The sequence below is a fragment of the Cryptomeria japonica genome, chromosome 10 (genome assembly GCF_030272615.1).
Source record: "Cryptomeria japonica chromosome 10, Sugi_1.0, whole genome shotgun sequence".
Taxonomy (NCBI): Eukaryota; Viridiplantae; Streptophyta; class Pinopsida; order Cupressales; family Cupressaceae; genus Cryptomeria; species Cryptomeria japonica.
Window position 1 is genome coordinate 333,643,288 of NC_081414.1, and position 72,089 is coordinate 333,715,376.

Consider the following 72,089-nt stretch of genomic DNA (forward strand, 5'->3'; position numbering starts at 1 on the left):
ACAACAACCAGGTTTGGTTGTTGATGTGGTGTCAGAATCCTTGGGAAGATGTAGTCCCTGAATTTGGTATACCAGTCTGTATCATCCAAGATCGAGACTATCAAATTGACACGCACGAAGAATTTCGTGGCAAGCTCGGTGCAATACCGATGAGAAGACAATGTCATTTTTTTCAGCCCACTCATGAGCGGGTGCCAAGCTACTTCCTCATTGTGAGTGATGAACCGCTCTAGGTTAGATGGTAGTGGGAGCCCTCGGAAAGGGATGTAATATGCAATTACATCTTCTAGTCTGCCTAACTAATCATGGGAAAAGAGAGCCTTGGTCAAATGCGAAGCTAGTAGCCCCAGCTGACCGCAATCTAGTAGTGAGGTTATGAACCACGAGCAAATATCTGTATTCACTCAATATCGGTCCATATTATCAATGAAGTCTTCTTTGAGTACCCACTTAATGATAGTTATCATCAGCAGATTTTTCCTATGCGTCATCAACTGTAGTCTCTGATCAGAGACATTCCCTAAGAAAGTGACCTGCGCTTTACTGCTGACAAGCCTAACTGGAGTATCCATGGCTATAGAAGCTCCATCATTAAAACTTGCATTGTGCAGAAGGAATGTCTGAAAAGACATATTTATACCAAAATTTTAGCAGGAGATGATGATTTCTTAAGGCACATACCTTCCCAAACCTCAATGCTTCTGTCATGTTTCCATTAATTCGCATCAAGTGAATGAGCTTGGGTTCAACATTGACGATGTCCTGCCAGGTACCTCAAAGAAGAGGTGAGTCGGCCAAGAGCCACGCATATGTACAGGTACATCATGTTCTAAATTTCAAGTTCTGCAGGACTGTCTCAGCTCGCGCAAACTTTACTGCCTATTGATTCTCTCGATCAAAGAAAAGATTTTTCTTGAGCAATGGCAGGTTAACCAAATGCAATCTTGGGAAGCGGGAATGACAGCGCTCATCATCCTCAGGAGTTTATTGCAGCTATAAATTGAGTTGGCATGCATGTAAGCAGGCACTTGCCATTAAACATTCGCTATCACAAAAATCTAGGCGCGCATTGCATTTAAGGCCTGAAGTTACTCCCTCATCTTCGTCCATCTCTTAAAACCCAAGTGTTTTTCTCTCCCGACTGTAGAAAGTTTTAGCAGAAAGAAAGAAGCGATTTTCTTGTAATGGAGTCCGAAGTAGCATCCACAGTTTCTATTCCTAGAATTTTCTGGGTTGATTTCTTTAGAGAATTGTCCTATCCTTTGCATTCCATTCCTCCAAGGGTGGAGTATCCAAGAACAAAGACCAATACCAAGACGACCGCTTGAAATGTGTTCGCTGTTTTGGACTCTTTGGAGAATATTTTCAAGCCTGAGGTTTGTAAACATCCTAAGAGCCTCAGAGAGGCTGCATTCTCCAAGATTCTTCATCATAGAACCAACCCCCAATCCATGGTAGTTCATTTCTAGAATAGTGGAGCTCCCTAATTTGTGGTTCCCATGGTCCCATATTGTCCTGATCTCATAGCAGCTTGCACCAAGGTTTTTGATTTCACCACATGCTATGTCAATGGCTCCCTCTTGAGGTTGGTAGTATCTCCAGAGGTCATTAGGGATATAATATGTTGCCTGATCTTTAAAGGGACAAAAATTTTCTCAAAGAGCTCAATGGAAGAATTCTTGAGCACTAGGAGAGATGCTTTGACTTTTTGTCAAAGCACTCTCAATCGAAGTCTGTCTTTCGGACTTTCAAAGTTTCCCTTGTCATATAGCAACCTAAGGCAAGAGGACCTCAAGGATATTTCTTCTACCCTTGCATGGCTATGTGGCCATGACAATGACCAAGATATCACAGCTGCAATGATGGGGTTTCTCTTCAAGTGCAGGAAATAAAGAGAACTATTTCATTTTGACTTCTCTGTAACTATTTCTAGGGCCATAGTTAAGTAATTATCGGAGTTCCAATAGTTGCAACACTTTAGGTTTTCCTCAGTGTTTGTCCACCTACTATTGCACCAAAATGAGGCCTTCTTTGGTCAGTTCATGCGATTAACTATTTGTGACGAGTCCGGAAACATAATGTCGGTGTCCTATTGGACACTCCTTTTTCTAGCCTCTTATGATTCATACAAGTTTTCAGACTTTTTCATGACTCCCATGCTCAAGGATCTTAGCATAATCCCCAATGAACTATTAGCTCGTTTCTCCCAGGTTCATATGAACTGCATGCCGAATGAGCATCCCTCTTGCGACTGGTTCTTGGGTCTTGACTTTTCTTTCATCCAAGTGCATGGTTTCCCTGAAGAAACCTTCCGGCTACCTACTTATGTTACTGAACAGACCCTGGCTCTTGAAATCACAAGTTAGTTGGTGAGAATAGAAAGGGCCATTAGAGCAGGTAAGCATGATACCTCCATCACTAAAGACCACAAGGCTATTGGCCCAATCACTCTAGTGCGGAGGAACGTTGCGGAAGAGGTCCTAACATCGAAAATGGTGCAACTCAGTTTAGTGGTGATTGGTGACTCATGGAGTTATGACCCCGATGGATACCTCAGCAAAAGAAAGAATGTTGTGAAGCATGAGCCTCAGAATTCATGGGTGGAGCGTACGAACCCCCAATTTGATGACCCGAGCTTATATGTGGACCCTGATGACTTTCCTATCTTAAGATGCCCCCCATGATTAAAGTTTTAATCCACCCTGCAAAAATTCAACCCTGCAAAGCCTATTCCTCGGGTGATGTTAGAAACTATGAGAACTTAGCTTGGCCTAGAAAGAAAAGGGAAGACTTTTGGGTCTATTAGCAAGAGGTGAGTCAACCTAGAGCCAACATTGGAAATACCCCTTTGGATGAACATTTTTAGGAGGAATGGTTTAGTTAAATAAATTCGATGATAAGATAGGTAACAGTTCCTCATGCAGGGACTCATCTCCATTGATTGCCCCGTGGCAGGGGGTGGAGGTTATAAATATTGAAGGGCAAGATCTAGAGCCACAAATTCTCCTTCCCTTGGATAGTTTAGCTCGCAAACCTCATTTGCAAGCTGGTAAAAGGCAATCTAAGAAGGAGTAGTGTGAATCCCCTCTGAAAAAGAGGCAACATCCTAGCACATCCAGTGGGAACCCACCCTCTCAAATCTCGGAAGCATCCCCAGATCTTTTATGGCCAATGCCTTCCACTACTCAGGTACATCCTTTTTTTCCCTCATCTCTTGCTCAGATGGTTTCTTCCATTGTTCCCATTGCCGCAATGCAGGCCCTAGTCCCTAGTGCTGTCACCTTAGCCCCAGCGGGTACGCTAGTTGATCCCCAAGATATATTCCCACAAGCCTCTATCCCTTTCCTGGCCTCAGCTTTTATCTCCATAGTTTTTCCCTCGCCAATGTCAGAAGCAACCTCCATGTCGTGTAGGCTAGGTTTTGGAGAATCTTCTCCTCAAGTTATGGGAGTAGCGTCCTCAAGCCTTTTTCTGTTAGGAGCTCCCCCCTTTGTCCCATTATTTTCCCCATCGGCTCTAGCTCATCTCATCTAGACTGCTTTCACTGGGCCTATTTCACAATTCCCTTTCGTGGTTCCCCCTAGCGTAGCTTTTGCAGGTCAGGTTATCGATAACCCAAATGAGTTTCAGCAACAGGTTGCTTATTCTAGAATTGCTTGCCTTGGTAAGATAGCCAAGCAAAAAGAAAATGAAGGTGCTCGTCCAGCCTGTCCTCATCTGCAGACACATTTCAGCAAGGAAAAGGATTGCCTTTACTTTGCAAATCTTTTCCCCAAGGTTGACAAGTCAGAATCTCAGATGAGACGAAATGATTACTCGTTGCATGCTATCGGCGTTAGCCTTCAAAGTGCCATGGCATCAAACAAAGTAGAAATGATGGAGGAAATTTCAAAAGTTGTATCCATGGATTTTATCAAGAAGAGTCACTGTCTGGAAAAGATCCAAGTAGAGAATGCTAGTCTTTGAGATTCCCTCACCTAGCAGAGAAAGGAGGATAAAGCCTAGAGCTCAGAAATCAATCGTCTGCAAAGCCTGCTGGGCCAAGCTAATTCAGAAAAAGGGAAGCTGTAGTCGGCCTTCAACAATGTGAGCTCCCAGTTAAAGGGCCAAGAGGCGACAAGAAATGTGGCTCTGAAGGATTTGCAGGAGAAGGATTTAGTGATCTAGCACTTAAAGGCAACTTCTAGGGATGTTACTCAGGTGCAAATGCAGCTGCATGAAGAGATTCTTCTAAAGGAAGGTTATGCCCGCCAACTGAGTGAGGCTCAAGTGTCATTGTCTGAGGAAAAGATGAAATTTGATGCACAACTAAAAGTGAAAGAAGCTAGTCTCGAGCAATCCAGTGAGCGTATTTTAGAGGTGGAGACTCTTTTGCAGAAAAAACAAGATTGTACATCATAGCTACAACAAACTGTGCGAGATGGAGAGGCCAGCATCATTGAATAAAGTAACTGCAGTAGGCTTCAGCAAGAGATGGTTGCGAAGGATGATGAAATTTCATGATTGCTGAGCATTCCACCTCCGGTGCAAGTTCCCCAAGACTTTTTGACCATTCTAATAGAACTGTATGTTTTACACTGGGAAAAGATCAAGCAATATAATCCCTCGCTACAACATCTGCCGAGATTCATTCAAGAAGCATAATCCCTTTGTGTAGAAGTGGAAGCTCTAGTTGATAGTTCGATGGTAGTCTTGTCCCCCAAGATCCCCGTGGCTTAATACTTGATCCAAATGTTATATGCATCTTAGGATGATGAACTAAGAGAGAAAGGAATAAATGATTGCAAGCAGTTGATCAAGAGAACAAATGTTTTCATCAATCACCATAGAATGATCATGCATGTATCAACTGCATTAGATCCATTACAAATTGTTGTTCTGGTTGTCAAGTAATGGATACAGAGGTTTGTTTCACTGGGCTTGCCTTCCCCTTTCTCTACTGATAGTTCAGTATTAAGGATTAAACAATTGTCGAGTCAGATTGAGCACATGTAGAAAGATAGATCCTTCACCCAGAACCTAAATGACCCTATCTCAAATGAGGACGTGGAATGCCTTCTACATCCCCTTGTCTAGCTCTACACTCTTTTGAAATTGGTCCATGATGAACCCGTAGGATTGCCATTCAATGAGGTCATCTGTCTGGATCAGCACTATCAGAATTTGGATGCGCAAGCATTGCCTTTGGAGGAGGATTGGTCGATGCTGTAGTAGGTCTCTAACCTGCTCTATCCTATCTTAATATAAGGTATGGTCTGCGAGCCAGCAGTTTTGGGTTCCCATATTTGGTAGGTAGAATTTCCCCTGTTAGTCACCAATAAATGTTCACATTAAAATTCCAAGAATTAATTTTTTGGTCGTGTTGCTTAGTTTTCCCTTTCAACTTTCCAGTATTGCAAGGCATACAAGACAATTGTCAGCTCGGTGTTACCCCAATGGTCCCTATTTGGTGTTTAAGTTTTGGAGTAGCGTGATGGAGACAAATGGAAAGATGTTCTTGACTGGGCTTCCTTTCGAGGGCCCACCTTGTAGCACAGTGGGAGAATGGATACCTGGAACCTTCATGTTTTGGCAGGAGCGTTTCTGTTTGAAGAGATTTCCTAGTCTGTCGCATCTTCCTCTGTGGTTAGAGAAATATTTTCAGTTTGTGCCGGTATGAAGATCGTCACAGACATGGAGTGGAGTCTTGGGGTCATTTTGCTAGGTGAGATCTTCAGAGTGACACGACTTGGTTTTTCTATTCAGGGGTAGTTATGCCTATTTGGTGTATTTGGTAGCTATTTCTAGAGTTGCGGGCTCTATTTATGCTTGTTTTCTCCCTATTGTAGGGGTTCGGAACTTTTGAAGAAAAACAATTAAGTTTTCTTAGTAGGAATTTTGGCCTTTTAAACTATTACTATTTTCTGAAGAAGATTAATCAAACTATGCCTATGGCCTTTTTGATACTTAATTTAGTATGCTCTAATGGTTTTTTCTGTGCTTTCTATTAGAATTCCAATAAATTTGGAAATATATATATCTAAGATTATGTCGATTAAACTATGTTTTGCACTTGTTATTTGGTAGATGCATGATGGGTATTTCTTTATGTTACAAGGAAATTTAATTGTTTCTTAGTTGTGTTTCTGATTCAGACATATAAATGTTGAATGGGCTCAACCATATGTATTTGGGTTTTTGTATACTCATGTCTTCTTAAAAAAATGCTTTGGCGCATCGCCTCGATAGTTTAGATTTTATTGTTTTAAGTGTTTCCTTCTTTTCCTTTTTCTCAAAACCATAAGGAAGAGTCAGCTTCTCAATCCTCAAGATCATTCAGTGAACCCTTCGCAATTGGTCCCCCATCACTGAATTTCCCATAAGGCTGTTTGCTTCCAAGGTAAAATTTAGAGTCAACAGATATGATAGACCAAGGTGACATCATGATCGATACAAATAAAACTTCAGCAAACACGAATCACACAATCTTTAAGGATCCATTTGTCAAACGTGACAAAGGGAAGGTTACTACATCAGGAACGCAAGATAATGCAACTAACTACACAAAATTCTCATATGATTATACTATTCATGCCATTAGCTTGGGAGATGTAGTAAAAAATAATTTAAAAGACACACTTGATAGAGATGAACACTATCCAGAGACTCACACAAATGATAATCAAATTTGCATGATATCAGAAGCACCGAAATACAATGAAGACAAAAATCTTTGTCTCAGAGACTGGGGGCATGACGAACCATTTCATTCAAGATGGTTTGCAGATGAACTTATAGCACATATCATGGATGTTACACTTACACATCAAGACTATGAGGAGAGATCTAGCATAAACCTTGACAAAACAACATATGGTACCGACAGTTCCTGCACAAGAGATGATATAGTGGCTACGATCACAATAACTCCCAAAGACAGAGACTGTGCAGTAGTTACATGCATATCAAAGGTAACTTTACAAGGAGTACCACCAAACCTACCACCAGTGGTAGGGACTTATAATATTGTTGAGCAACTCAAGAAAACCCAAGCACAGATATCACTTTTTGAACTCTTGCATATTTCACCCACTCATAATGCCATTCTAGACAAAGCGCTTCAAGATTCAGTAGTGGATAGAGATATAGATGAAAATTTCTTCCAAGATATGGTAGGGAATTTGGCATAGGGCACTCGCATTGCATTCACAAAACATGATATTCCTAGTGATAGGCTGCTCCATAATGACCCACTACATCTAGAAGCTTACATACATGAGAGAAGAATCAGAAGAGTACTCGTAGATGGAGGAGCCAGTCTCAACATTTGTACTTTAAAGCTGGTTAAGGCATTGAGATAGTCTGAGCTTCATATTGATTCATCAAAGAGAATAAATATTAAAGCATATGATGATGAAGAACATCCCTCAAAAGGTATTGTAACACTACCTGTACAAATGGGACCTATAACAGCAACTCTTTATGTCTGCAACCTCAAAAGTCGTATCCAACTCCTTTGGAGTAATAGTTGCACAAGTAGTTAACAACTCTTGAATCTTTATGTTCTTGTCCTCCTCCATAGCTCATAATCTTCTAGCATCTAATTTGTCATATAACTGTGTCGGTATTTAATTCTTCAATTTCTAACAAGGTTTTCTTATAAATATCCAACTACAATAAACTACTTCCTCAACTTCTCTCAGTTCATCATCATCTAAGTACTCATAATAAAATTGTACATTTTTTAACATACCATATTTAGTTATTTCATCTACCAATTCTGCACAATTCTTGGGTGGAATAATAGTTACATTGCTAGATACAAGTGCAAGATCGATGTCATTCATCTTCTTTCTTCTTCCAATACTGGATGGGGCAGAAGGTGTTTCTTTTGGAGATCTTCTTTGTCGGTACCTTGATTGTAACCTTCCTAACAGGTTGCTTCTTTGCTTCCACCTTAGTCTCTTCACTTTTCTTCCTCAATACCCTTTTGAATGCTAAGGGTGTGCCGTCATCAGTTCCAGAGTCTAATGGAATAGGTTCAATGAAAACTTTAGGCTATTTCCTCTTTCTTCCTTTTTCTATAACATCTATTAATGCTTTGATGTCCTGAGATACCTGTTCCACAAATTTGCTTGCCTTGCCCTACTACTTCTCCCTCTTCTTCTGATTAAACTTAGTTACAACCTCTTGCTTCTTTTGTTTAGTAGTAACAAATTATTTCTCAGCTTCATCAATAGGTGCATCAATTAACAATTGTGTATAAGCATCCAAAATATGTGCATCAACTTCATAACCCATTTCCTCAATCCAAATCTTTTGGGGCTTGACTGCTTCCATCAAGGTTTCATCTTTCTTAACCATAAAGAAGATCTCAGTTGAGTATTTCTCAACAATGTGCTTCTCTCTAGATTTCATAGCCTTCTAGAATTCCTTGAAGTAACCCCAAACTTTATCATCTTGTTGACTACCCAAACTAGCAATAGATTATTTCAGTTGTCTTCCTAATGGGATATCAAATGCCCTTTGTCTCTTTCCAAAACTAGGAGTTTCATTAATAAAAAATAGCATCAAACAGACAATAATATTTCCATACCGAAATGTTCCCTTCTTTTCTCCTTTGATCTTCCTTAGGTTAATTAACAACTCATCTAACATCCATCCACAAAGATCTAACTTCTCATTCTCCCTCATCATCTTATGTGTTGCATAAATGCAAGAGCTAGAAACAGAATTCAAATGATTTGATTGAGTTACCTTGTAACCAATGATCATGCTTCTAAATTTGATATCTCTATCGGTCATAGTACTAACCCTCATTGATCATTGGTCTGATGTTGCACCCTGAGATTATTGACATGATTGTTAGAAATCTTCTTCTCTGGATATTGTCTAATCTGCAGCAAATCGGTGATGGCCCTGATGGCCTCCTTCAAAATCTTGTAAGGTCTATCCAACCAGATGAATTTTCCATGCACTCTGCTCAAAACATATCTAACAATCTCATCTTCAAATTCTGGATTATCCAGAATGCCTATAAACCCTAGATCCTCAATATGTTGATACTCAGGCTTAATCTTTCTAGAATATCCCATCAAATCGCTCATATACATGCTCTTGATATCACTAGTTCCCAAATCCTCAATGTGATAGTGAATGTAAGATCTGACATCTTCCACATATACAACTCCTTTCGGGACACGAGAAAATGCGCCAACCAAATCATCTAAAGTGGCAATATGTGGGCATAGTTAGAAAATTGGCCTAGGATGGTCCTTGACCTCAACAACAATAGGATTTGCAATAAAAGTAGGTGCAAAGGATGATCCCGCTACCATGATGAAAGATAAATACCTAAGAAATAGTTGTCGGTAAAACCCCTAAAGAACTCTTCCAATCGCTAGTAAAATCGCTCAACAAGATATAGGATCGCATTGAATTGCCTTAGACTCACTCTAAATTTCTCTTAATCGCTTTGAATGCAAGGTGATCAGAAATGAAGTGAATTCAACCATTTAACCTCCAAAAAAACCATAATCCATCATTGATATGAATGACTTCCGGTGAAAGATACTGGATCTCGATCAAACATCTCCATGCCGGATAAGAATTTCCAATGTCTAGAACATCTTCCAAAACCTCTTCCCGGGGCTTAAGTAGTATCTTCATGAATTTTACCTACCCCTAAGGAATCTATCTCAGTTACCAGATGAGCTTCCTATCGGTGCAAAAGCAACCTCCTTTGTCAGTTGAGTAATCAGAGCATTTCCATCTGATGATTGATCTTCTAACTTCCTGACCCATTTCTTGATATGTTCTTGCCGGATTTCAATGACCTTCTCTTTCCCTTTATCATTTGATCCATCATTGCCAACCGATGGATTAATGCTTCTATAGAACTTAGCTATGTGTCCAAACTTGTTGCATGCATATCATGTAACATTGTTATTTTGAATTTCTTTGCTAAAACTAGTATAATTGCTTGACCAGGACTATTTAGCCATATGTCCAAATTTTCCACATGCATAACATTTAACATTCATTTTGCAATCTTCTGTCTTATGAACATACTTATTGCATTTAGAACATTGACCGGGAGTAGAATCAGGGTTCGGATTTCTTCTATTTCTACATTGCCTAGCCATGTGACCAAATTTATTACAAACAAAGCATCTACCATTAAATTTATAAGCATTAAGTTTCCTTACCAGTTCCTTTTGGTTTTGGTCTTCATTTGCAGTACCGGAACTCTAACCTTGTTCAAATCCAAGTCCACTGGAATCTCCATTTTGTCTTTGACTTCTCAATAATTCATCAAGTTGTGCTGAACTAACCTTGAATTTCTCCTTATACTCACTTGCAATAGTCAGATCATCTCTAAGAATTATTATTTTTCTTTCAAGTTCTAGTTCATTACTCTGGGATTGCACTAAATCAATTCTCAACATATCATTTTCATGAACCAACCTACCACATTCCTCAAATTTGTCTTTCAGAGATATAGCAAGATTTTCTTCCTTCTTCTTCCAGTCTTCAATCTCCTTTGACATTCTCATAATTAGGGCTTGAATTTCATTCCTCGTGACCATATTCTTCTGACTCGGCTTCTAACATCTTTCATTAACGACATCTTTCTCATCATTATCCTGATTTTGCAAAAGTTCCTTCCTCCTAGATTGAACAGATGACAACCTTTCCTGTAGGATAAGAATGCATTCTTGAGCAAAATTCAATTCATCTTGTAACTTCAAGCTCTTCATCCTTTCAGCATCATAATATTCAAGTGTTACCTCAAGTTATGTTTCCAAACTCATATCCATGGATTCTGGATTCAGGATCTCCCTCAAGATGTTAAACTTCCTCTAAGACATGAGGCTCAGATATCAATTATTGGAATTCAAGAACACTAAGAGGGGGGGGGGGGGAATCAGTGTTCTACTGGAATGATCTATTTTAACCTTATTAAAACATGCATTCACCAACCGGTATACCGATACATATAAGATTGAAAGAAGTAAAGCAATCAATAAGCCAATCACACAAATGAATACCATAACATAGAGAATTATACGTGGAAAACCTCAAAGAGGAAAAATCACGGTGGGATTTGTGACCCACAATATCAATCCACTGGCCATATGAAAATATATTACAAAATATGGGGGCATGCACTTGTAGGAAGGCTTACAGCCTAGAGCACACTACTCATCACAAAAGGAGTCTCACTAACTACATACAAATCTAGACTACAATCTGGAGAAATGATTGAACTGCAATGATATCATCTTCTATACCTGAATATAGTTTTGGTTAAGCTTTGTTTGTTCCGGTCTAAAACCCTAAACCCTTACCGGAATACCCTCTTACATAATCAACATTCCTCGCATTACAAATATCTCTCTCTCACTCACTAATAAATATCTCAAAATGATCTATTCAACTGACCTATTTACCCTTACAATATTTCATGCCTTATGTTGGCTTACATAGATAATTACAAAAATGAATATACAAGTCAGCTCAATAACATAAATACATGAATATCAAAATCAATTGCCGATGTCGGATCTCCCAAATGATGTCGGTCTTCAATACTGATATCCTGAATGTGAATTATGTCGGCCTGCAATACCAGTAACCAAAGAATTCCTCCCAACTAGTGAAGATACCTACCGGTGAAGTGACTGTCGGTACACTAATGAACTAAAATATGAAGCTAGAACATGTTGCCATTGTGTAGGAAAAGTGGTGCAAAGAAATGGAAAATTCGGTTTCAAAAGGGGTCCACACACAAATGGGACTCTTGGTGCAAGTTATGGAGCTATATTGAATAGCTCAGCTCCCCAAGGGACGTTCCATTGTTCTCTATCTCACAGGATCCCTCAAGCCAATGCCTTTTCTCTCAGATCACTGAGAAAAGTGACTTTAGGAATGACAACTCCAAGAACGAGTGATATTTGATCAACTTAATATGAATGCATTCCTAGTTATGCATGATATTAAATCTAATATGATTTAAACTAGCATGGATATGATGATAAGATGAAATATTAGTAAAACCTATCCTAACATGATATACTAGTCTAATATGAGTGCTATGATAATGGAAATGTCTCTTAAAATACTTATTAAGATGATTTCTATTCAAAGAGAGGCTAAATTCTTGATTAAAATGATTATAGATTAGATGCATGAAACTTGGATATACTTAGTAAAATGTATATAAGTTTGATACTAAAGACTTGGATTCTGAAATAAGAGAATGAGAGCTCTATTTATAGGAAAAATAGGGTAATGCATGGTCAAGATTGGATAATCTTAACAAGGGCTAGGATTGAAAGTTATCAATCCATGTTCACAATTCTCACCAATGAAATGGTGACAATTGTTAACAAAAGACTGCTTGAGAGGAGATGTAAGAAGCAATAAATGCTTGAGAAGACATGAAGGTTACCTTAGGAGGTAAGGGTTAAGGTTAGGTTAGGGTTATCCATTGGATAAAGCTTTTACCCAAAGGATAAATTCTTGTGCAAGGGTTAAAGGGATAACCATGGTCAAAGCAATGAATTCTTGATGAGACCCTTGGGTTAGATGAAGGTTGAGTTAGAGAGAAAGTCTTTAATCATGTAAGAAGGTTGAGTTAACCATTAATGGTTAGAAAGACTTTACAGGTTAACTTGTTGAAGACATAAAGCCTTTAATGGTTTTCAAAGACTTTGAGGGTTTAAGAAGTGACTTCCCTTTGCTTAGGGATGTGACAATATTTACAAGATGGATTAGGCTAATTTAGAATTGATTAGAAGAATCTAGAAGGGGGTTTAGAGAGGCAAGTGGGAGATGTAGGATTTTACAAGTGGATGGAGGGGAATTTTAATTAAAAGAAAATTACTTTATTTCAACAAAAATAGATGCAACTTGCATAAATACAAGTGGGGGATTTAAATAAATAAATTAGACTTATTTACTTGCAAGGATGAATTTAATTAAATGTAAATTTATTTCAAAGGAGAGAAAGGGAAATTAATTAAATAAAGTGATTTATTTAATTAAAGGTTAGAAAAGGCTTAGGTGAACTTAATTAAATTAGTTGAGTAATTCATTTAATTAAATAGATGAATGTGAATAATTTAATTAAATAGAGGAATGAGGTTAAAATGAATTTAAAATTCACTTAGGAAAGTGGTTATTTTTATACGTCTAGATTTTGCCCCTCTTTGAAGTGACGTGTATGTGCATGTTAATTCAAAGAAAATTTTGTTGGATATGATGTTTGTGTCAAAATGTTGGTATGATGCCCCAGATTTGATGAACGATATTGATGATGCCCCCTCAAGAGATGAACTAAAGATTTTGAAAAATTTGTTGATTTGATGCACGCTTTTTTGAATTAATTGCATTTTAAAATTTTGATAGTGTTGAATGTAGTGTAATTGATTCATCTCCCCAAAAATAATGTTTGACAGGGTTAAAAGTGAGAAAATTAGCAAAATACATGCCCCACCTACTAACCCTATTTGACTTTTACCCTATAAAAAGGTAAAAAGTGATTCTATTCTTATCATTTGCACATTTGTCTCTTTGTGATTGTGACATCTTAGCTCTGACGAAAATATCGGTTCCTTATGCTTCTCACCGATTCGAGTGGATTCATCAATACTGGAGGCCCGTTGCATATGGTCCACCTATAAGTCATCTAAATTTTACCACATTTTTTTATTAATTTTGTCGATTTTGATCACGTTTTTCAATTTTTGTTTTCAAATTTGTCATTTTTAGCATGTAGGTGGTCTAGAATAGTGCATACGATAAGCATCATAGTGCATAGGGTAACCTAGTTAGGTCAGCGTCTGAGGTGCACTTTGCAGTGCGTCACAGGTTTAGGATAGCGCATTTAGTCTTTTAGCGCATAGGGTTGACAAGTAAGCGGGTAGGTGAGGAAAGATGGTGTATAGGGTGAACTAGTGCATAGGGTAAATAGGTTAGCACGATGGCAACCCCAGTTAGCGCATAGGGTAGTTTAGCACGTAGGTGAGGAAAGATAGCACATAGTTAGCAGCTTAGCACATGGAAGGGATGTTGTGGCGCATGGGTAAGAAAAATGGGTAGAAAAGACTTGGAAGAATACGTCGCAGGGGGAATAGATGAGGTAGATGGCTTAGGAGCGGGTAGGTGCCTTCTGAGTGTTTTGGGATGGGTTTTGAGCCAATGTTTTTCCTGTTGTGATGATGTATGAGTCTTGATATGATGATTGAGAGTCTACTGAAATTGCTTTCGTTATGAAGTGCCAAGTTGATTGATTATTTGAATGAGGATCCTGATTTTTTGTTTGATGTGTATCTTTGATTTTTACCTTGCAAATGAATTTGATGTTCTATATGAGTTCTGATTCTTGATTTCTGATATGATTCCTGATGTGATGCTTGCATTATGGATTTTGAATTACTTGCGTTATGGGTCTTTGATATGATTTCCTAATATGATGCTTTGATTTTCGATATGGATCTTGGATTTTCAATATGGGTATTTGATTTTTGATATGGGTCTCGGATTTTTTATGTGGTGCTTGATTTCATGCTTCGTTGTTTCAAGTTGATTTTGTTTTGATTGGATATATCGGATAGATGTGGGACTTGATGATGGACATTTGTTGTTTTACAGGCACAACTTGGTGTACTTCAATCATGAGAGCAATTTTCGCAACCATGGTCATTGATTTTGTGATTGTCATAGGCCGATAGGGATGTGATTGAGAGATGCAGTTTGACTTCTTTATTAGACATGCCTCGGTATATCATTAATCGGGGTTTGTTGACAGCTTTGGTGGAGAGGTGGCATAGTGACACGAACACCTTTCATTTGGCCACAATCACACCTGAGGACTGTTATCACATTCTGCTAATTCCGATTATGGGGGCCTTGTTGCCATATGAGAAGACTAAGGAGGGTGGGATAGAGGCTCTCCATCGCATCTTCCAGGATGATCAGATTTGTGGATATGAGATCCCATGGAAGGAGTTTGTGGATCTTGATTATGCTCCTCTACCCTCTTCTCTAGCAGGTTTCATTGGTGGATTTTTATGTCCCGACCGTAGGTCCAAGGGACTAGTTGTGGGATGGGGATTGGTGTTGGAGGACATGGTTACACAGGGACATAGGTTTGCATGGGGGTCCTACATATTAGTGCACCTTTACAGGGAGCTGCACCAGGTAGTGTATTTGGGATACATGAGTTTGTCAGCGGGGGTGACATTATTACAAGTGAGGGCCTGGGAGCATATTCCTATAGCGAGGCCACTTGCAGATAGGGATAGGTCAGTTGGGTGAGCATATACATATGGGTATACAGGTATAGTTGTCTAGCGTAAGCTGGGCAAACTAGAGCACTAGTGGAGACCGTATATGGATTGTGAGGTGTGGGCTGAGGATGGGATACAGATGCCCTATGTGTATATGTCTAGATATTTGATTGGGCGGATGCCCTTTATTATTGAGCAATTGTTGCATTATCGTGTACAATGGCAATATGGGAGACAACAGGGGATACCACAGGGATCGTGTTTATATGCTTGTCAGAGATAGGATGTACCCGAGTGGGGGCCCACTATGGATAGCATAGCGGCAGTAGAGGAGTACATGACATTGGCAGGCCAAATCTAGGATTACAAAGCTGGGGTTGTTGATGCGGGGATGACAGAGGAGTTCTCGACCTACTTCATGGAAAATGCAGTGGCATGGATATCGGATCTAGTAGAGATGTTACCTTCCTTTGACGATGAGGAGGATGAGTAGCCAGAGAGGCGAGGGGGAGTTAGACAAAGAGATGAGGAGGGAGAGGAGGTTGGAGAGGGAGGTGGGGATGATGGAGGAGGTAATGAAGGAGGATGAGGAGGATATGGTGATAGAGGAGGTTTGAGGAGAGATAGAGGATGAGGAGGTGATGGAGGACAAGATAGAGGATGAGATAGAGGAGCTTGCAAAGAGATTGCAGAGAGCGACAGGTGGTGCCTCGATGCGGGACACACTGAGAGAGATACGGTACACATCCATGGTGACTGAGTACTATAGTCAGTTATATGAGGATCTATTCCCTAGAGAGGAGAGATCATAGCTATGTAGCCAGTCGATCTGCTCGGAGTCAGACGAGGATAAAGAGCAGAGGTGTTATGGGGCCCTCTTGACATGATCCACCTGGGGGAGATCCAGGAGCTGGGACATCTATTCTGAGACTGTTAGCCTCAAGAGATAATCATACCTGAGAGACTTGTCTTTGTTGTATTTTGACAAACATGATACCCCTTTATATATTTCGACCATTTTAAGATATATATATATATATATATATGGCACTGATTTCTCTAATTCTCATGTGATGTGTTATGGATGATGATTTATGATATGAATTGATATGATGTATCTATGATGATGATGATGATGTAATGCTTAGATAGTAATGCTTTTGATTTTGATTATGATTTATGAGCTATGATGATGAAAATATGATGATGCTTTGTTTATCTTGATCTTGTTGATGTATGATGTGAGATGTATCTTAAAAATGAGATGTATGATAATGATGTGAAACTAATGCAAGATGAAAATGTGACATGGAGCTAAATGCAAGTGTAAAATGATATGCAACTTAATGCAAGTGTAAAATGATATGCAATTAAATGATCACCCTCATTTTCTCATTGTCATTCCTGTGTAGTAACATGTTTTTGCTCTATTTTTGTTTATCATCGTTGAGCTTTTGATATGTTGGAAGTTTATACAAGCATAATGATATAATTGAACCATAATGACCTGAGTAAAATGTACATGGATTTTGATATCGCAAGATGGTGCAAGCATCGAGGTATAGTTAAACCAAGATGACCTGAGTGTTGCTTGCATAAAACAGACAAGAATTAACCATTTGTATGCGCAAAGTGGAATAATGTCTTCAATGATATGTTTCCAATCATGTCTCAAGATAGATTTGCACTATACAAGTGATCGCCTCATAGACACAAAACCAAAAAAAATATCAGACTCCCCCACTACTTTCTCTAGCTCAATGCATCGTTCATAAATTCAAGAGATCCAATGATTCAAAAATTTGAAGTGCAAAATAGTCAAAAATTCATGCGAGATGTAAACAAATTATAATTCATAAAATCATCCATCATATGTGTGTTGAAGGTGTTAATTGGATCAGTGTCTTGTTTTCTTGGCTAATGAGCTGTTGTTTGAAGGGTTTCCTTAGCTTCATAGATATGTTGTTTTCTTGTTGTTGGAATGCTTGAAGTCAGAGGAATGTTGCCCCTAGCTATAGATATCTATTGATGTGGATATTCATTGTGTTTATCAAGCCATGGTGGGATATGATGAATTGATCTTTAGATAAGAAAGGACAGTGACTATGCTAAGTATGTCTAGGATAATTTTGCATAAATGGCCATTAGCTTTGACTTTGGATGCAAAAGATATGAGTAATGATAGATAAAGGAGTTGTTCCCTCACAAATAGTGCCTGTTGCCAGGTTTTCACCACTTGTTTTTATTGCACCTTTTTGTTGTTTTTCTGATTTTTTTTTTTTGTATATTTCACTTTTTCCGTGCATTAGACCACTCAAGTGTATAATTTATTCAGATGGATGATGTTGGTAGGGGCATCAAGCACATCTCCTTCTAAAGTTGTTAACTGATAGGTGCCTGATCCATAGGCTGATATGATAACTTAGGGACCTAACCAGTTAGGTTCAAACTTCCCCCTCTTTTCTCGATCCTGTTGATTTCTGGGATTTTCTTTGAGTACAAGTTCACAAACTTTAAAAATCATAGGGATGACTCTATGGTTGTAGCTTCTGCACATTCACTGCTGGTATGCTTTGAGATGATCATAGGCATGTTGTCATTTTCATCCAGAAGCTCTAGTTCTTGCAATCTATTTACCCGATACTCCTCATCTGGTATGAGGCCTTTTAAAGATACTCTGAGTGATGGAATTTCTACCTCAAGAGGTAAAATTGCTTCTGATTCATACACCAATGAATATGGCATAGCCCCTGTAGGTGTTCGGATGCTAGTCCTATATGCCCAGAGTGCCGAATTGAGTTGTATATGCCAATCCTTACCTGCATCATTTACTATCTTCTTTAGGATTTTCAAGCTTGTTTTATTTTATGCCTCTGCTTGACCATTCCCCTGTGGGTAGTAAGGTGTAGAGAAACGATGTTGGATTTTAAATCATTCACATAGTCTTGCACATCTTGATTTTTGAAGGGACACTCATTGTCTATGATGATGGAACTGGGAATGTTGTATCTACAAATTAGATAATTGAGAATAAAAAAGGCAATCTTCTTTCCAGTTACTAGGGTCATTGGGACTGCTTCAACCCATTTTGTGAAATACTCTATTGCAATGATAATGAACTTGTATCCATTTGAAAAGGAAGGATGAATTTTCCCTACTAAATCAATTCCCCACTAAATCAATTCCCCACTAACAGAAAGGCCAAGATGTTGTAAATGGCTGCAACTCCTATGCTGGTGCATGGATAAGATTGCCATGAATTTGGCACTTAGGACATTTCTTTGCAAATTGATAAGAGTCTTTTTCCATTGTCGGCCAGTAATATCCCATTCTCAAAAGTTTTTTAGTGAGAGTAGGACCACTTGAATGCGTGCCACAGATAGCCTCGTGAAGCTTGTGTAAAGAAGAGTCAAATTCATTATGATCAAGGCAACGAAGAAGAGTACCATCTAGACCTCGACGGTAAAGTGTGTAAGCGGTTAAGGTATAACAGGAGGCTTGCCGAATAAAGTTGTATTTTTATTACAAGATAGGTCAATGGGTAGGGTATTGGTCTTAAGATATTCATAGATTGTCCCATATAGAGGAGAGTCTGAACCGGTTAAGGCATAGGTGACATGGGAAGAAGAATTGTCATAGGCTGGGGAAAACAGTTTCTCTACTAGGAACTCATAATGACTTTGTTGCTCTTGAATTTGTAGTAGTGAAGCAATAGTGGCCATTGCATCGGCCGCTTTGTTGTCCAACCTTGGTATTTGCTCGAAGGTGATATGTACAATGTACTATTTGAAGTCATCCACCATTCTTTATTATGGCAGCAACTTGTCATCCTTTGTTTGATATTCATTATTGATCTGATTTATAAGCAGTTGGGAATCTCCATAGACTTTCAATTCCGTGATTGTCCATTCCACGACCATTTTGATTCCTATGACTAGGGCTTCATACTCAGTGATGTCATTGGTGCATGGAAACATGAGTCTATACAATTTGGGAATGGTGTGTCCTTCGGGGGTGACGAACAAGATGTTGACTCCTAATCCATGTTGGGTATAGGAACCATCAAAGTACAAGGTCCATTGCTTGAGTGTAACAGTAAGGATATCCATGTCTAGAAATTCCACCTTCATTGGTTTCTTATCTAGTAGTGGTGCTTCAAGTAATTGATCTGCAATTACTTGTCCCTTGATAGCCCGGTGCTCTGTGTATTGGATATCAAACTCACTGAGAATCGTGACCCATTCATCCAGTTGACCTGTGAGAGCTGCTTTGTTGAGTAAATACTTGAGAGGATCAATTTTTTCTACTAGCTTGATTGCGTGATCTAGCATGTAATGGCAGAACTTTTGAGAAGCGAATACCACAGCTAAACAAGCCTTCTCAATGAATGTGTAATTTAGCTCATATCCGTTTAATGTTCGACTGATGTAATATATAGCTCATTCCTTTCCTTCTTGATCTTCTTGTGCTAACAATGCCCCCAATGATACTTATGTTGTTGATATGTAGAGAATGAGTGGCTTCCCTGCTATTGGTGGTACCAGAACTGGTGGATTCATTAGATATTGCTTGATTTGATAGAATGATTCCACACAATTAGCTTCCCATCTGAATGGTATGTTCTTATGTAGCAGATGATTAAATGGTAGACTTTTATCTACTAGTTGGGCTATGAATTGCCTGATAGACTGTAGCCATCCTTTTAGAGATCTGAGTTGACTAATGTTCCTAGGAGGTGGCATCTCCATGATGGCTTGTACCTTCACTGGATCTACTTCAATGCCCTTTTTAGACATAATGTAGCCTAATAATTTACTTGATGTCACCCCGAAGACACACTTCTTAGGGTTTAGCCTGACTTGAAATTGCTCTAATCTTTGAAATATTTTATCCAATATGCCCAAATGTTCTGCCCCGGTGAATGAATTAGCTAGTAAATCATCCAATAGTCCTCCATGAAGGTATGCATCATATCATGAAAGATTGTTGTCATTTCTTTTTGATAAGTTGCCCCAGCATTCTTCAAGCCAAAAGGCATGATGTCCCAACAATATGTTCCCCAAGGACAGGTGAACGCAGTCTTATCTTGATCCTCTAGAGCTATCTTGATTTGATTATAGCCAAAGAAACCATCCATTAATGAGAGCATTGCATGGCCCGCTGTGAGGTCCACAATTATGTCGATGTTGGGCAAAGGAAAGTCATCCTTTGGACAGGCTTTGTTGAAATCTCTAAAATCTATGCATACTCTGATGCTTCCATCTGGTTTTGAAACTAGTACAATGTTTGAAATCCATTCATCATAGTCTATAGGTAGAATGAATCCAACGTCTAATAACTTCTTTAGTTCAGCTTTGACCATTAATGCTACATGTGGATTAATCTTTCTTAGCTTCTACTTGATGGGCTTAGCTTTTGGAGCAATAGATAAATTATGCATGATTAGGTTTGGATCTATTCTGAGCATATTAGCATAGGACCAAGCAAAATTGATTTTCTTTTCTGTGAAGAATCTGATAAACTAGTTTTTCCTCTTTTGTCAGTGATTCTGCTAGGTGTATGTTTTTAGCTGTTGCTTCTGTACCGATGTTTATTGATTGAGTTGGCTCAATCAATATGGGTGATCAGTCCTGATAGTGTTCAGGAAGAGTGTCAAGTCTCCCATCCTTAGGTACCTTTAAAAATATTTAACCCTCAGATGCGTTCTTTATTTTTACTTTTTTGTGATCTAGTGCTGCCATTGACTAGTTTTCTGCATTAGATCCTTTGTTTCTTTCATTTTTGCGACTAAGAGACTTGGCACCCTCCTGATTGTAGATATCCTTATTTTGTTCGCTGGTAGAGCCTATTTTTGGGTTGACTATACATAGGTAATGGACATTAGATTCATCATCTGGGAAAATAGGTATGTCATGGTGTTTAGGTTCATCCTAGTCTATCAAATCAAGAAATACGAGTGGTAGAGAGTCATTTGGTGGGTCCAGGTCGGCTGCAGTAAGTGTCATGATAGAGGTATTATTAAGGCTATCTGGGATGTTGTTTAAGTTAATGATATTGTCAAGGTCTTTGATGGTAACATCTTCCGTGTAGACTTTTTCATAGTGTTGCTGCTCGTTTTCCTTAGCTTCGTAGATATGTTGTGGACTGAATTCAAGTAATCAAGACTCTGTACCTTGTCCCTCCTAAGAAAGGGGTGTTTATGAATGTATAGCACCTTAGTTGACATCCTCAACAATATTTGAACAGCTACCCCATTCATAGTCATTAGAATCAGTTTCAGAAGTACTATCCCAGAGTCTTTCAGTGTTGCTGACAGGTATGTTGTAGGGTGAGAAGAGATCTCTGATAATTGATACCAGTCTTGTAGTTTTTTCTGATTTTGAGTCAGAACCTTCTTGTACCCTTTGCATTTGTTCATACATTGTTTCTCCTTGGGGAGTAGTGATGTCTTTAGGAGGTGACTCTGCCTTGTTTTGAATAGGTTCCTGTACATAATGCACTTTCTCATAAGATGCTTCTTCCCTTTGAATGGTCAGTTCCTCTTGTCGTTTCTCTTTTTCTTGGTGTTCTCACTCTTTCCTTGTTGTTTCTACTACTTGGTGTAGTGCCTCTTACCATGAGTCCTCGTCGTATTTCTTCTTTGCTTTCCACTAAGGTTTTTGATACTTATTTTGTTTTTTCCTTGGGGGTATGCTGTGTCCATATCCCAATCTTGTTTTGTCTCGATAAAATTGTGAAGGAGGGTCTAGTGGTTCTGTAATGCCTTCTTGATGCTTGCCTATAGGTCCTTTGACATTGTATCCCATCTGTTGCATGATCAGGAATCCTTTTCCATACTGTTGTGTTGGTATGGCTGCCTCCAGAGTAGCAGCTTTGACTTCTCCCTCATCCTTGTATAGCCAACTAAGGACATCTTTCTCTTCTGATTCATGTGCTAGTGTGCCCAATTGGATAAATTTGCCATCAAACTTGGTGATGGGCTATGTTACGTGATGTGTTGATGCAGAAGGTTGCCCATGAGATTTTGGTGATGTTGGCAATTTGGATAGACACATGGGTTTGAAAGAGTATTCTCCCATGCCTTGCTCTTTGATTTTCATCTTTTGTTTGAAATCCATGGATAAAGACTTAAGATTTTCTTGATGATGATCTAATGTTGAGGAAGTTGGGGCTTCCCTGTTATGTAGAACCAGGTTGTCTTGAGCTACCCCCATAGCATTGCAATGTTGAAAAGGATTATTATCTATAGATATGGAAATCTCCTGTCCATTATATGGGAATTTGACACAATGATGGTATTTTGATGGCAATGCTTGCATTTCATGTATCCAAGGACGACCCAATAAAATATTGTATGTTAAGTCTATGTCTAAGACTTGGCACATAGTGTTCCTTTGTATCAGTCCTAGCTGAATAGGTAGTATTACTATTCCTTTGGATGATCTTTCTTCATCATCATAGGCCTTTATGGTGATCTTTTCATGTGGATCAATAGACTGTTCAGAGAAGCCTAATGCACGGATAAGTTTTAAAGTACATACATTGAAACCAGATCCTCCATCTATTAATACTCTTTTAACTCGATGTTTGTAGACTAATACTTCAATATGAAGGGGAGTATTATGTGGATGACTCAAAGAGATATTATCATGTTCGAAAAAGGTGAGATTATGAGGCCCTGTCATATAAGCCACCATGGCTTGAAATTTATCAATGTCCAGATCTTGAGGCACATTGGTTTCAACGAGTACTTGTTCTAAGATGTCCTTATGTTTTGGCGAGAGTTTGAGTAGCTCGAGTATGGACATCTGAGTAGGAGTTCTCCGCAGTTGATTAACCAAATCATATTGAGTCTTGGGGATAGTGATCGATGTTGATGTATGCCCTTTCAAGACATATTTTTTATCTCTGGTTGTCACATTGATTGATGTATGGTCTTGTTTGTCCTTGATTTTTATGACATTTATTTGGTTTTCATCTATTGATATGTGATTGATGGTGTTGTTGTATAGATGATTTATGCGAGCTCCCTATGTATCATTTGATGATGAAGCTCCTTCCTTGTTGTAATTTGGAAGAGGATATTTAAAGGTGTCATGATCACCATTTGTTTTGAGACCATCAACCATTAAATTACCTCTATCGATCATATCTTGAACAATATTCTTAAGCCTCATGCAATCATTTGTGTGATGTCCTCTGTTTCAATGAAAATCACATAAATGTGAGCCATTCCACCAAGGTGGTTTGATCTGGGGTTCAAAGTTGTTTATGAATGGTAATATGATAATCTTGTTTTCCAGGAGTTCGTGAAATGTTGATTCTAAGGATTGCCCCAATGGTGTGTATATGTGTCTATTTGGGAAAGTGTTGGTGTTACCTCTTTGATTTGTATTATTCCCTCAGTTAGTGTTGTTGCCTTGGGTATTGTTGTTGGTTTGGGTATTGTTGTTGGTGTTTGAATTTGAAGGTCCCTGATTGGTATTTTGTGGATAAGTGTTAGTGCCTTGATTAACACTTTTTTTATTCTTGTTAGATTATGGATTACTTGGTAAAGCTAATACTGGTTGTTTGGACTTAATATCATTAGCATCAGCTCCTCCCTCATTAACAATGTTTTTGTTTCTGGTCCAAAATCTGGATTTGTCTAAAGTGTTGTTGTTGTTTTGGTTGTTAAAGAAGCGAGTGTTGGATGAATTAGTTCCTTCCTTAAATAACTTCAATGTTCCTTTCTTAATGCAGGCTTCCTCTACTTGGATGCTATTTTTTATCAACTTAGCAAAAGATGGTATGCACTAGATCTTGAGTTGATAACTCATCTCACTATTTAGATTGTTGATAAAGATCTCCATCTTTTCTTTTTCAGGCACATCTTGAGGATATCTTGAAACCATACATCTCCAACATTGAAGAAACACCATGAATGTTTCATTGTTTTTCTGTTTGGTATTACATACATCCAACATGGTGATTGTGTGTTGAATATTATAGGAGTATTGTGTGATAAATTTGTTCACCAACCCATCAAAGGACCTGATGGGAGGTGTAAGTTTAGACAACCACTCCATTGTTTTCCCTCCCAAACTTCTTGGGAATAGCCTCATTAAGTAAGTGTCATCATGTGTAAATTCTAGGCTTATGGTACAAAATTCCCAAACATGATCACAGGGATCACTTTTACCATAGTATTTGTCATATTTTGGTATATCCAAATTCGGGGGAAAAGGTATCATGTTTAATCTCCTATCAAAGGTGTAAGGACAAATTTCATCCAAGGAGTATCGCACTGTGGTCCCCTGTTGCATGTCTTGCATTTGTCTTTGCAGCATTTGAATTTGTTGTGTAAGAGCGACCATGGGTGCATTTGTATGTCGAGGGAAAGCTTTTTCCCTTTTATTATCCCTAGCTTGGGAATGGTTGTGTTCAAGTATGTTATGTTGTTCAGGTATGATTTCAGGGTCATGCATTTCTTCTTCTCTCTATTGTTCTTGATAGGCGTAATTTTGAGTCCTTGTCCTAAAAATTTGTTCGTCGAACTTCCTTAAATTTTTAGTATCAAAATCTTCAGGAAGTATAACTCCTTTGCTAGTTAGCATGAGCATATATTTTTCCTTGTCATCTTCAATGAGTCTTTTCATGAGCCTTTGGAATGAGGGGTTTTCTTGACATTCTTGGAGAAGTTCCTCAGTGATCTTTGTATCTCCCATATCAGTATAATCGAAAGGGTTGGATAATCTATGACCCATACTTGACTCTGGTTGTGGTTTGCTTTTCTTGTTTCTCTGAAAGCGAGTGACAACGAGCATCTAGTAAAAGCTTTAGGGATAAAATTTTCTTCTTCTCTCTCCAGGGTTGGTGGTTCGGGTCGAGCTACATTATAAGTGATGCAGATATGTGGGAATAAAGCGGGATTAATCTTTCCTCCACAATTTAAGCGTTTGTTGAATGTCACTTTCTTAATGTAAGCTCTGCTTCTTAAGGGTTCTTTGTCAAACTCGTTTGATTTACCTTGAAGATACAATCACATATGATGCAACAATGCATGATGTGATTTGAAAAGTTGGCAATTGATATAGAGAAACATTTCATTTGGCAAGTTTTTTAGAACTAGGTTGTCTCTTCTTCAACTCAGTTTTGTGATGAAGAATTGCTCTTCTCAAAATATGAGGAGTGGACATACACAAATGATCAATGGTTTCCTTTTATGTTTGGATTGGGATACTTCATTTGAAAAACTCAAGCTTACTTCATCAAGTAGAGGTTTAGATTCGCCCCAATGACAAAGTGTGTCAAATGATATGGATAAGAGTCCCCTGATATGGAAACTCAATTTGACAACTTAAGATTAAACTCGATATTTTGTTTGTTTGATAAAATCCATTTAGATGGTGAAACTTTGATCAATGTGATGATATTGCCTAGCTTTGATTGGATGAAATCTTATCTCGAGCTAGTTTAAGATTTGACAAATTTGTTCTAAGAATGCTTGCTTGATTTTGAAATTGTTTTCTCTAATGACTTGGTTCGGATTCTGACTGGTGATTTTGACAAAAGGCCTAAAAGGGTGCTTAGGAGTGATGATGAAATTTTCTAAAAATGCCTGGTTTACTCTCTTTTTTTGGTGTGTTTTTACCATGCGCTAAAACAGAGACTAGATGCGCTATCTGATGATCTAGATGTGCTACAGGAAATTCCCTATGTGCTAAGTTGCCTATGTTACGCGCTAACTTAGAGTTTTGAAAATTGTTTCTGACTAGAAAAATTATGTGCTAATATGTCCAGATTAAGAACTGTAGTTTAGACTGAAAGCGCTAAGTTAAGCCTCCTATGAGCTATGCTGATGCTCAAAACTGCTAATATGGTTTCACAAAGTGCCACTAAAATGTTAACCAGTATGATAACTATTTATGTGCTATTTTGACTGATGAAAGTGCTAAGTTCTGATTTGGATGCACTATAGAATGGTTGATATGTGCTAGGAGCTTGCTCCTATGCGCTAAACTGCCCTAATTGTTTTTTGGCTATTTTTAGAAATCTTTAACACTTGTTTGTTTTGATGGATGATTTTCTGAAAATAACTCAAAAACATGGCATGAAAGAGATAACCAATTTTGCCTATGCTAAATAGATAGTGTATGTTCTGCGAGGATGTGTCCAAATCCCTAATGTTTTAACAGGTTTGGATATGAGTAAGACAAATCAAATAGACTCTTTATTCAAGTGTCATCAACAATACCATAGCCCACTAGTCTCGATACTCCGTCAGCTCAAATAGCCATGTCACCCTTAGGGGTGCTTTTTTTAATATTTTTTTTCTAGAAATTAACTCAAAGTGAATTGCTTCATAATTGAGTAGTTATCTTGGGAGAGATATGGTGAGTAATCTTGGCAGAGAATTCTTCCCCACCCTTGCACTATGATATTGAAGATGTTTGGATACTGACACAGCTCAAAGTTTCTATTTCTAAATTTTTTAATCAGGCTTTTGTTCGATCTTCAGTGATAAACTCCCTTGGGAGGCTTCCCAACCTTTAGAACAAAGGCTTTACGTATCTTAAAGATACTAGGGGAAGGCTAATCATTGAGAAAAAATGTTGAAGGGACTTTCGTCAACCTCCATTTTTTATTATAATGGGTTGGAACACTTGGCGATAAAGTCATTTCCCACTTAGGTCGTTCCCCTCCCACCAACCATTTAAATGTCGCTCTAAGAGAAACTCGGGAGGGCAGGCCTACTAAAGGTTTTAAGTACCTAAAATGAAGAAAGCATGAAAGAGTGGTTTGGCTTTTTGGTCACCCAGTTAAGGGAAGAGCATATACCTTCCACTTTCGAGACAAGGCAAACAATCTTCTTTTTAACCTTTAAGTCAATAATTTGCTAACTTCTATTTGGAGATGTTGTTCCAACAAGCATGGTGTTCTTTTTAACCTTTCATAGCAAAGTGTGTATTTCTAAAACCTTTGAAAAATAACCCTGGTCAACAAAGTAAATTGTGATTTGGTCAACAAAATTTAAAGTTGATAGGGGAATGTTTTCCCTCGTTGCCTTATATAAAATGAAGATGAGGTTCTTTTTCCTTTGTACTGAAATGAAATGTATCCTTTTAGGCACCAAAGGAAGGTGAAGTTTGTTTTAACCTTTGCTAAAAGAAAATTTGCTTGTTCTTTTTAGAGCCCCAAAATGACGTGTTTTTCTTACCTTGCAAGAAGGTAAATGTGAATTTTGTTGTTCTTTTTACCTTGCAATAAAGAAAAGATGAAGTTTATTTTAAACACCAAAAAGAAGTCTGCAATTCATTTTAAGCATCCAAATGAAATGATGAGATTTATTTTAACTTTTGCAAAAAGGAGAGAATGAATTCTTTTTAACTAACTTCTTTTGAAAGAAAGCAAAAATAAAACTTCTAAACTAACTCTTGTCACTCCTACACAAAAAATATTAGAACCTGCATGAAAAATCCATTAGCAATCAAATTTTGATTTGGGCTTATACAAGCCTAAAATTATCTTCCCTTGGTTACAAAATTTTGCTTCTCTGTTGCATCTATGCGCTACAGAAATGCACAGAAGCGCTACAGAATAATCCTTATGCGCTGGACTGATTACCAGATCCACTAGCCTATTTTTCTAATGCGTTGTGATTTTACAGTTGACAGTCAAAGTATTATGTGTTAACCTAAGTGCTCAATGCGCTAATGATAGAGTCTAACGCGCTAAATAGTAAACTGGATGCGCTAGAAGAAGGTTTCTAAGCACTAAAAGAAGGCTCCAAAGTGCTAACTCAACTTTTTCACGTACCTACAATATCACTCCTACATTAAAAATGATATGTTTTATGGGGTTATACCCCCACGGTGGGCACCATAAATGTGTGCGGGAAAAGTGGTGCAAAGAAATGGAAAATTCGGTTTCAAAAGGGGTCCACACACCAATGGGACTCTTGGTGCAAGTTATGGAGCTATATTGAATAGCTCAACTACCCAAGGGACATTCCATTGTTCTCTATCTCACAGGATCCCTCAAGTCAATGCCTTTGCTCTCAAATCACTGAGCAAAGTGACTTCAAGAATGACAACTCCAAGAATGAGTGATATTTGATCAACTTAATATGAATGCATTCCTAGTTATGCATGATATTAAATCTAATATGATTTAAAATAGCATGGATATGATGATAAGATGGAAGATTAGTAAATCCTATCCTAACATGATATACTAGTCTAATATGAGAGTGCTATGATAATAGAAATGCTTCTTAAGATGCTTATTAAGATGATTTCTATTCAAAGAGAGGCTAAATGCTTGATTAAAATGATTATAGATTAGATGCATGAAACTTGGATATACTTAGTAAAATGTCTATAAGTTTGATACTAAAGACTTGGATTCTGAAATGAGAGAATGAGAGCTCTATTTATAGGAAAAATAGGGCAATGTATGGTCAAGATTGGATAATCTTAACAAGGACCACGATTGAAAGTTATCAATCCATGTTCACAATTCTCACTAATGAAATGGTGACAATTGTCAACAAAAGACTGCTTGAGAGATGTAAGAAGTATTAAATGCTTGAGAAGACATGAAGGTTACCTTAGGAGGTAAGGGTTAAGGTAGGTTAGGTTTATCCATTGGATAAAGCTTTTACCCAAAGGATAAACTCTTGTGCAAGGGTTAAAGGGATAACCATGGTCAAAGCAATGAATGCTTGATGAGACCCTTGGATTAGATGAAGGTTGAGTTAGAGAGAAAGTCTCTAATAATGTAAGAAAGTTGAGTTAACCATTAATGGTTAGGAAGACTTTAAAGGTTAACTTGTTGAAGACGTAAAGCCTTTAATGGTTTTCAAAGACTTTGAGGGTTTGAGAAGTGACTTCCCTTTTCTTAGGGACATGACAATATTTAGGAGATGGGTTAGGCTAATTTAGAAGTGATTAGAAGAATCTAGAAGGGGGTTTAGAGAGGCAAGTTGGAGATGTAAGATTTTGCGAGTGGATGGAGGGGAATTTCAATTAAAATAAATTACTTTATTTCAACAAAAATAGATGCAACTTGCATAAATACAAGTGGGGGATTTAAATAAATAAATTAGATTTATTTACTTGCAAGGATGAATTTAATTAAATGTAAATTTAATTAAAAGGAGAGAAAGGGAAATTGATTAAATAAAGTGATTTATTTAATTAAAGGTTAGAAAAGGCTTAGGTGAACTTAATTAAATAAGTTGAGTAATTCATTTAATTAAATAGATGAATGTGAATAATTTAATTAAATAGAGGAATGAGGTTAAAATGAATATTAAATATTCACTTAGGAAAGTGGTCATTTTTATACTTCTACAGCCATCAATGACAACATATTGAAACCAATCAAATGAGTGTTAATTACCAAAAAGCATTTCATCATGCAATTGTTGTCAATTGACACTCTATTGGTTGGTTTCACTATGTTGTCATTGATCGTAGCATGGTTTTGTGTTCCGGCTTCATGTTTTGATTCCTTGGTATACCGGCACACACTTCATAGATTCTATACAGGCACTGACACTGACACAGACAAGTCAAAAAGATTTCTTTGGTCACCAGAAATTCAGGCCGACATGGTATAGTAAAGCTTATTGGTATTCGAGGTCGACACATCTTGGATCCAGCATCGACAACTTGTTTTAATTTTTATACATTTATGTTATCTGGCCGACATGTAATTTGATATTTTATATATCTTTGTAAGCCGACATAAGGCATAAAAGGTGTATAGGGTATATAGGGCAGTTTGATTAGATCATTTTGATATATAAGGAGATAGACATGAGATAGGAGATTATGCATATGCAAATGCAATATGATGTGAAATATATCAGAGAGATTATGTATGTGAGGAATTCATTGTAAGGGTTATTCTAGTAAAGGGGTTTAGGGTTTGTAACCAGAACAGACAGATCTTAAACCGGAACTGTATTCTGGCATAGAAGATGTTATCTTAGCAGTTCACCCTTCTCTGGATTATTGTCTAGAATTTTATGTAGTCAATGAGGCTCCTATTGTGATTGAGCAGTGTGCTCTAGGTTATATGCCTTCCTGCAAGTGCAGGCCCATCATATTTTGTAATATCTCTTCATATGGCCAGTGGATTGATATTGTGGGTCACAAATCCCACCGTGGGTTTTCCTCTTTGAGTTTTTCCACGTATAAATCTGTGTGTTATGATTCTCATTTATGTGATTGGATTATTAGTTGCTTTAATTCTTTCAATTCTATATATACTGGTATATCGGTTGGTGTATAAATATTTTGTTAAGGCTAAAATCTACTATCCCAGTATAACACTAATTCACCCCCCGTCTTAGTGTTATTGGTTTGCAACAATTGGTATCAAAGCCTTGCATCTCAGAGGAAGTTTAACAGCTTGAGGAATATCCTAAAACCGGAATCAATCAATATGGCTTTGGAGAAACAGCTTGAGATGGCACTTGAAGATTATGATGCTAAAAGTTTGAAGAACTTAAAGCTACAAGATGAATTGAATTTTGCTAAGGAATTCATTCTTGTCCTACAAGAGAGGCTATCATCTGTTCAAGCTAGGAGCAAGGAACTTTTTCAAAATCAGGATGATGAAGAGAAAAATGCATATAAGGAACAATGTCAGAAATTGAGTCAGGAGAACATGGCTATGAAAAATAAAATGCAAGTTATAACTATGAGGATGTCTACGGAGATTGAGGACATAAATAAAAATGAAGAAAATATTGTTGTATCCTTGAAGAACAAATTTGAAGAATGTGGTAGGTTGGTTCATGAAAATGATATCTTGAGAACTGATTTGGTACAATCCCAGAGTAATGAGAAAGAGCTTGAGAGACAAATGATAATACTAATACAATATTTAACTACTACAAGTGAGTACAAAGAAAAATTCAAGATTAGTTTAGCACAACTTGATGAGTTATTGAAGAGATAGAGGCAAATTAGAGATTCCAGTGGACTTGGATTCAAGCAAGGATAGAGTTCTGGTACTACTAATGAAGATCAAAACTATAAGGCACCGGTAAGACAATTCAATGCTTATAAATTCAATGGTAGATGTTTTGTTTGCAATAGATTTGGTCACATGGATAGGAAATGTAGAAATAGAGCAAATCAGAACCCTGATTCCGCTCCCAATAAATGTTCTAAATGCAATATGTTTGGTCATAAGATAGAAAATTGCAAAATGAATTTAAAATGTCATGCTTGTGGAAAATTTGGATATATGGCTAATCAGTGCAGGTCTGTTGGCAAATGCACACTCCAATGAGAAATTATATGTGATTGAAGGTTTTGTCATTGATGGCAACCTTGCAATCATATGATACCGGCAAGACAGGATACCGACACCGGCAACGACAAACTCTACACCGGCACACAGAACACCGACAGTGAAAGGAAGGATACCGACACCCTGGCCGAAAAGAATTTTGTTTATAATGTATTTTGTAATTAATTATAAAATCATTGTAAGCCGACATGACAAGTTTTAATATGACTCATATATGTATGAGATCATTTTGTAATAGAAAGTGTGTGTGATAGGATGCGAGATAAGCAGACCTACTATGTGAATTATAGGTTAAGGGTTTATGTATGTAGCAGAGCTTAAACCAGTACTAGATCTAGTATAATAGATGCTAATCTAAAGCAGTACAAGACATTGGATTAATATATTCCATTTTTGTAAGTTAGTGTGACTTTTTTTGTAATTGAGTAGTGAGCTCTAGGCACTTGGCCTTCCTGCATGTGCATGCCCCTATTGTAAGACTAATATTCCCTTATTGGCCAGTAAGCAAATATTATGGGTCACAAATCCCACTGAGGTTTTTCCCACACCGGGTTTCCTCATTAAAATACTATGTTATGGTGTGCTTCTCATGTGGTCGTTGTTATTCTTGTTTACTACATTATTTCTTGTTTACCGGTACACAATTTTAATATGCTTTTCATGTTTTAAGTCAAGTAAATTTATAAACCGGTTAGATACTGATTCAACTCCCCCTCTCAGTATCTTTGGGAATCCTAACAATTGGTATTAGAGCTTGGTCCTCTATTTTCAGAAGCCTAATAGCTTGAGGAAGATCCTGTCACTGATAGAGATGGAAAACATGAGAGAACAATTGAAAGCAGCTCTTTTAGACTATGATGCAGAAAAGGTGAAGAATATCAAACTTGAAGATGATCTAAAGGCTTCTCAGGATATCATTCAATCACTTCAATAAAATCTTACCATTGGAAGAAATAAGAGAAGAGAACTTTGTGAACAGATGCAGAATGAGAATGATGAAAAGGAAACTCTTAATGATGTTAGGTCCCGAAGACAACTGAGAGGGGGGGGGGGGGGGGTGAATCAGTTGTCTAATAAATTCAAACCAAAAACCATTTAACCAACTTAATGCTTAATACCAGTAAACCAGTTAAGTATGTTGGTAGACAGTGTTAACAGTAAATTGCTATACCGGTAAAGATTAATACATGAAACATAAACATAAAGTCATCCACAACACATAACACCAATATTTGTACGTGGAAACCCTGTAAGGGGAAAAACCATGGTGGGAAACCTTACCCACAATCAGATGATACTACAATAGATAGTAAGTGTACATAAATGGGGTCTGCACATGCAGAAAGGCCAACAGCCTAGAGCTCACCACTCAATCACAAAATGGGAGTCACACTGACTACAGTTGGATGGTTAAATCCAATAAGAATGTACTGTACAAAATAGCATCTTCATATGCTAGATTCAGTACCGGTGTAATGCTGATATGCTTCTACAAAAACCTAGCTTCACCTTCAAATGATGTCTTCATGTATACCTCTACTTAATCTCGCATATACCTTCTCACAATTCTTCTTTGCATTCCACATTCGATCTTACAAATAAGATCTTACATTTATACCATACCCTAAGACCAATTTTAGTAGGTCGTCTCTACAAGATATTACAATAAAAACATTTTACAAATAATATAATATACGATGCAAGAACCAATTGAACAAGTCGTCTTAATGCATTTACAACAATAATAAATCATCTCTATAGCATGTCATGCTGATCTGAAAAAGATAAGCCTCCCGGTGTAACCCTAGATAACCCTGGACCTATTTACTGGTAAAAACAAATATGCAGATATGAATATACCAATGATTAATTCTTCAAAAAAATGAGTCCACACAATGTCTTTGACATTACCAAGTGTCTTCCATATCATTCCAAGTGCCGGTGAACCATATACCAGTAACTGTGCAATAGTTACTTGCTTGCCGGTGAATGTTGTTGGAATCTCCAAAGTTCTAGTGTTTTAGTAGGTGTTAACATCAATGACAAAACCATACCAAAATACCAACAATCTCCCCCTTTGGCATTGATGGCAATAGAAGATGGAAAAACCATCAAAGTGTCAAAATAGAAATGTCAAATACCAAAAACCAACAATCTCCTCTAAACAATTTCTCCCCCTGGGAGCAACATGTGTTTTCCAAAACTTTATTTTTAATACCAATCTCTCCTCAAAAGATAATGTGTTTTTTCATAGATATCTCTCCCCCTTTGACATCAAATGCCAAAGTTCATATACAAAATAACAATCAATTCAATATACCAACTAATCCCCCTGAGAAGTAGCTTCCTCATCAAAGACCAGAGTAAAAGATTTGTCTTTCAATTCTGTCGGTTGATGAAAATCATCAACTGTCTAAGTCCCTACTGGTGGTGGTATGACTCCAAGCTGATCTCTGAGATATTCAAAAGTCTCCTTAGGAAAAGGTTTTGTGAACATATCTGCAAGCTGTTCTTTAGTATTCACATAAACCAGTTTTATCTCCTTTTCAACTTTTTCTCTTAGAAAATTCAGTTTGATAGAAACATGTTTTGTTTTAGAATGTAATGCCGGATTCTTAGATATATCAATTATTGCAGTGTTATCACAATATATAGTAATAGGTTCTTTGCATTTTACCTTTATGTCTTTCAACATTTGCTTAAGCCATAGTACCTGTGCACAGTTAGTTGTTGCTGCAACATATTCTGATTTTGTTGTTGATAAAGATGTACAACTCTATTTCTTACTCAACCAAGAAACTAATCTCTTTCCAAGAAAGAATGCTCCTCCAGTGGTGCTTTTTCTATCATCCACATCTCCTGCCCAATTTGCATCTGTGTATGCACATAGATCAAAATTTTCATCTCTAGGATACCATAATCCAATATTTGCAGTGCCTTGTAAGTACCAGAAAATCCTTTTTACTGCTGATTCATGATTTTTCCTAGGATTAATTTGAAATCTAGAAACAATACATACTGCATTCATAATATCAGGCCTAGTTTGTGTAAAATACAGTAGACCTCCTATCATAGATTTATATCTAATTGGATTAACAGGTGTAGATTCATCCCTTTGAAATAATTTGTCATTTGTAGTCATAGGTGTGCTTACCGGTTTAGAGTTCTCCATCCCAAATTTCTTTAGTAATTCTTTTAGGTACTTGGATTGACTCAAAAATATACCTTTATCAGTCTGTGAAATCTGCAATCCTAAAAAGAATTGTATTTCTCCAATCATAGACATTTCAAATTCTTGTTCCATTTTAATAGAAAATTCCTTACATAATCCATCTTCTCCTCCAAAGATTATATCATCAACGAATACTTCTATAATCAAGATGTCATCATTAGTTATTTTGTAATATAAATTATTGTCAGCATTTCCTTTAGTAAAACCAATTTTTAAAAGATACTTATCCAACCTTGCATGCCAAGCTCTTGGGGCTTGTTTCAATCCATATAGAGCTTTTCTTAACCTGCAAACCATATCATTGTCATCTGTCAAAGAAAATCCATCAGGTTGTTCAATATATACTTCCTCTTCAAGATCTCCATTCAAAAATGCACATTTAATATCCATTTGATAAACTTTGTAGTCCTTGTGAGCTGCAAAAGCCAAGAATAATCTGACTACCTCAATTCTAGCTACCGGTGCAAAGGTTTCATTGTAATCAACTCCTTCTTTCTGAGAATATCCCTTACACACTAGTCTTGCTTTATTTCTGACAACCTTACCATCTTCATTAAGATTGTTTCTAAATACCCATTTGGTTCCAATTACATTTTTATCTTTAGGCCGGGGAACTAATGTCCAAGTATTATTTTTCTCAATTTGTCCTAATTCTTCTTCCATAGCTTTAATCCAAAATTTATTTTCACATGCCTCATTGATAGATGATGGTTCAATTTGAGAAATAAGACATACCTCTTCATTTTCCAATCTTCCTCTTGTCATAACTCCTTTAAATTTGTTTCCAATTATCTGATCTTTAGAATGATTCAATCTTACATACTGGGGTGTCTTAATTTGTTGTTGTTCTTCAATTACTGTCGAATCCTCTAATGGTACCAGGGTAACTGGATCTTCATTTTGTAGCGGTGTAGGTTCATTTGTCAAAATTTATGTTGCCGGTTCAGAGTCTATGTACCTTGAAGTTCCTCTAAATTGTTCATCAATCTTTACATTTGTACTCTCAACAATTTTCTACAATCTCTTATTAAAACATCTATATGCCTTGCTCTTAGATGAACAACCAAGAAATATTCCTTCATCACTTCTAGGATCAAATTTGCCAATATACTCATCTCTTCTAATATAACATTTACTTCCAAAAATTTTGAAATACTTAAGAGTAGGAGTATTACCAAACCATAGTTCATGAGGGGTCTTACCATTTTCACCTTTGATGTGAACTTTGTTGAATGCATAGACAGCAGTGCTAACTGCATCTCTCCAATACACTTGTGGTAGATTTGCTTCAGATAACATACTTCTTGCTGCATCCAAGATAGTTCTATTTTTCCTTTCAACAACTCCATTCTGTTGTGGTGTCCGAGGTGCTTATAATTGTCTTCTGATTCCATTCACTTCACAAAATGTATTAAAGTCCTTAGATGTGAATTATCCTCCTTGATCTGATCTTAAACATTTGATTTTCTTACCAGTTTCATTCTCAACCATTGCTTTGAACAGTTTGAATTTTCCAAGTGCTTCTGATTTTTCTTTGAGAAAAGTAACCCAACACATTCTAGAATAATCATCAATAATTAGCATGAAATATCTATCACCTTGTAAGCTTTTAGTTCTTGCTGGACCACATAAATCAATGTGAATCAAATCAAGAGCATTATTGGATTTGTCTGGAATACTTTTGAAACTAGCTCTAACTTGTTTTCCAAATTGACATTCCTTACAAATTATATTCTGAGGTTTCACAATTCTATGTAGATCTCTAATTGCCTTAGAAGTACTGATTTTTACCATGCAATCAAAGTTTACATGACATAATCTCTTATGCCATAACCAAATTTCATCTATATGTGCAATCAAGCATGCCTTTTCACTGTTATTCAAATGAAAGATATTACCTCTAGTCTAATTACCAGTTGCAATTTCCAAACCAGTTCTATTCATGATTTTGCATTTTCCATTTTTAAATTGTAACTGAAATCCCTTCTCAACTAATTGACCAACACTTAAAAGATTATGCTTTAATCCTTTAACATAATAGACATTGTCAGTGTTATGCTTACCATCAAGAGACATTGAACCCTTACCTTTGATTGAATAGGCTTTGTCATCTCCAAATCTTACTAAACCTCCATTGTATTCTTGAAAGTTCAAGAATTTACCTTTGTCTCCTATCATGTGATGTAAGCATCCAGAGTCAATGATCCATTCATCATTTACTTCAACTTTAGCTGCTAGGGCTTGTTCTACCAACTGAGTAGTAGGTGTTGGTTGATCTTCTATTATAGCAACAAAAATCCATCCATTGTCTACTGGATCCTCATCAGAATCATCAGTCACACCTTCATCAGCAATGTAACAAGATTTGTCTTTGTTCTTCTTAAATCTGTATCTCTGATATTCAGGATTAGGCTTGTATGTTCTTCTAGCTTCTTCTCTTAGTCTAGCATGTCTATCAGGGCATCTCAAAGCCATATGACCAATTGTATTGCAGTTGAAACGTTTAAAGGGTGCTTTACCTTCATACTTACTTCCAACTGGACCTTTTGGCATTTTCCTTGCAAATAGTGCTTCAAGTTCTTCAAGCTCTTCATTCTCCTTCCTAGTTTCTTCAAGTTCTCTTGCATAAAAGGCTTCCTAGTCTGATTTGTCAAATGATGGAGCAGATGATGTTGATGCTTTAAAGGCCAAATCTATCTTTATAGTAGCAATAGGACCAAATTCCTCAATTTCAAAGGCTGAAAGTTTTCCAATCAATGTATCCCTAGTTACTGATGTATTAGGCATTCTTCTCAACTCATTTATAGCAGTAACCTTCATTTTATATGCCAGTGGCAAACCTCTTAATATTTTTGAAACAATTTCATCCTCACTCAAGGTTCCTCCACAACATTTAATACACAAAACAATTTCATTTACTCTTTCCATAAAAGCAGAAATTCTTTCATCTTCTTCCATTTTTAGATGTTCATACCTAACTCGGAAGCTTTCAAGTTTTGCAATCTTGACTGTGGAATCTCCTTCATTTAGTGTTTCCAAATGATCCCAAATAGCTTTATCAGTAGACCTATCTGATAATGCGCTCAAAAATGCTTCTCTTGCTTTGCAATCATTCTCCTCATCTTTAGCTAAGCTAGTTGGAGTAGTATGACCAGCTACAGTAGTAGTATAACCATTATTTGTAACTTCCCAGATGTCTTTACCAATGCAATTCAGATGTGTCTCCATCCTGATCTTCCATATCCCATAGTTGGTTCCATCAAGTTTAGAAATGTCCTTCCTGAAATAATTAGTAGACATTGGATCTCCTCAAGTTGTTAAACTTCTGCAAAAGAGGACTAAGCTCTGATACCAGTTGTTAGGTCTCGGAGACAACTGAGAGGGTGGGGTGAATCAGTTGTCTAATAAATTCAAACCAAAAACCATTTAACCAACTTAATGCTTAATACCAGTAAACCAATTAAGTATGCTCATAGACAGTGTTAACAGTAAATTGCTATACTGGTAAAGATTAATGCATGAAACATAAACATAAAGTCATCCACAATGCATAACACCAATATTTGTACGTGGAAACCCTGTAAGGGGAAAAACCACGATGGGAAACCTTACCCACAATCAGATGATACTACTGCAGATAGTAAGTGTACATAAATGGGGTCTGCACATGCAGAAAGGCCAATAGCCTAAAGCTCACTGCTCAATCACAAAATGGGAGTCACACTGACTACAGTTGTATGGTTAAATCCAATAAGAATGTACTTTACAAAATAGCATCTTCAAATGCTAGATTCAGTACTGGTGTAATGCTGATATGCTTCTACAAAAACCTAGCTTCACCTTCAAATGATGTCTTTATGTATACCTCTACTTAATCTCACATATACCTTCTCACAATTCTTCTTCACATTCCACATTCGATCTTACAAATAAGATCTTACATTTATACCATACCTTAAGACCAATTTTAGTAGGTCGGCTCTACAAGATATTACAATAAAAATATTTTACAAATAATATAATATCCGATGCAATAACCGATTGAACAAGTCGGCTTAATCCATTTACAACAATAATAAATCATCTCTATAGCGTGCCATGCTGATCTGAAAAAGATAAGCCTGTCGGTGTAACCCTAGATAACCCTGGACCTATTTGCCGGTAAAAGCAAATATGCAGATATGAATATACCAATGATTAATTCTTCAAAACAAAGTATCCACACGATGTCTTCGACATTACCAAGTGTCTTCCATATCATTCCAAGTTCTGGTGAACATTATATCCTGCCGGTGAACCATATACCAGTAACTGTGCAATAGTTACTTGCTTGCCAGTGAATGTTGCTGGAATCTCCAAAGTGCTAGTGTTTCAGTAGGTGTTGACATCAATGACAAAACCATACCAAAATACCAACAAATGATCTGGTAAACAAGCTAAGACAAGAGATTAGTACAACATAGAATGAGATGCAGGATATCACTATGAGATTTTGTAAAGAAATTGAAGATAGAAAGAAGAATGAAGAAGACTTGGTCAGAAGACTAAATGATGTTGGAAATGAAAACACAAGACTTATTCATGAAAATGATATGTTGAAGATAGATCTAATGCACACACAAAATGATAGAACTAAACTCATAAGATAGAAAGGAATCTTGGAAAGTGAACTAATTGCTGCAAATCATCACAAAGAAAAATTCAAGAAAAGTTCAAAAGGACTTGGTGACATCCTGAAAAATCAGAAACCTAATGGTGATACAAATGGTCTTGGCTTTGAAGTTGGTGAAAGCTCTGGTACTGCAAACAATCATGATCATAGCAAACCGGTAAGACAACCTACTGCTTACAAGTTTAATGGCAAATGCTTTAACTATAACAAGTATGGTCATAGAGAAAATCAGTGTAGATCTAGAAATTATCAGAACACTAATACACCCATCGGTCAATGTTCTAAATGCAACAAAGTTGGTCATAATTTAGAAAATTGCAGAATGAATGTGAGATGTTATGTTTGTGGAAGATTTGGGCACTTGTCTAATCAATTCAGAACACATACCGGCATAGGATATGGGAAAGCTATTCAGAAGAACAATGTGACAACAAGATTGGACATATTGCTAAATTTTGTAGAAGTAAGGCATCACCGGCAAATAACAAAGGTCCTAGTTTGAAAGGAAAAGAAAAAGTTGAAGCGGTAAAGCAAGAATTCTCAAAACAATGGATCAGAAAGTTAGATCAGAATGTTGATGTGATTACTCCTCCACCGGCAGGAGACTCTTCATCTAACTGAAGAAAATTCCTTTGGGGGTTTAGCAACAAAATGAAAAATATGTTATTATTCCCTCGGTTGATGGTGAGAAGTTGAAATTACTTCTATACCGGCGGATGACTTAAGTTGTGACTTAACCGGCAAGCATTAAATGTGGTAGTTTGCGAAATTAACATTATAAAGAAAGTGTTTTGGCTCCTTTTTCATTCACCGAGCATTCAAATCTTTGAGAGCGCAAAAATTCCCGAGCGAAGGTACTCCAAGCAAAGAAGTGAAGCAATCCATCAAAGCATTCATCCTTAAGGCAGATTGAGGTAGTTATAGCTATGGCATCTTCATCCACTCCTAAATTTATTGCAAACCCTATTGTTGTTGAAGTTGTTAAGTGACCTAGACCCGTTTTTCAGCTAGTTCTCGAAATTGCTAAGAAAGATGATAGCATAGGTGTATTCTCTCAAATCCCTAAAGGAGTAGTATATGTTGGAGACCCTAGAATGTATATACATTGTCATATTGATGAACTAGGTGATGATGAAATTAAAAATATGTGAGATTGTAATTTGTGATGAATCCGGAAATGTCAAACCTGAACATAAGATAGTAGAAACCCTAGGTTTCACTGAAATACTTAGTATCCCAGATTTCCCCAAGTATATCATAAGGATTGTGTTAAGAAAAGTACATGGTGAATTCTTCTGGTTAGACTCTATTCATAAAATCACAAAAGAAGCAGTAAAAGTTGTAACAAGGTTACCCTCCACCGGCAACAGACCTGACAAAACTAAGAAGGTCTCAAATGACTTAGTGGCAAACCTAACCGGTGCAACATTTGATAAGAGATCTCTAAGGGTAAATGATGTGAAGGATACAAATATCAGATTTATCAGTATGATCTTAGGTTATAAGGCTACACGTGCAAATAGGTTAAACTCAGTTTCTAGCCTATGTATTAAGAGTGCCTATGATATGGTAAATGATAATGCAAGAATAGACATATGTGAATGGCTCAAAGATGAGTTGATAGAAAATTTGGGTAAGATCAAAAGAGACAAAAAGGGGACATTCAGATTTGGAAACTTACTTGTTTGTTTGATGCTATACATAACCAAACAAGTACTTGGTATTGGTGCTAGAGATTTTGGATTTTATATACCGGTAGGAAAACAACTATCAGAACTATTAAACAATATGGGAGAGAGCAGGGAGAAAAGCATAAATGAGTATTTTCAAGCATTTAAGGCTCAAATAAAGAACAGAGTAAGACTATCACAAGCTATTGTGGATAAGTATCAAAAGGAAATTTGTTTTGTGATCAAGAAAGATGAAATTTGGATGGAGGCAATTATCCCTAGAACCATCTGGGTAATTGAAATGGGTTATGAGACAGATGATAACATCATAGAAACTTATGCAAAAGCCCTCCTCAAAGCTCCTAAGGAACAGGAAGAAAAAGTATTTGGTAGTGCAGAAACAATTGAGAGCACTATACAATCAAGGAAAAGAGTTAAGAAGGTAGAAGCAACCATTAGAAAAGGAACCCGACAGGAAAAGGAAATCAAGGAAGCTGTGCTAAAACAAACTGGTATAACTGAAAGTGAGTTGGAAGCACTTCAACCGGAAACTCACCTTTCATCGATTGGATCTTCTTCAGAAAGTGACATACCTGGTGTATTCAAGAGAGTTGAGAGGAAAAGAAAACCCTCACCGGCACCTTCTCCTACACCAAAAAGGACAAGACAAAAGCAACAGGCAGTAAGGCCTCCAGCAAAGAAGATGACTCCCAAGAAGAAGGTGAAACAAACTATTGCCCCCATTGACAAACTTCTTAGCAAAATTACAGAGGATGGTAAGTTGAAGAACATCAATAAAATGTAGAATACACTATCAGCTGATGATAAGGAAAGTATAGAGAACAATGTAATTCTACACTTAGATATATACAAGAAATTTTGATGCAAATTGTTGATGAAATTCCAAATGACTTGTATAGGAGATTAGAAGCTAGAAGATTATCTATTGTTAAACTAGATAAAAAGATTAAAATTGAAAAATTATTGGCAGTGCATCCAATTAACTCACCTGATGAAATAGACAAATTAATTAGTGAGGCTAACCAGACAGTATTCTCTACTGCTCATCGACATGTAGCATTAATGGTTGGCAAAGTAACTGAAGTATCTGAGGAAACAACTGATGGATGGGATATTTCTTTGTGGAAAAAGAAAAAGAGGAAGAATTACTCAGACCTAAAACTATCAGAGTATATCAAAAGGACAAAGATAAGGGTAAAGGCAAGGTAGGTGGACCACCAAGTTTAAAAATAACTAACAATATTGCCCCCACCTCCTTCAGATACTCCACCAGTAGACACTACTGCAAATCAATCAACCACTAAGAGTATGGAGACTCCAGAAGAAGATACAAACCCTGAATCAGAAATTCTATATATTGTAAATGTAGATACTCAGGAAGTTAATGTTGTGGTTGACAGAGAGACCACTGAGGATAAGGAGAAAGATGTGACCACTGAGTCATCGGCTAGAGAGGTTGAGTTAAACACATAAAAACCTACATAGACAAAGTAACCAACAGAGGATACCACTGAGAAACTGGTAGATATAACAGACAAACCATCTGAAGAACCGGCTAAACAAAGTTTAGAGGCACAAACTGAGGAATGGGCAACTAAAAGCTCAGAGAAACTGTCTGAGACACATTTGGAGAAACCCAAACTGGTACAGGTTGAAGCACAGGTACAGACAGAGATAGTACCACCCGGCCAAACTGAAAAGCCTAAAATTTTGTTTGTGGAAATGCAAACTCAGACAAACCTACCAGAGGTCAAACAAAGCAAGGAAATAACTACAACCGGTAGCATGGCTATTGTAAAAACTATTGGACAAACATCTAGTACAGCTATGACAGAATTCAGACCTACTAATGTGATAGAGGTCTTATTAGATTCAATAAAGAAGATCATGGAATGCAATACGCAAGCCTATAAGGCTATTGATGATACTATACCAATTCTTAAATTGATAACACCAAAGTGCAGTGTTGAGAATAAAGATTCATTAGGTCAACTAGACACATTGTCTAAGTTTATCACTGGCAATCTAGTAACTCTTGATCAAATAAATGAGGATACATTTAAGGAGAGAATGATAAAAGAAAAAGAGAAATTATCTGAGGATATTGTAAAGAAAAACAAGGAAGAAATGGATACCCTCTTACCGGAACTTGGAGAAATAATCTATGACTTTAAGAAACTGTACAGGGATACTTGCAAAACAAATGTCTTAACAAAGGATCTTGACAAGGAGATTAGAAAAGCTCAAGAGAAAATAAATAATATTGCTAACAATTTGATTGGAACATCAGATTCATTTTTGGAATTGGAAAAGAAAATTGCAGAGCAGGAAGAGAAAATCAAGAAATTGGAGAAAGACAAATAGGGAATAAAGGATAAGGCAAAGGACTTAAAATGCAGACTTGGTCCAAGATTAGAGTATCTTATTTCCTTGAGAAAAGAAATATCTGAGGCTCTGGTTCCCAGATTGAAGAAACCGGAAGAGAAAATGCACATACTCACTGGTACAGTATAGAGAACACAAGAGGCAATAAAAGACTACAAAACATTCAGCAATGGCATAAATTTAGTTTTGACAGATATCTTTCAAATTGTAACCCACCGGTTACAAGAATCCAGGCAAGACTCCACTGATAGTGAATGACAACCTTTGTCATTGATGTCAAAGGGGGAGTAGTGGGATGAGAAAATGGTCAGAAGGAAGGGACTTCATCTGCTCAAGGGGAGCATACAGTTTTGGCAAGACAATTTTGGCAGACTATTTTTGGATATCATTTTGGACACTTTTTCTTTTTTTTCTCATGAGTGTTGCCATCAATGCCAAAGGGGGAGATTGTTGGCAAATTCACACTCCAATGAGAAATTGTAGGTGATTGAAGGTTTTGTCATTGATGGCAACCTTGCAATCATATGATACTGGCAAGACAGGATACCGGCACACAAAACACTGACATTAAAAGGAAGGATACCAGCACCTTGGCCGATGAGAATTTTGTTTATAATGTATTTTGTAATTAATTGTAAAATCATTGTAAGCCAACATGGCGAGCTATAATATGACTCATTTATGTATGAGATCATTTTGTAATAGAAAGTGTGTGTGATAGGATGCGAGATAAGCAGACCTACTATGTTCATTATAGGTTAAGGGTTTATGTATGTAGCAAAGATTAAACCGGTACTGGATCTGGCATAGCAGATGCTAATCTGAAGCAGTACAAGACATTGGATTAATATAATCCACTTTTGTAAGTCAGTGTGACTTCTTTTGTAATTGAGCAGTGAGATCTAGGCACCTGGCCTTCCTGCATGTGCAGGCCCCTATTGTAAGAGTAATATTCCCTTATTGGCTAGTAAGCAAATATTGTGGGTCACAAATCCCACTGAGGTTTTTCCCACACCAGGTTTCCTTGTTAAAATACTATGTTATGGTGTGCTTCTCATGTGGTTGTTGTTATTCTTGTTTACTGCATTATTTCTTGTTTACCGATACATAGTTTTAATATGCTTTTCATGTTTTAAGTCAAGTAAATTTATAAACCGGTTAGATACTGATTCACCTCCCCCCCCCCCCCCTCTCAGTATCTTTGGGAATCCTAACAAGGTCAAGCAATTTCACCAGTTTTAGCAAAGCAATTCAGAAGATTAATGCTACATGCTATGCATGTAATGAAGTTGGACATATTGCTAAGTTTTGTAGAAGAAGAAATCCATCAGTTAGTAATGGAGGATCAAATGGGAAAGAAAAAGAGAAGGTTAGTGAAATCCAGCAAGATCATACTCAAAGATGGATTAGGAAGATTGAAGAACAATCATCAGATGGGAATGTCCTGGTTACTTATCCGGTAGAAGAGGTTGCTCCTGCACCGGCAAGAAGCTCAACTAGTAACTAAGGTAGATGCCTTAGGGGTAGGCAAAATTCATGAAGATGCTACATATTCCCTGGGAAGAGGTTCTGAAAGATGTTCCAGATATTGGAAAGGATTATCTGACATGGATATGTTCTGAGCAAGATCCAGTATCTTTCGTCGACAGTCATTTATGTCAATGGAAGATTAGGGTTTTTATCAAAGAATTAAAGGTCGAATACACTTCATTCTTAATCACTCTACATTCAGAGCAATTTCAGACCGATTCAAAGCAACTTAGTGCGATCAGAGGCTATTCAGAGGTAATCAAATTTCTTCTTGAGTGATTTTACCAGTGTCTGGAAGAGTTTGTTGAAGGTTTTCACTGAGAGTGATCAAAAGGTATTTATCTTTAAACATGGAAGTGGGATCATCTTCTATTCTTTTTTTTGTTGCAAACCCAACTGTAGTGGAGGTCAAGGACCGCCCCAGGCCAATTTTCAAGCGGTACTGACATGTGGCTACCCTGGAAGACTCTGTTGGAGTGTTTTCTCACGTTTCAAAGGGAGTTGTGTATGTAGAGGCTGTTAGGGCATACATTCACTGTCATATCAAGGACTTGGGAACTTCAAAATGAAGGGAATGTATATGAGTGAGCTAATGGGAGAATCTAGAAAGATCAAACCGACATATAAAAATATTGAAGAACTAGGGTTTACAGACATTCTGGATATTCTGGAGTTTGAGGATGAGATAATCAGATATGTACTGAGCCAAGTACATGGGGAATTCATATGGCTGGATAGACCTTACAAAATCACCAAGGAAGCCATCCGAGCAATTAGTGGTTTGCCATCAGTAGGGAAAAACCCAGACAAGAAAGTTTCAAATGACTTCATGAGGAAGATCACTAGCACTACATCTGACAAAAGATCCATGAAAGTGAGTACTATCACCGACGCAAACATCAAATTTGGTAGAATGATTATCGCAGATAAGGTAACTCAGTCAAACCGACTGAATTTTGTTTCAAGTTCATGTATTTTGGATGCATAAAAAATGATGAGAGATAATGTAAAGTTAGATCTATGCGGTTGAATGCTTGATGAGTTGTTAATCAGCTTAGGAAAGATTAAGGGTGAGAAGAAGGGAACTTTCAAGTATGGGAACTTGTTATTCTGCTTGATGTTATATTTTTTGAATGATTCACCTGGTTCTAGTAAGAGGCAATGGGCTTTTGACATTCCAGTAGGAAGACAATTGAAGCAATCAATTGCTGCATTAGGAAGCCAGAGAGATGATAAGATATGGGATTATTTTAAGGCATTTCAAAAATATATGAGGTCTAGAATAAGGGTACCTAAGCATATAGTAGAAAAATACTCTACCGACATATGTTTCATGATAAATAAGGATGAGACTCTCATGGAATCACTTAAGCCCCAAAAGATTTGGATTGAAGAAATGGGATATGAGGTAGATGCACAGATTCTTGATGCCTACGCAAAAATGCTAATTGATGCACCAATAGATGAGGTAGAGAATCCCTATGGTACTGCACAACAGAAGACTCAAGAGGTTGAAATAGAGTTCAACTGGAAGAAAAGGGAGAAACGAGAAGGAAAAGCAAGTAAATTTGTATAGAAGGTCTCAAAGGACATAAAGGCACTAATTGATGTTTTCCCAGAGAAAGGTAGAAAGAGGAATGATCTAGAAGTTCATATTGAACCTGTTACTGCAAAATTTGAATCAGAGGATGACACACTGTTATCATTTAAGAGGGTTGTTAGGAAGAAATCGGAAGAAACTAAGGTGGAAGCAAAGAAGAAACTAGTTAGGAAGGTCACAATCAAGCTACCGACACAAAAGCAAGCACCTATAGCTGCATCTGGTACTCCCAAGAGGAAGAAGAAGAGTGACATTGACATAGCACTTGAAACTCATAATGTAACTATCATACCACCTAAAACTTGTGCAGAAATTGTAGATGAAATCACTAAAGTTTTCTTCTTCAAGAATGTTAAATTTTATTATAAAAACTTAGAGGATGATGAACAGAGAGAGGTAGAAGAAGAAGTCCTATTATTCTTGGATATCTATAAGAAATCCTTAATAGAGATAGAAAATCAAATATTGACTGAGTTATATAACATGTCAGAGGCTAGAAGATTATCTACTATGCAAGAAGATAAACACATTAAAATGCAAGAACTATTAGTTATCTGTGTTACTATAGCTCTAGATGAAATGGAAAAGACAATTGAGGCGATAGACATAAAAGTTTTCAATAGCAAACATAGGATAACTAGTCTGATGCTAGGGAGAGAGTGAAATAATAAAAAAAACTCAAAAGGCATGGATTAAATTTTTGGGAGAAAACAGAGGATTCTTTACTTCACCGAAAACCAAGACAGACACTGTAGATACACCAGTTGAAGGAAAAGGAAAGGAGATTATGGGCACTTTACCATCAATTTTGAAAAATATTAAGATAGTGGAAATTGAGCCACCAGTAAATACAGATGTATAGACAAATACTGAGATACTGGTTAATATTGAGAACGAACAAGCTAACATTGTACATGATACTAATATTGAGGACAATTATCCTCCAGATACAAATGTACAGGTTGAGGATATTGTTCCTACAGAGGAACTGATAGTTACACATACTGTACCAAGTAGTGAAGCCACTGGTGCAAGTGAGGAGGTAATAAAGGATAAATCATAAGAGGACAAAACAAGGAAATCCGACAGGGTACTAGTTGTTGGCCCATCATTATTGTCAATTGACACTTCTCAGGTAGAAAAGAAAACCATCATAGAGATGAGTCCCACTGAACTGATGAAGGAGGGAACCACATACAAGGAGATTATAGATCAATGAATCACTATTCTACACAGATTGGTCCTAGAGTGTAAGATTGAAAATGAAGTGAGCCCTTCCGGCAAGCTTAAGGTAATCACTAAGCACATATCAAAATATTTTCAATCCTTACAACAAATCTCTAACCGACAAGCACTAGAAAGATTTACTCAGGCTAAGAGAGCCACTTTTGATCAGGTAATTGAAATAGAGAAGAAAAAGATTGAGGAGAAGCTAATCCTAATAGAAAATTTTTTGAAACAATGTACAAATATATATAGGGTATGTTGCAATACTGAAATAGTTACAGCAAATGTAGATAAAAAGATAAAAGAGATTCAGGAGAAAATTGCAAGTATTGCTAACTCTTTTGATGGATTAATTTCATTGACAACATCAATTGATGGTCAAGTTTTGATTTTGGAGAATCAAATTTCTGCTCTTGAAAAGGAAAGAGACAAAATAATTTGAAGAGACAGAATTCTGAGAGGCTTGGTGAATCCAAGATTGGATTCACTCTGTGTACATAAGAAAGAATGCATGGATATGATGGGAAAGCCCACACCGGCAGAGGTAAATGCAAAAAAATCTTTTACACATTTATTGAGTGGACTTGTATCTATTTCTGGCACATTCAAAATAGGTTGGGATACTTATGTGGAGTTACTTGAGAAAGCTTATCCGGAAATTTTGAAATTGGTCAAGCTTTGGTAAGACATTCTTGGGGATATTCATTGTACAGTTCTTATTCTTTGACATTGTTTTTAGAATTCCTAATGGCATTGATGTCAAAGGGGGAGTAGTATAGATGTGAAAAATAATAAAAGAGTTGCATACATTAGGAGGGATTACAGAGTTTTTGAGTTTTTGGAGATATGGAGTATTTTGCTTATTCAACTCAGAGGGAGCAAGGTAGGATGAAACCTTGACCACTTTTCACATGAGTGTTGCCATCAATTCCAAAGGGGGAGATTGTTGGCAATTGACACTCTATTGGTTGGTTTCACTATGTTGTCATTGATGGCAACATGATTTTGTGTTCCGGCTTCATGTTTTGATTATATGGTATACCGGCAGGCACTTCACAGATTCTACATTGGCACAGGTATCGGTAGATTAGAAAGATTTTTTTGGTCACCGACAATGTATGTCGACATGGTATAGTAAAGGTTATTGGTATTGGAGTCCGACACATCTTGGATCCGGCATAGACAACTTGTTTTAAAGTTTATACATTTATGTTATCGGTCGACATGTAATCTGATATTGTATATATCTTGGTAAGCCAACATAAGGCATAAAAGTTGTATAGGGTATATAGGGCAGCTTGATTAGATCATTTTGATATATAGGGAGATAGACATGAGATAGGAGATTATGGGTATGCGAATGCAATATGATGCGAAATATATCAGAGAGATTATGTATGTGAGGAATTTATTGTAAGGGTTATTCTGATAAAGGGGTTTAGGGTTTCTAACCGGAATAGACAGAGCTTAAACTAGAACTGTATTCTGGCATAGAAGATGCTATCTTAGCAGTTCACATTTCTTTGGATTGTTGTCTAGAATTTTATGTAGTCAGTGAGGCTCCTATTGTGATTAAGCAGTGTGCTCTAGGTTGTAAGCCTTCCTGCAAGTGCAGGCCCATCATATTTTGTAATATCTCTTCATATGGCCAGTGGATTGATATTGTGGGTCACAAATCCCACCGTGGTTTTTCCTCTTTGAGGTTTTCCACATATAAATTTGTGTTATGATTCTCATTTATGTGATTGGCTTATTAGTTTTTGTACTTCTTTCAATTTTGTTTATACCGGTATACCGGTTGGTGTATGAATATTTTGTTAAGGCTAAAATCTACTATTCTGGTATAACACTGATTCACCCCCCGTCTCAGTGTTATTGGTTTCCAACAACAATCAACTTCATTAATGGTTTTGATAATGATTTAATCATATTTGTTTTGATTCGCATTCATGATCAATTTATGTGGATGGATCGACCACATAAAATAACCAAGGAAGTCATCCATACAGTAACCGAAGTTTGCTCAACCGGTGAAGTACCCTTACTAAGATCGGTACCAAAGAATGATGTGGAGAAGTTGATAGGATCAAAATGGAATGGTAGATCCATGACAATAAACAACATCAATGATCCAGCTGTGAAATATTCATCTATGGTGATCAGGTATAGGATTTACTATTCAAGCAAAATGAATAGTATACCGAAAGCAGCTATTTATACTGCCTACCAGATGGTAAAAGAGAATGTTGAATATGATTTGGTAGAGGCACTAAGAAGTCAATTGATGGTGAATCTAGAAGCTGTGAAGAAATACAAGAAGTTGAGATTCAAATTTGGTTAATTGATTTTAGGTTTATTCTTCTATTTTCAAAACTATTTCCTTGGTATTGGAGACGTTCAATGGATTGAAGGTACCATTGCACTACTAAAAATGAAGAACAACATCAGGATGCTGAAGGGAAAGTTTGATAATATTTCTTGGGGTTAATTCAAGGAGTTTCAAAAGAAAATGCATTCTAGAGAGTGTATACTGGCAGAAGTGGTCAACTGGTATGAGAAAACAATCTTTCATACTGGATATAGATACCTGTATGATGGAAGTAGTTATGCATTGCTTATGCTAACCATTTGTTAGAGAAACCGACATATACCATTGTAGAGAGATTTGGGACATACAAAGAAAAATCACTACAAGTCCACTCTGAATTCTAGAGACCAGTGATTGCAAAGAAGATAAGGAAGGAGGTAGAAGCATTCGCTAAGCAGGAAGGATTTACAAAAGAGCAGATAGAAGCAACTAGGGCAAAGCATGCAATAGAGAAAGGTGAAGCATCTAGTGTACCTATCGGTACCCCTACCAGTACCCTTACCCATAAGACTAGAGCTGCAAAAGCCAAAGCAACAGAAAAGAAGATGGAAGAAGAGATCACAAAGAAAACGGTTGAATCACAAAGAGGTAAACCATCTGAAATTTAGTTCCAGTGAAAGAAGAAAATTGTTGATCCACCTGCTGCACCAGTACAAACCAGAAAGAGGAAGAAGCAACAAGCCCACAAACCAGCAAATGATGAAGAGGATACTAAATCAGATGAGGATAAAAGAGCACTTAGAGAAAGTGTTAATAAGCCTAAGCAAACCGGTAAGGGCAAATAACCTAAGAAACCATTTACATTAGAAGACACTTTCAATAGGATGGTTCAAATAATTAAGGATTATGGGATATACAAAGGTTTGAACACATTGTTTATTCATTTATCTTAAAGTCAACAAAGGGAAATTGAAGATGCAGTCATCTTTAGTATGAATAAATTTAGTAGAGCCCTCATTGAGCTACAAGGGAAGATACCAAATTCTTTGTATAATCGTATTGATGTAAGGTGGTAGTCTGCCATTATCCAAGACAAATAATTCATTGATTATATCTTTAAACACCTGCAACCAGAAGAAAGTGAAGAGGAAATTAAACAAATAAGGGTTAATGCAAAAGCATCATTTAGATCCAAAAAGAGATTAACAAGAATGTTAATAGGAGAGACCGAATCAGTCCAGAAGGAAACTAAGATGTTAATCAAGAAGGCTTTAGGTCTCATCCTAGATGAAGAAGAGGAAAAACAAATTGAGGAAGATAGTTCTAAAAAGCTAAAGGTAGAAGAACTTCCTAAAGGTGTTAAGATCATATATTTTGAACTGGATGACAAGTATATGTATGATGATCCTATTGATACTGAACTAATATTCATTCCTAATTATAACACCAGAGACAATGTTGATACTACTATTGGTAATATAGATGTATTTGATGTTGATGTTCATATGTTTGAACAACATGAGAAGTAAGAGGAAAAAGTGGAGAAGAAAACTGAAGTAAAGAGCTCTGATGAGCCACCGGTGAACACACAACCTAATAAAAATCAAAACCCATCGGTAAGTATAAATGTAGATATTGATGACAGTCAAAAGGAAAATATTGATGAAAATAAGGATGAGGAAGTACCGGTGAATGAAAAAAATGTGGAAACACAACCACCATCGGTCAAGGACACCACTTAAGAAGAGAAGACAGAAGCGAATAAGATAGAGAAGGAGGAAATAGAGAAAGAAAAGGAAGAGAAAAAGGAGACAAAGGAGAAGAAAATAATTGATGATGATGATGACAATATTGGTAATTGACACAATATTGGCTGGTTTCACTATGTTGTCATTGATGGCAACATGGTATTATGTTCTGGCTTCATGTTTTGGTTCTATGGTGTACCGATAGGCACTTCACTGATACTTCACCGGCACCAAAACTGACACCGGTAGGACATAAGGATTTCTTTGGTCACTGACAATGTAGGGCGACATGATTTAGTAAAGGTTATCGATATTGGAGGCCGACATATCTTAGATCTGACATCTGTTAGGTCTCGGAGACAACTGAGAGGGGGGGAGGGGGTGAATTAGTTGTCTAATAAATTCAAACCAAAAACAACTTAACCAACTTAATGCTTAATACCGGTAAACCAGTCTTTTATACCGGTAGACAGTTTTATCAGTTAATTACAATACCAGTAAATATTAATGCATGAAACAAAAAGACAAAGTCATCCACAACACATAACACAAATAGTTGTATGTGGAAACCCTATAAGGGGAAAAACCACGGTGGGAAATCTTACCCACAATCAGATGATACTACTGTAGATAGTATGTGTATACAAATAGGGTCTACACATGTAGAAAGGCCAAATGCCTAGAGCTCACTGCTCAAACACAGAATAGGAGTCACACTGACTACAATTGGATGGTTAAATCCAGTAAGGATGTACTACTCAAATTAGCATCTTTCTATGTTGGATTCAATACCGGTGTAGTTCTGATTGTCTTCACAAAAACCTCCTTCAACCTTCAAATGATGTCTACGTGTATAGCTCTGCTTATTCTCGCATATATCTTCACACAATTCTTTTTTCACATTCCACTTCGATCTTACAAATAAGATCTTACATTTATATCATAACCTAGGACCAATTTTAGTAGGTCGGCTCTAAAGGATATCATAATAAAATCAATTTACAAATAAATTAATGCCCGATGTAATAACCGATTCAACATGTCATCTTGATGCATTTACAACAATAATAAAACATCTCCATAGCATGTAGTGCTCATCTGAGAAATATAAGCCTGTCGGTGTATAACCTAGACCTATTTGTCGGTAACAACAAATATGCAAATATGAATATGCTAATAAAAAAATCTTCAAGACAAGGTGTCCAAACGCTGTCTTCGACATAACCAAGTGTTTTCCATGCCATTCCAAGTGTTGGTGATTATTATATCCTTCTGGTGTACCAGATACTGGTGACTGTACATGAGTCATTTGCTTGTCGATGAATGTTGCTGATTCTCCAAAGTGCTAGAGTTGATAAGGTTTAGTAGGTGTTGACATCAATGACAAAACCATACCAAAATACCAAAATTCTCCCCCTTTGGCATTGATGGCAACACAAGATGGAGAAACCATCAAAGTGCCAAAATAGAAATGCCAAATACCAAAAGCTAACAAAAGCCAGCAATCTCCCAAAAGAGATCATAACTAGAAATCAAAATTCAGATATAAATAATCTTTCCCCAAAGTAACAATCTCTCCCCTTGAGAGTGACATGTGTTTTCCTTGTGTTTTTTCATACCAATCTCTCCCCCTTTGACATCAAATGGCAAAGTAAAAAAAAAATTCAAATACAAAATACCAACCAATTCAGTATACCAACTACTCCCCCTGAGAAGTAGCTTCCTCATCAAAGCTGGAGTAAAAGATTTCTCTATTAATTCTATTGGTTGATGACAAACATCATCTTCCTAAGTCTCTATCGGTGGGGGTATGACCCCAAGCTGATCTCTGAGATATTCAAAAGTCTCCTTAGGCAGAGGTTTAGGGAAAATATCTGTAATCTGCTCTTTAGTATTCACATAAACCAGTTTTATTTCTTTTGCTTCAACATTCTCCCTTAGAAAATTCAGTTTGATAGAAACATGTTTGGTTTTAGAATGTAGTACCAGATTCTTAGATATAACAATTGCTGCAATGTTATCACAATAGATAGTAATAGGTTCCTTGCATTTTACCTTTATATCCTTCAACATTTGCTTAAGCCATAATACTTGTGTATAGTTAGTTGTCACTACAACATATTCTGATTCAATTGTTGATAAAGATGTACAACTTTGTTTCTTACTCAACCAAGAAATTAATCTACTTCCAAGAAAAAATGCTCCATCAGTGTTGTTTTTTCTATCATCCACATCTCCTTCCCAAATTGCATCTATGTATGCACATAATTCAAAGTTTTCATCTCTAGGATACCATAACCCAAGATTTGTAGTGCCTTGCAAGTACCAGAAAATCCTTTTTACTGTTGATTCATGATTTTCTCTAGGATTACTCTGAAATCTTGAAACAATACATACTACATTCATGATATCAAGTCTTGTTTATGTCAAATATGGTAAACCTCCTATCATAGATTTGTATCTAGTCGGAAAACAGGTGTAGATTCATCCCTTTGTGATAATTTGTCATTTATAGTCATAGGTGTGCTTATCGGTTTAGAGTTCTCCATCCCAAATTTCTTTAATAACTCCTTCAAGTACTTGGATTGACTCAAGAATATACCTTTATCAGTCTGTGAAATTTGCAATCCTAAAAAGAATTTTATTTCTCCAATCATAGACATTTCAAATTCTTGCTACATTTCCATAGAAAATTCTTTACATAAGCCATCTTCTCCTCCAAAGATTATATCATCAACAAAAACTTCTATAACCAAGATGTCATCATTAGTCACTTTATACTATAAGTTGTTGTCAGCATTACCTTTAGAAAAAACAATTTTTAAAAGATACTTATCCAATCTTGCATACCAAGCTCTTGGAGCTTGCTTTAACCCATACAAAGCTTTCCTTAACCTGCAAACCATTTATTTGTTATCTGTAAAAGAAAATCCTTCAGATTGTTCAATGTAAACTTCTTCTTCAAGATCTCCATTCAAAAATGCACATTTTATATCCATTTGATATACTTTGTAGTTCTTGTGTGCTGCAAAAGCTAAGAATAATCTGATTGCCTCAATTCTAGCTACCAGTGCAAAGGTCTCATTATAATCAATTCCTTCTTTCTGAGAATATCCCTTGCACACTAGTCTTTCTTTATTTCTGATAACCTTACCATCTTCATTAAGTTTGTTTCTGAATACCCACTTTGTTCCAATCACATTTTTGTCTTTAGGTCGGGGAACTAATGTCCAAGTGTTATTCTTCTCAATTTTCTCTAATTCTTCTTCCATAGCTTTAATCCAGTGTTTATCTTCACATGCCTCATTAATTGATGATGGTTAAATTTGAGAAATAAGACATACCTCTTCATTTGCCAATCTTCCTCTTGTCATAACTCCTTTATAATTGTTTCCAATTATCTGATCTTCAGAGTGATTTAGTCTTACATACCGGGGTGTCTTTGTTTGTTGTTGTTCCTCAGTTACTGTGGAATTTTCAAATGATACTGGTGTAACTGGATCTTCATCCTATACCAGTGGGTTCAATGTAGGTTCCTTTGTTAGAATCTCTGCTGCCGGTTCAGAGTCTATGTACCTTGAAGTTCCTCTGAATTGTTCATCAATCTTCACATTTGTACTCTCAACAATTTTCTGCAATCTTTTGTTAAAACATCTATATGCCTTGCTCTTAGATGAATAACCAAGAAATATTCCTTCATCACTTCTAGGATCAAATTTACCAATATATTCATCCCTTCTAATATAGCATTTACTTCCAAATATTCTGAAATATTTAAGAGTAGGAGTAATACCAAACCATAGTTCATGAGGGGTCTTACCAGTTTCACCTTTGATGTGAACTTTGTTGAATGTACAGACCATTGTACTTACTGCCTCTCTCCAATACATGTGGTAGATTTTCTTCAGATAACATACTTCTTGCTGCATCCAAGATAGTTCTATTTTTCCTTTCAACAACTCCATTCTGATGTGGTGTCCGGGGTGCTGATAGCTGTCTTCTGATTCCATTCACTTCACTGAATGTATTAAATTCCTTAGATGTAAATTCTCCTCCTTGATCTGATCTCAAAAATTTGATTTTCTTATCGATTTCATTCTCTACCATTGCTTTGAACAGTTTGAACTTTCCAAGTGCTTCTAATTTTTCTCTAAGAAAAGTAACCCAACACATTCTAGAGTAGTCATCAATGATTAGCATGAAATATCTATCACCTTGCAAACTTTTGGTTCTAGCTGGACCACATAAATTAGTATGGATTAAGTCAAGAGCATTATTTGATTTTTCTGGAATACTTTTAAAAGTAGCTCTAACTTGTTTTCCAAATTGACATTCCTTACATACTATATTGTGAGGTTTGACAATTTTAGGTAAATCCCTAACTGCCTTAGTAGTACTAATTTTTACCATGCAATCAAAATTTACATGACAGAGTCTCTTATGCCATAGCCAACTTTCATCAATATGTGCAATCAAGCATATCTTTTCACTGTTATTCAAATGAAAGATATTACCTCTAGTTTGATTACCAGTTGCAATTTTCAAACCAGTTCTATTCGTGATTTTGCATTTTCAATTTTTGAATTGTAACTGAAATCCTTTTTCAACTAATTGGCCAACACTCAAAAGATTATGCTTTAAACCTTCAACATAGTAGACATTGTCAGTATTATGCTTACCATCAAGAGATATTGTACCTTTACCTCTGATCAAACAAGCTTTATCATCTCCAAATCTCACTAAGCCTCCATTATATTCTTGAAAGTTCAAGAATTTACTTTTATCTCCAGTCATATGATGTGAGCATCCTGAGTCAATGATCCATTCATCCTTAACTTCAATTTTAACTGCCAGGGCCTGATCTACCAGTTGAATGGTAGGTGTTGGTTGGTCTTCTGTTATAGCAACAAAAACCCATCCATTATCTACTGGATCCTCATCAGAATCATCAGTCACTCCTTCATCAGCAAGATAACAAGATTTGTCTTTATTCTTCTTAAAACTGTATCTCTGATATTCAGGGTTAGGCTTGTATGTTCTTCTAGCTTCTTCTCTTAGTCTAGCATGTCTATCAGGGCATCTAGAAGCTATATGACCAGTCTTATTACAGTTAAAGCATTTAAAGGGTGCTTTACCTTCATACTTACTTCCTACTAGACCTTTAGGCATTTTTCTTGCAAATAGTGCTTCAAGTTCTTCAAGTTCTTCATTTTCTCTCCTGCTTTCGTCAAGTTCTTTTGCATAAAATTCTTTCCAAATAGATTTGTCAAATGATGGTGTAGATGATGTTGATACCTTAAAAGCTAAATCTGTCTTTAGAGTAGCAACAGGACCAAATTCTTCAATTTCAAAGGCTGAAAGTTTTCGAATCAATGTATCCCTAGTTATTGATGTATTAAGAATTGTTCTTAACTCATTTATAGCAGTAACCTTCATTTTATAAGCTAGTGGAAATCCTCTTAAAACTTTTGAAACAATTTCATCTTCACTTAAGGTTCCTCCACAACATTTAATACCCAAAACAATTTCATTAACTCTTTCCATAAAAGCAGAAATCCTTTCATCTTCTTCCATTTTCAGATTTTCATACCTAACCCGAAAGCTTTCAAGTTTTGCAATTTTGATTGTGGAATATTCCTCATTCAGTGTTTCCAAATGATCCCAAATAGCTTTAGTAGTAGACCTATCTAATAATCCAATGATTTGCTGATCTGTTAATACGCTCAAAAGTGCTTCTCTTGCTTTGCAATCATTTTCTTCATCTTTTCCCAAGGTAGGTGGATTAGGCTGACCAGGAGTAGGAGCAATATAGCCATTCTTTGTAGCTTCCTAGATGTCCTTTCCAATGCAATTTAGATGTGTCTCCATTTTGATCTTCCATATGCCATAGTTGGTTCCATCAAGTTTAGGATTGTCCTTCCTGAAATAGTTAGTAGATATTGGATCTCCTCAAGCTGTTAAACTTCTGCAAAAAGAGGACTAGGCTTTGATACCAATTGTTAGGTCTCAGAGATAGCTGAGAGGGGGGGGTGAATCAGTTGTCTAATAAATTCAAACCAAAAACAACTTAACCAACTTAATGCTTAATACCGATAAACCAGTCTTTTATACCGGTAGACAGTTTTATCAGTTAATTGCAATACCGGTAAAGTTTAATGCATGAAGCAAAAAGACAAAGTCATCTACAACACATAACACAAATATTTGTACGTGGAAACCCTGTAAGGGGAAAAACCATGATGAAAAATCTTACCCACAATCAGATGATACTACTGCAGATAGTATGTGTATACAAATGGGGTCTGCACATGCAAAAAGGCCAAGCGCCTAGAGCTCACTGCTCAAACACAGAATAGGAGTCACACTGACTACAATTGGATGGTTAAATCCAATAAGGATGTACTGCTCAAATTAGCATCTTTCTATGCTGGATTCAGTACCAGTGTGGTTCTGAATGTCTTCACAAAAACCTCCTTCAACCTTCAAATGATGTCTGCGTGTATAGCTCTTCTTATTCTCGCATATATCTTCACACAATTCTTTTTTGCATTCCACTTTGATCTTACAAATAAGATCTTACATTTATATCATAACCTAGGACCAATTTTAGTAGGTCGACTCTAAAGGATATTATAATAAAATCAATTTGCAAATAAATTAATTCTCGATGCAATAACCAATTCAACATGTCAGCTTGATGCATTTACAACAATAATAAAACATCTCCATAGCGTGTCATGCTCATCTGAGAAAGATAAGCCTGTAAGTGTATAACCTAGACCTATTTGCCGGTAACAGCAAATATGTAAATATGAATATGCTAATAAACAAATCTTCAATACAAGGTGTCCAAATGATGTCTTCGACATAACCAAGTGTTTTCCATGCCATTCCAAGTGTTGGTGATCATTATATCCCTCTGGTGTACCAGATACTGGTGATTGTGCATGAGTCATTTTCTTGCCAGTGAATGTTGCTGATTCTCCAAAGTGCCAGAGTTGATAAGGTTTAGTAGGTGTTGACATCAATGACAAAACCATACCAAAATACCAACAACATCAACAATCGATTCTAATTTTTATGCATTTATGTTATCTGGCCGACATGTAACTTGATATTGTAAATATCTTTGTAGGCTGACATAAGGCATGTAAAGTTGTATAGGATATATATGACAATTTGTAGATCATTTAAAAAAAAAATAGAGATACAAGAGACATGAGATAGGAGATTATGGATATGCGAATGTAATATGATGTGAAATTGTTTAGAGAGATTATGTATGTTAGGAAATTATTGTAAGGGATGTTCTGGTAAAGGGTTTAGGGATTCAGACAGGAACAAACGAAACTTAAAATGGAACTGTATACTAGCATAGAAGATGATATCTTAGCAGTTCACACTTCTCTGGATTGTAATCTGGAATTTTTATGTAGTCAATGAGGCTCCTTATGTGATTGAGCAGTGTGCTCTAGGCTGTAAGCCAAGTCCCTCATATTTTGTAATATCTCTTCATATGGCTAGTGGATTGATATTGTGGGTCACAAATCCCACCGTGATTTTTCCTCTTTGAGTTTTTCCACATATAAATCTATGTTATGGTTCTCATTTATGTGATTGGCTTATTGGTTGCTTTACTTCTTTCAATTCTGTATGTATCGGTATACTGGTTAGTGTATGCATGTTTTAATAAGGCTAAAAATTATCATTCTAGTATAACACTTATTCACCCCCCCTCTTACTGTTATTGGTTTCCAACAATTAGTATCAGAGCCTTGTGCCTCAGAGGAAGTTTAACAGCTTGAAAAGATCCTGAAACTGGAATCCATGGATATGGTTTTGGAGAAGCAACTTGAGATGGCACTTGAAGATTATGATGTTGAAAGGTTGAAGAACTTAAAGCTACAAGATGAATTGAATTCTACTAAGGAATTCATTCTTGTCTTACAAGAGAGGCTATCATCTATTCAAGCTAGGAGGAAGGAACTTTTGTAAGTCAAGATGGTGAAGAGAAAGGTGCACTTAAGAAACAATGTCAGAAATTGAGTCAGGAGAACATGGTTATGAAAAATGAAATGCAAGTTATAACTATGATGGTGTCTAGGGAGATTGAGGACTGAAAGAAGAAAGAAGAAAATCTTACTGTATCCTTGAAGAACACATTTGAAGAATGTGGTAGGTTGGTTCATGAAAATGATATGTTGAGAACTGATTTGGTGCAATCCCATAGTAATGAACAAGAGCTTGAGAGACAAATGATAATTTTGAGAGAAGATTTAACTACTACAAGTGACTACAAAGAAAAATTCAAGATCAACTCAACACAGCTTGATGAGTTATTGAAGAGACAGAGGTAGATTGGAGATTCAGTGGACTTGGATTTGAGCAAGGACAGAGTTATGGTACTACTAATAAAGATCAAAACCATAAGGCACCGGTAAGGGAATTTAATGCTTATAAATTTAATGGTAGATGTTTTGTTTGCAATAGATTTGGTCACATGGCTAGGCAATGTGGAAACAGAGCAAATTAGAACCCTTATTTTGCTCCTGGTAAATGTTCTAAATGCAATAAGTTTGGTCATATAATAAAAGATTGCAGAATGAATGTTAAATGTTATGCTTGTGGAAAATTTGGACATATTGATAATCAGTGCAGGTCAAGCAATTCAAAAGATCAATGTTACATGTTATGCATGTAATGAGGTTGGACATATTGCTAAATTTTGTAGAAGCAGAAATCTATCGGTTAGTAATGGAGGATCAAATGAGAAAGGAAAAGAGAAGGTTAGTGAAATCTAGCAAGATCATACTCAGAGATTGGTTAGGAAGACTGAAGAACAATCATCAGATGGGAATGTTCTGGTTACCTATCCGACAGAAGAGGGTGCTCTTGCACCGGCAAGGAGCTCATCTGGTAACTGAGGCAAATGCCTTAGGGGTAGGAAAAATTCATGAAGATGCTGCATATGCCCCGGGAAGAGGTTTTGGAAGATGTTCCAAATATTGAAGATGATTATCCAGCATGGATATGTTTTGAGCGAGATCTGGTATCTTTCACCGACAGTCATTTATGTCAATGGAATATTAGGGTTTTTCTCAAAGGTTAAAAGGTCGAATACACTTCATTGTTGTTCACCTTGCATTCAAAGCAATTTCAAAGTGATTAAGAGTGACTAAGTGCGATTAAAGACAATTCAGAGCAATCAGATCTCTTCTTGAGCGATCTCACTGACATCTGGAAGAATTTGTTGGAGGTTTTCATCAAGAGCGATCAAAAGGTATTTATCTTTAAACATGGAAGCGAGATCATCATCTATTCCTTATTTTTTTGCAAACCCGACTGTAGTAGAGGTCAAGGACCACCCCAGGCCAATTTTCAAGTGGTATCCACGTGTCTACCCTATAAGATTCAGTTGGAGCATTTTCTCACGTTTTGGAGGGAGTTGTCTATGTAGAGGATGTTAGGGCATATATTCACTATCACATCAAGGACTTGGGAACTTTAGAAATTAAGGGCATGTATATGAGTGAGCTAATGGGAGAATCTGGAAAGATCAAACCGACATTCAAGCATATTGAAGACCTAGGGTTTATCGACATTCTAGATATTCCAGAGTTTGAGGATGAGATAATCAATTATGTCTTTAGCAAAGTACATGGGGAGTTTATATGGTTGAGAAGACCTTACAAAATCACCAAGGAAGCCATCCGAGCAATCATTGGTTTACCATCGGTTGGGCAACATCCAGACAAGAAGGTTTCAAATGATTTCATGAGGAAGATCACTGGCGTGACATCTGACAAAAGATCCATGAAATTGAGCACTATCACCGACACGGACATCAAATTTGGTAGCATGATCATCAGGTATAAGGTAACTCAATCAAACAAATTGAATTTTGTTTCTAGTTCATGCATTTTGGTTGCATACAAAATGATGAGAGAAAATGTGAAATTAGACCTATGTGGTTGGATGCTTGATGAGTTGTTGATAAATCTAGAGAAGATTAAGAGTGAAAAGAAGGGTACATTTTAGTATGGTAACTTGATAGTTTGCCTAATGTTATATTTCATGAATGATACACCTAGTTCTGGTAAGAGGCAATGGGCATTTGACATCTCGGTAGGGAGACAATTGAAACAGTCAATTGCTTCTTTAGGAAGCCAGAGAGATGATAAGGTATGGGGGTATATTAAGGCATTCCAAAAATCTATGAGGTCCAGGGTAAGGGTACCTGAGCATATTGTAGAAAATTATTCAATTGACATATGCTTCATGGTAAAGAAGGATGAGACACTCATGAAAGCAGTTATGCCCCGAAATATTTGGATTGAAGAAATGGGCTATGAGGTGGATGTATAGATTCTTGATGCCTATGAAAAAATGTTGATTGATGCACCAATAGATGAGGCAGAGAAGCCCTGTGGTACTGGACAGTAGAAAACTCAAGAGGTTGAAACAAAGTTCAATCAGAAGAAAAGAGAGAAATAGGAAGGAAAAGAAAGCAAATTTGTGGACAAGGTCTCAAAGGACATTCAAGCACTAATTGATGTTGTCTCGGAGAAAGGTAGAAAGAGGAAGGATCTTGAAGTTCATATTGAGCTTATTATTTTAGAATCAGAATCTGAGGATGACACACCATTGGCATTTAAGAGGTTTGTTAGGAAGAAACCAGAGAAAACAAAGGTAGAAGCTAAGAAGCAACTAGTTAGGAAGGTTATAATCAAAATACCATCACAAAAGAAAGCACCTAAAGCAACACCTTCAATTGCATCTGGTACTGCAAAGAGGAAGAAGAAGAATGACACTAATTCTGGTAAGGTTCCACCTAAAACTTGTGTAGAATTAGTAGATGAAATCACTAAAGATGGCATGTTGAAGAGTGTTCAATTTTACTATGATCACTTAGAGGAGGATGAACAAAGAGAGGTAGAGGAAGAAGTCCTATTATACTTAGATATTTATAAGAAACCATTAATAGAAATATAAAATCAAATACCAGCTGAATTGTATAACTTGTTAGATGCTAGAAGACTATTAGCTATGCACGAGGATAAACACATCAAAATTCAAAAGCTATTATCTATCTATGTTACTATTACTCCCGATGAGAAGGAAAAGACACTTGAGGTGGCAAACAGAAAAGTTTTCAATAGAAAACATAGGATAACTAGTCTGATGCTAGGAAGAGTAAATGAAATAATAAAGGAGACTCAAAAAGCATGGGTTAAATTTCTTGGAGAAAACAAGGGATTCTTTACTTCACCGAAAACCAAGATAGACATTGTAGATACCCCAGTTGAAGGAAAAGGAAAGGGGATTATGGGTACTTCACCCTCTATTTTGAAAAATATTAAGATAGTGGAAATTGAGCCCCCGGTAAATATAGATGTTGTTGGCATATGTGCATAAGTTTGATGACATGTTGATATTGTATGTTGTCATTGATGTCAATATGCTGAAGTATGAACCAGTATATTAAAGTAAGCAAACTGGCAAGAGAACCGGTATGATGGTGTGAACCGGTATATGTGAAAAAGTGAAGTGGTATGTTTGTTCAAGTGAACTGGTATGTTGGAATGTGAGCCAATATATGGAAAGTTTTGTATCAGGGTTTCATTTGGTATAACTACCAGTTGGTAGTCTCAACTTTAGGGTTTCTGGTTGATGCAATTTAAGTTTGTGTGATTCGACCAATTACATTTTGTGATGGGTTAGCATTGAAATGAAGATCATATCATGTTTCCATGTCAGCCTTGTGCACGTGAAGGATTTCCTTGAGGATCTTGCATGAAGAAGATTGATCCTATCTACCTCGAGAGTGTGCGAAGTTTCAGTAAATGGTGGAGAACGTGTGATGGGTTATTAGACTCCAGAAGTGGCATAGAACAAACAATGGAGAACGTCTTGAGATTTGTTCAAGACTATTTTATTCAATGTAATGTGTTTGAATGGTCAGGATTGGACCGACTGTATTGATAACCCAAATGTTTAGGGTTTAGGGTTTATGCTACCAACCTATCTATTTCCTATAAGGTCGATGATGATTTGCATTGTGAAGTTGTTGGCAAATGTTATGTGTGTATCCAAGTGAAGAGATACTTGATTCTTTCCAGACCGGGGAAGTGTTTTGATATCTGCAGAGTGTGATTGCAGAAGTAAAGGAGCTAAAGTGGATATGCCTTGGCATTGAGTGTTGTTAGCAGATCAGTGTATTACCTGTTGACTTCTAACCATTTTAGCAGTTGGAAAATCCCTTAACCGGGTAGCTTTAACAGGCTTTGTGTAAATCCTTTAACAGGGTGACTCAATTCAATTAGTTCTTCAAATCCTCTTGCAAGGTAACCTTTAATAGGGTTCTAACCTTTAACCGGGTATTTAGCCATCCCTTAACCAAGTGATCTCTAGCAGGATCGGTTCCTAGTAGAACCTATTGTAAAGTCCTTAATCAGATTAGGCTCCTAACAAAGTGGACTTCAGAAGAGTTCAAAGAACAACTTGTGGGTATTCATCTCCACCGTGGTTTTTCCCAGTTGGGTTTCCACATGAAAAATATGTGTGTCATGTGATGATTAGTATTGTTTGTTCAATGCATGTTGATCCAGTGGTCTTTATATTTCTGATGTATTACTTGTTTATGCATATGGGTGAAGTGGAAAGGAGATATTAGGTGTGGTGAAGATCTAAGTATTACTGGTTTATGTCTTTCACAGTCATTCTGTGTTTTACCGGTAGTACCCTATTTTAGATCGGTGATATTGTTTAGCAGTTAGTTCAGTTTTTGTAGTTAAAGTGGTTTAAGGAAGTTTTTGTCTATACTAATTCACCCCCCCCCCCCCTCTCAGTATCTGTTGAGTACTTTCTATTCATCATTATTCATCAATTGGTATCAGAGCAACCTTCGGGTCCTCTGTATTGTAAGCTTAACCACTTGAGGAAAAGATCCTACTCTAATGATGAAGAGGGAAGGTCCTAAGTTTAACAGAGATAACTTTAAGATATGGAAGGACAGAATGAAGATATACATTAAAAGCATGGGTTCTCAACACTGGAGCTATGTTGAGAATACTTATGTTGTCCCTACCGGTACTCTCACCGATGATCAAAGAAGAGAAATTCAGGAGAATGGACAAATCATGGAAGCTCTTATCAGCAGCCTATCTGATGTTGGGTTTATTGATGTTCAAGAAAAAGACAATCCCAAAGATGTATGGGATACTCTGGAGTCTATCTATGGCGGTGATGAGCATGTGAAGCAAGCTAAGGAAGAAAGCCTTAGAGGAAAGTTTGAAGACATGTGGATGGTTGAAGGAGAGACCATTCAACAATATGGGATAAGGATTAATACTGTTGTTGGAGACATTGAGAGTGCAGGAGGCACAATGGATGATTCCACCATTGTTAGAAAAGTTTTGAGAACCTTGTTACCAGTCTATGCAATAAGGGTTGCCGCTATTCGAGAGTTGAGATCTATTGACAAGACAAAGGTGTCCCTTGATTATATCATTGCTAAGTTGACCGCTTATGAGCTAAACAATTATGATGGTTGTGTTCAAAAGACTGATTCAGCCTTTAAAGTATCTGTTGCACTATCTAGAAAGGGTAAATAAGTTAGTACTAGTTGTGAACCTAGACAAAGCAGAGATATGGATGATGAGGAAATCCTGATGGAATTTGAAGCTCTTTTGGTCAAGAGACTTCCTAAGGGAACTGGTAAATAAAGAGGTAAGCTCCCTTTGAAATGCTTTTCTTGTAATAGGATAGGACACATTGTTGTTAACTATCCTAATGGTGATAATAAGGACAAACCAGAGAGGTTCAAAAAGTTCAAAGGAGGAAATAGGAGAAACTGTCTTGTTGCATTTGATGAAGGTGTCACTTATGATGAATCAAAAGATGAACAAAGTGAAGACATAGTATTTGTAGCTATCAAGGAAGATGTGTCAAACAAGAAGGCTCTTGTCTCCCACTTTGATAATTCTAATGAATGGATTATTGACAATGGTTGTTCTCACCACATGACTGGTGACCGGAGAAATTTTATGTCTCTGGAAGAGTATGATGGAGGTGTAGTCCGATTTAGTAATTATGCACCTTGTATGGTAAAAGGAAAAGGGTCCATCTCTCTAAATGGAAAAAGTAGTGCCGATAATGTGTATTGGGTAGAAAGTCTCAGGCATAACCTTTTGAGTGTTGCTCAGCTGAATGATAATGGACTCACTCTAGAATTCAAAGATGGAGTATGCAAAATAAAGGGAAAGAATGGTGAACTGATGGCCATCGATATGCAGACCAAAGGTAACCTATTTCAACTAAATGCAAATATCAGCCAATGTCTAATGGCTAAGTATGATGACAGTTGGATATGGCATAGGAGACTCTGCCATGTAAATTTTGATAACATTGTGAAGGCCCGTAATATCAAGGCAATTAGAGGATTGCCTGTGCTAAACAAACCGGAGAATCCTTTGTGTAGAGAATGTCAACTGAGGAAAATCTCTTCCTCAACCTTCAAAGGTAAATCTTTCACAGCAGATAATTTACTTGATCTTGTGCATACTGATTTGTGTGGTCCTATAAAAACTAGGAGTGTTCAAGGAGATAGGTACTTTATGGGGTCACATTCTTGAAAGACAAGTCTGAAGTTTTTGGAAAGTTTAAAGCCTTTAGAGCACTTGTTGAAAAAGAAAGTGGTAAGAGAATCAAATGCCTTAGAACTGATCAAGGAGGTGAGTTCACCTCTGGAGAATTCAACAAATACTATGAAGAAAATGGCATCAAGAGGCAACTATCTGCCCCTCAGACTCCACAGTAGAATGGGCTAGCAGAAAGGAACAATCGGACTATAGTTGAAGCAGCCAGAACAATGCTGATTCAAGGAAAGGTTGCTCACACTTTTTGGAGAGAAGCAGTGAGCATTGCTGTCTACACTATGAACCGAGTACTCAACAAGAAAGGTAAGGATAAAACACCTTATGGGTAATGGACCAGTAAGACTCCTGTAGTAAGCTACTTTAGAGTGTTTGGTAGCAAGTGTTATATCAAGAGGAGTGAACACCAGAGCAAGTTTGATGCAAAATGTGATGAGGGAATATTCCTAGGATATTCCACCAAGAGAAAAGCTCTCAAGTGTTTCAACAATAGGACTTAGAGAATTGTTGAAAGTATCAATGTCAAAGTTGATGAAACCTCTGAGAAACCTGAGGAAACCAACACTGAGAAAGTAGTAGATGAATCGGTTGTAATCTTCTGGGAACCGGTTGCAAAATAGCCTAGTACCAATAACTGTGCTCCTATACCAGTAGATGTTGATGCTGATGAAGATAAGGATGAAGAGGAAAAGCAAGAGGAAACATCTAAAGATCATTCCTAGGTATGTAGAGTTGAATCATGATCCAAAGAAAATCATAGGAGATAAGGATGCAAGAATTCTTACAAGAAGAAAGGTCAGAGAAAATTCTTGCATGATCTCTGAATTTGAGCCTAAAAAATTTAGAGAGGCACATAAAGATGAAGACTGGATCAAGGTTATGGAAGAGGAACTTGACCAGATAGAAAAGAATGGTACATGGTCTTTGGTACCTAGACCTGAGCATAAAAATGTTATTGGCACCAAATGGGTTTTCATAAACAAGTTGAATGAAGATGGCACAGTGGTAAGAAACAAAGCCAGACTGGTGTGTAAGGGTTATGCTCAAGAAGAAGGAGAAGACTATGGAGAATCCTTTGCTCTAGTAGCCAGATTGGAAGGAGTTCAAATGCTTCTTGCATATGCAGTCTTCAAGGGATTTGAATTGTATTAGATGGATGTAAAATCTGCATTTCTAAATAGAATACTTGAAGAGGAAGTGTATATAGAACAACCAAATGGGTTTGCCCTATCAAAAGATGGTGATATGGTGTGTAGGCTACATAAAGCCTTGTATGGATTGAAGCAGGCACCTAGAGCATGGTATGAACGCTTACACTCACATCTTGTAAAGATTGGATTTGAAAGAACAAGTGAAGATAGCAATATCTATTTGAAACCAGAAGGAGATCAGATCCTGATCTATGAAGTGTTTGTTGATGACATAATTTTTGGTGGAGATGACAAGATGAGTCATGCATTTGCAGATGAGATGAAGAAGGAATTTGAAATGTCACTAATTGGAGAGATTAAGTTCTTCATTGGACTATAGGTTCAACAAATGAAAGATAGGTGTTGAAGACCTTTGGCATGGAAGATAGCAAACAGGTTGGTACACCGATGGTGACCAGTTGTGAATTGTCAAAAGAAGATGACTCAGCATTGGTGAATGAGAAGGAATACCAATCAATGATTGGTAAGTTGCACTATGTATTACACAGGAGACCGAACATTGCACATGCAATGGGAATTACTGCACATTTCCAGAAAAGTCCAAGAGAATCTCACTTGGTAGCAGTCAAGCGAATTCTTAGATATCTGAAGGGAACTATTGACTATGGATTGTGGTATCCATACAGCAATGATTTCAATCTTAAAGTATTTACCGATGCCAATTGGGTTGGTAATGTGGACAACCAGAAGAGCACAACTGATGGTGCATTCTTTCTTGGTGGTAGACTAGTTTCATGGATGAGTAAGAAGCAGAGTTGTATCTCTCAGTCTACAGTAGAAGCAGAATATGTAGCAGCATTTATGAACTGCACTCAAACAATTTGGATGAAGCATGTATTAAGTGGTTTCAAAGTTCCTGTATTTGAACCGGTGAGTATATTTTGTGACAACACAAGTGCAATTAATATTTTCAAGAATCCAGTTTTGCATGCTAGAACCAAGCACTTCGAGCTCAAGTATCATTTCTTGAGGGAGAAGGTTCAGAACAAAGAAGTTGTATTGGAACATGTTTCCAGTAAGGAGCGGTTAGCAGATATATTCACTAAGCCTCTACCAAAGCCTACATTTACCTATTTGAGAGGTGAATTAGGGGTACTACCCCTTCAAGAGGTCAACTAAAGGTTTGTGCTCTACATCAATCAGGTATTGGATTGTCAAATATTTGTAGGGTTGGTGTGTTGAAGGATGCTACTCCTCAGGGGGAGCAGCATAGTAGAACATAGTTGTTTGTGCCTCCACATTGGCATTGTTGTCAAAGGGAGAGAAGATATGAAGCGGAGAAGATATCTGCAATATTGGGGAGAAGATGTGAAGTGAAGAGATATCTTTGTATATTGCCAACAATGCCAAAGGGGGAGATTGTTGGCATATGTGCAGAAGTTTGATGACATGATGATATTGTATGTTGTCATTGATGTCAATATGCTGAAGTATGAACTGGTATATTGAAGTAAGCAAACTAGCAAGACAACTAGTATGATGGTGTGAACCGGTATATGTGAAAAAGTGAAGTGGTATGTTTGTTCAAGTGAACCGATATGTTGGAATGTGAACCGGTATATGGAAAGTTTTGTATCAGGGTTTCATTTGGTATAACTACCGGTTGGTAGTCTCAGCTTCAGGGTTTTTGGTTGATACATTTTAAGTCTATGTGATTCGATCGATGACATTTTGTGATGGGTTAGCATTGAAATGAAGATTAGATCATGTTGCCACGTCAGCCTTGTGTGCATGAAGGATTTCCTTGAGGATCTTGCATGAAGAAGATTGATCCTATCTACCTAGGGAATGTGCGAAGTTTCAGTAAATGGTGGAGAGTGTGTGATGAATTATCAGCCTCTAGAAGCAGCATAGAATGAATGATGGAGAACGTCTTGAGATTTTTTCAAGACTATTTTATTCAATGCAATGTGTTTGAATGGTCAGGATTGGACCGACTGTATTGATAACCTAAATGTTTAGGGTTTAGGGTTTATGCTACTGACCTATCTGTTTCCTATAAGGTCGATGATGATTTGCATTGTGAAGTTGTTGGCAAATGTTATGTGTGTATCCAAGTGAAGAGATACTTGATTCTTGCCAGACTGGGGAAGTGTGTTGATATCTACAGAGTGTGATTGCAGAAGCAAAGGAGCTAAAGTGGATATGCCTTGGCATTGAGTGTTGTTATTAGATCAGTGTATTACCTGTTGACTTCTAACCATTTCAACAGTTGGAAAATCCCTTAACCGGGTAGCTTTAACAAGCTTTGTGTAAATCCTTTAACAGGGTGACTCAATTCAATGAGTTCATCAAATCCTCTTGCGAGGTAACCTTTAATAGGGTTCTAACCTTTAACCGGGTATTTAGGCATCCCTTAACCGGGTGATCCCTAGCTAGATCGGTTCCTAGCAGAACCTATTGTAAAGTCCTTAACCGGATTAGGCTCCTGACAGAGCAGACTTCAGAAGAGTTCAAAGAATAACTTGTGGGTATTCATCCCCACCGTGGTTTTTCCTAGTTGGGTTTGCACGTGAAAAAGTTGTGTGTCATGTGTGATGCCTTTTCATGCGATGATTAGTATTCTTTGTTAAATGCATGTTGATCTAGCGGTCTTTATATTTCTATTGTATTACTTGTTTATGCATATGGGTGAAGTGGAAAGGAGATATTAGGTGTGGTGAAGATCTAAGTGTTACCAGTTTATGTCTTTCACAGTCGTTCTGTGTTTTACCAGTAGTATCCTATTTTAGATTGGGGATATTGTTTACCAGTTAGTTTAGTTTTTGCATTTAAAGTGGTTTAAGGAAGTTTTTGTCTATACTGATTCACCCCCCCCCCTCTCTCAGTATCTGTTGAGTACTTTCTTTTCATCATTTTTCATCAAATGTATAGAAAAATATTGAGATATCAGTTAATACAGAGAGTGAACAAGCTAATATTGTACATGATACTATTATTGAGGATAGTAGTCCTCTAGATACAAATGTACAGGTTGAGGTTATTGTTCCTATAGAGGAACTAACAGTTACACAAACTGCACCAAGTGGTGAAGCCACTAGTGCAAGTGAAGAGGTTATAAAGGATAAATCTTCATAAGAGAAGGCATGGGAATCCACCAGGGAACCGGTTGTTGATCCATCATTATTGCTAATTGACACTTCATAGGTAGAAAAGAAAAACATCATAGAGATGAGTCCCACTAAATTGATGATGATGGTAGAAAAAAAATTGATGAAGGAGGGATCCACAGATAAAGGGATTATAGATCAATCAATCACTGTTCTACACAGACTGGTCTCGGAGTGTAAGATTGAAAATGAAGCAAGCCCATCTGACAAGCTTAAGATAATCACTGAGCATATATCAAAGGACTTTCAATCCTTACAGCAAATATCAAACCGACAGGCACTAGAAAGGTTTACTTAGGGTAAGAGAGATGCATTTGATCAGGTAATTGAAACTGAGAAGAAAAAGATTGAGGAGAAGATGATCCTAATAGAAAACTCTTTGAAACAATGTACAAATATATGTAGGGTATGTTGTAACACTGAAATACTTACAGCTAATGTGGATAAAAAGATAAAAGAGATTCTAGAGAAAATTGCAACTATAGCTAACTCTGTTGATGGACTAATTTCATTGACTACATCAATTGATGGTCAAATTTTGATTTTGGAGAACCAAATTTATGTTCTTGAGAAGGAAAGAGACAAAATATTTAGAAGAGCCAGAAGTCTGAGAGGCTTGGTGAGTTCCCAATTGGATTCACTTTGCATGCACAAGAAAGAATGCATGGATGAGGTGGGAAAGCCCACATCGGCAGAGGTAAATGAGAAAGAGTCTTTTGCACATTTATTGAGTGGACTTGTATCTATTTCCAGCACATTCAAAACTGGCTGGGATACTTATGTGGAGTTACTGGAGAAGGCTTATTTGAAAATTTTGAAATTTGTCAAGCTCTAGTAAGACATTTTGGGATATTCATTGTATAGTTCTTATTCTTTGACATTCCTTTTTGAATTTTTGATGGTATTGATGTCAAAGGGGGAGTAGTATAGATGTAAAAAATAACAAAAGAGTTGTATACATTAGGGGAAGTTATGGAGTCATGGAGTTTTGGAGATATGGAGTATTTTGCATATTCAGCTCAGGGGGAGCAGGGCAGGATGAAACCGACAGATGAAACCTTGACCATTTTTCACATGAGTGTTGCCATCAATGCCAAAGGGGGAGATTGTTGGTAATTGACACTCTATTGGTTGG

General features: G+C 36.9%; 1 protein-coding gene across 1 annotated transcript; it reads left to right on the plus strand.

The window, feature by feature from the left end:
* The first annotated feature begins 4,206 nt into the window (after positions 1-4,206).
* Positions 4,207-51,760, plus strand: LOC131858966 (uncharacterized). Its single transcript, XM_059212465.1, has 5 exons — positions 4,207-4,390; positions 42,716-42,843; positions 47,658-47,738; positions 50,636-50,879; positions 51,366-51,760. The coding sequence occupies exons 1-5, from the start codon at positions 4,207-4,209 to the stop codon at positions 51,758-51,760; spliced, it is 1,032 nt and encodes a 343-aa protein (XP_059068448.1).
* The last annotated feature ends 20,329 nt before the right edge of the window (positions 51,761-72,089 follow it).

Bases quoted from the DNA above. Each gene is read 5' to 3' on its own strand.
- LOC131858966 (XM_059212465.1), top strand. From the start codon at position 4,207: ATGCAGCTGCATGAAGAGATTCTTCTAAAGGAAGGTTATGCCCGCCAA. The intron at 47,739-50,635 runs GTAATAAAGGAT...TCTGAATTCTAG, and splicing joins CCACTGGTGCAAGTGAGGAG to AGACCAGTGATTGCAAAGAA. The intron at 50,880-51,365 runs GTAAACCATCTG...ACCTGCAACCAG, and splicing joins AACGGTTGAATCACAAAGAG to AAGAAAGTGAAGAGGAAATT.